The sequence below is a fragment of the Zingiber officinale genome, chromosome 5B (genome assembly GCF_018446385.1).
Source record: "Zingiber officinale cultivar Zhangliang chromosome 5B, Zo_v1.1, whole genome shotgun sequence".
Taxonomy (NCBI): Eukaryota; Viridiplantae; Streptophyta; class Magnoliopsida; order Zingiberales; family Zingiberaceae; genus Zingiber; species Zingiber officinale.
The window spans coordinates 113567267-113639355 of NC_055995.1; the positions used below are offsets into that span (position 1 = coordinate 113567267).

At 38.2% G+C, this 72089-nt stretch overlaps 3 protein-coding genes across 4 annotated transcripts; 1 reads left to right on the plus strand and 2 right to left on the minus strand.

Moving 5' to 3' along the window:
• Positions 1-7156: 7156 nt before the first annotated feature.
• On the plus strand, positions 7157-9803 carry LOC121985399 (thioredoxin-like protein slr0233). Its single transcript, XM_042538833.1, has 5 exons — positions 7157-7421; positions 8405-8493; positions 8930-9107; positions 9281-9358; positions 9485-9803. The coding sequence occupies exons 1-4, from the start codon at positions 7242-7244 to the stop codon at positions 9344-9346; spliced, it is 513 nt and encodes a 170-aa protein (XP_042394767.1). The 5' UTR covers positions 7157-7241; the 3' UTR covers positions 9347-9358; positions 9485-9803.
• Positions 9804-11941: 2138 nt separating this feature from the next.
• On the minus strand, positions 11942-13395 carry LOC121987743 (ethylene-responsive transcription factor ERF110-like). 2 transcript variants are annotated; one of them, XM_042541480.1, is made up of 3 exons: positions 12764-13395; positions 12404-12692; positions 11942-12188 (listed from the first exon to the last, which is right to left on the minus strand). In XM_042541480.1, the coding sequence occupies exons 1-3, from the start codon at positions 13080-13082 to the stop codon at positions 12170-12172; spliced, it is 627 nt and encodes a 208-aa protein (XP_042397414.1). In that variant the 5' UTR covers positions 13083-13395; the 3' UTR covers positions 11942-12169. The 2 variants fall into 2 exon arrangements, with proteins under 2 accessions (XP_042397414.1, XP_042397413.1); XM_042541479.1 differs by lacking the exon at positions 11942-12188 and having other exon boundaries at positions 12190-12692.
• A 10470-nt stretch (positions 13396-23865) lies between these two features.
• On the minus strand, positions 23866-24692 carry LOC121986929 (ethylene-responsive transcription factor ERF110-like). The gene is made up of 2 exons (XM_042540852.1): positions 24404-24692; positions 23866-24335 (listed from the first exon to the last, which is right to left on the minus strand). The coding sequence occupies exons 1-2, from the start codon at positions 24690-24692 to the stop codon at positions 24028-24030; spliced, it is 597 nt and encodes a 198-aa protein (XP_042396786.1). The 3' UTR covers positions 23866-24027.
• Positions 24693-72089: the final 47397 nt, after the last annotated feature.

Genomic DNA, 72089 nt, shown 5'->3' on the forward strand with positions numbered 1-72089 from the left:
TATAATATGTTTTATGTCAATTAACATACGTTTGATTCAGTTTTGATTTTAAATTTAAATTAATATTAGTGGTTAATTTAAGTTTAAGTTTAATTTTAAGTTTAAGTTAAAAAAATTTTAATTTTAATTGTAATTTAAGTTTTAATTTAAGATTTAATTTTCAGTTAAGTTAAATTAACAAATAATTTTAAGGTTAAAATGATGTTTAAGATTAAAAATGAGTTTAAAGTCAAAATAATAATTTTTATGTTAAAATAATTTTAATTTAAAATAATTTTTAAGTTAAAATGATTTTAAAAATATTTTTTAAGCTTAAATAAAATGATTTTTAAAAGAGTTTTTTTTAAAAGAAATTTTAAAGAATTTTAAAATAGTTTTTAAAGAATTTTTAAAATAGTTTTTAAAGAATTTTTAAAATAGTTTTTAAAGAATTTTTAAAATAGTTTTTAAAGAATTTTTAAAAAAAAAGTTTAAAGAATTTTTTTTTAAAAAAAAAAGTTTTTAAAAGAATTTTTTTTAAAAAGAAAGTTTTTAAAAGAATTTTTTTTTAAAAAAGTTTTTAAAAGAATTTTTAAAAAAAGTTTTTAAGAGAATTTTTAAAAAAGTTTTTAAAAGAATTTTTAAAAAAAGTTTTTAAAGAATTTTTAAAATAGTTTTTAAAGATTTTTTAAAATATTTTTTAAAGAATTTTTAAAATGTTTTTTTTTAAATGTTAAAAATATTTTTTTTTAAAATAAGTTTTAAAATAAGTTTTAAAAGTTTTTAAAATAATTTTTAAAAGAATTTTTTTTAAAAAAGGTTTTTTTTTAAATAATTAAATTAAAATAATTTTTAGGTTAAAATAAATTTTTAAGTTAAAATAATAAATTTTTAAGTTAAAAAAAAATTAAGTTTTTAAAATAAATTTTTAAGTTAAAAAAAAAGTAAGTTTAATTTTTTAAAATAGATTTAAAAAAAATTAATTTTAATTTAATTTAATTTAAATTAATTTTAATTTAATTTGAAATTTGAAATTTAATTTTAATTTGAAATTTGAAATTTAATTTTAATTAATTTAATTTGAATTTGAAATTCAAAATTTAATTTTAATTAATTTTAATTTAATTTTAAATTCAAATTTTAATTTTAATTTAATTTGAAATTCGAAATATAATTTTAATTTGAAATTCAAAATTTAATTTTAATTTGAAATTTGAAAATTAATTTTAATTTTAAATTCAAAATTTAATTTGAAATTCGAAATATAATTTTAATTTGAAATTCAAAATTTAATTTTAATTTAATTTGAATTTGAAATTTAAAATTTAATTTTAATTTAATTTGAAAATGCAAAATTTAATTTTAATTAATTTTAATTTCGTTTGAAAATTAATTAATTTAATCCTTATTCATCTCACCCGATCTAGATGATCAATCAGGGAATCTTATAATTTTGTGAGATGAATTAGATTTAATTACAGAGTTTGGTTTAACTTGTGTTAGATTCAGGTTTAGCTTTGGTCTCAACAAATAGGCATTTTTCGGATAAACTTCTAAGCTTGGTGAGTCACTTGGACGTCATTAGAAGTAACCAACCTTTCGAGGTTTTCCGAATAGTCCTATCCACGGAGCTTAGTATTAAACCTTGGTCTAACTAGTTAGGATCCATTTAAAGGTAGCTTCGGTCAGTTCCACTTGGCCAAATGCACCAGATTGAAGCCATATCTTTCTAGACATGCGATGCCCAAGCTTCCCCAACGTACTATCATCAAAAAACTTCACCAGTACCATTATTCAAGTTAAACTTGAACCCTCTTTAACTAGTCCTAATTACCCTGTCGGGTAGGTTGGTTAGGGTTAACCTGTCGGGTAGGTTAGTTTTGGAGGTGCCAGCTATTCTGGAGCCTCCCCCTGAATTATTGGCCATTAATTTAAGATTTTTGTATAATTAGAGTTGGTTTTAGTTAAGTTTTAATGTTTAGTTTGTAATTTAAATTTAAGTTTTTAATTTTGAATTAATTAAATTGGTCAAATTATCTTTCTTTAAGAGAGTGTATTTAATATTTGAATTTTCTTTCAATTTCAATTTTATTGGGTTAATTGAATTATCTTTCTTTAATAGCTTATTTTTAAAGTTTAAGTTTTTATTTATTTTTAAATTTGAATTAACTAAACTGTTTGAATTATATTTTCTTAACGGTTTATCTTTTAGCTTTTTATTAATTGTTAATTTTGAAATTTCTAGATTATTTTTGTTTAATTTGTTATCTTTAACATTTAATTTTAAGTTTGTTAAATTTCGTTTTGATTTTATCCTTATATTTTCTTTGCCTTTTAAATTGATATGGTTAATTGAATTTATTAGATTAGTTTTATCTTTAAAGTTTAATTTTTTATTAATTAAATTATATTGGTTTTGGATAGCATTTTCTAGACTGATTTTATCTTGATTATTAAATATTTTATCAATTTTCACATTCTTAGCATTTAAATTCAAATTTATTTTAATGTTTGACTTATTTATGTCTAAATGCTCACCTAATTTTAAATTTTCTGGATTAATTAAATTATTTGAATTGATTTGGTCATTGTTTTGTTTGACCAAGACAATGTTGATGCCAAATTGATCAGAGTCTTGATTGACTTGATCAGAGTCTAGATTATTTTGTGATTTTGAATTTAAATCATTTAAATCTTAGTTATCATGCACCATACTTGGACTAATTTCATACTTATCATCATGCTGATTATTTAAACTACTATTAGCAGGGGTATTTTGGTAAATATTACTAACCTTGAGCGCAACCCCTAATTCAGTAGGCTTCTCCGTTGGATTTGACTCGAGTCCATATTTGATTTTAACTTGATCTTCTAGCTCCATCGGCGTCTCGTGAAGCTTGATCAACTTGGTCCACAGCTTATATGCATTCTTGTACTTTTCTAATCTGCATAAAATATTGTTAGGTAAAACATTACAAATAATGTTACTTACCTTTTTGTTCAGTTCCGAGTTTTGAGAAGGTTTCCTCAAAATTAGCATATAATCGATGTCTACGTTTCCTAAGAAGCATTCCATTAATCGCTTCCAGTAGTTGAAGTCTTCATGATCGTAGGGTGGTGGTTCGCACGGGTTCCGTCCTTCTAGAAGAGTCATAATTTCTTGCACACAGAGAAACAAACAAAAGATCCCAAGACTTGGTCTTGGATTAGCAGTGCTGGAAAAGGAATATAATATTGCACTAATTTCGAAAAATAAAATATTAATAAAAAATATTATTCCAAAATTTTGAAAATGTAATATTTTATCAATACTAAGCAACGGTGAAAAAATGATGATGTGTTTTTCAAAAACGGTTTTGGAGGGAAAAAAAAATGAAAGGCGTAAGGTTTTATTTTAAAGACGAACGATATCTAATTTTTCTTTAAAAAACACCCCTCTTTGCCTGACTGGTGGTTGCACCAAATCAGAGCGGTACCTGTTCTGATACCACTAGTAGGACCGTTAGATTCGATAGAGGGGGGGTGAATATCGATTCGAAAAGACGAGTGTAAAAGTACGCAGCGGAAAAGTAAATGAACACAATTGATTTTACTTCGTTCGGAGCCTGTGACGACTCCTACTCGAAGGCCCGTGGTCCTTGACCACTTTCGTTGGGCAATCACTAACAATTCGAATATAATTACAAAATGAATACAGGGAATGCTAGTGAAACAAAGTAATACCGACAAGGAAATTAACTAAGAACCGAAGGAGCACTTAGTCAGAGCTTTGTTGGCGTCGCAGTAGAGCAGCAGGACCAGCAGTAGAAGAGTTCTCAGATTGATGATTGATTATCTGAAGCTCCTGCCTGGGGCTTCTTTTATATGCTGTTCCGGGCGCCTGGATTCCTTCCGGGCGCCTGGAATGTGACGTCGCTGCTCAAACCGAGATGCTCCACGTGGTGACGGCTTGGTTTGGATATAATTTGCCTTCCGGGCGCCCGGATCCCTTCCGGGCGCCCGGACCTCCGGGCGCACGGATCCCCTCCGGGCGCCCGGACCACCTTGTTCCAGAAAACTCCCTTTTCCTGCAAAACAAAGTCAGTCCGAGGCAATATATAACCTGCAACATAGATTGTTAGCACATTTTATAATAGTATGAATTAGCACAAGTTAGTATGACTTAGATTCCGTCTTTCCAAGACCGGAATCTAGTCACGATCTCGACTTAGATATCTGAAATGGATCTAAGTCGGATCGACGCCTAATGTTCCCTTCCCGGGAACGCGTCCTCGCAGTCACTCCCCTCCAGTGACTTACCTCACTTACCTGCCAGACGTCCGGTCAGCCCTTCGACCCGTCTGGACTTCTTTCCAGCTATCCGGTCAGCCTGTCGACCTAGCTGGACTTCTTGCCAAGCGTCCGGTCAGCCCGTCGACCCGCTTGGACTTCTCGCCAGCTATCCGGTCAGCCCGTCGACCTAGCTGGACTTCGTGCCAGACATCCGGTCAGCCCGTCGACCTGTCTGGACTTCTCCTGCACACTTGATCAAAGTGTCAGACAATGACAAACTAACTTAACCTGATTTGTCATTCATCAAAACCTGGGTTAAATCGTTAGTGCTAACCGCACCAACAGTGATCACCTTCTTCCTTCTCGACTTAGAACTAGCCTTGTTGTTATTACCGGATCCATGTCGAGATTTGCTCCTACCATGCTCTTGGTTGCTATTTATCACAAGTCCTTCTCCTTGAAAATTTTCTTGCTTGTTTTCTTCTTTTGGTGAAAACCTAGTAATGCACCTATGATCTCCTCCAATTTGAGAGTCTCCTTACCCCACGTCACAGTAGTAACCAAATTCTCATACGTAGGAGATGAATGAAGAGAATTCAACAATATCAACGCTTTGTCTTCATCTTTGATCTTCACATTAACCCGCTTCAGATCACTCACAATTTGGTTGAATATATTGATGTGTTGGCTTAGGTCAGTTCCTTCTATTATCTTCAGCCTGAATAATTTCTGTTTGAGATGCAGTTTGTTTGTCAATGACTTTGACATATACCGACTTTCCAACTTTTGCCAAACTTCCACTGGTGACTCCTCGTTCATGATATGATACATCACATCATCTGTCAAACAAAGTCTGATTGTTGCTACTGCCTTCGCTCGAATCTCTTCCCAATCTGATCTCTCCATGCTTTTTGGTTTCTTTTCTCCTAGTGCCTTCACCATGTCTTGTTGCACCAACAAGTCCTTAACTCTTCTCTGCGATAATCCAAAGTTTCCGGTTCTGTCAAACTTCACCATATCAAACTTCGCAAAAGTCATCCTCGACATCTTGAAGAAATCTGCCAAAACCTATAGCTCTGATACCAATTGTTGCACAAAGAGGGGGGCAACACCTCTCAACCTTTAATGCAGAAGAATAGGAAGAGAGAAAGAGATCACACGGAGCAACAAGACATAGAAGAACAAAATGAGCAAACATGAGGAAGGAGAAGGAGAAGAAGAAGAAGAAGAAGAAGAAGAAGAGGAAGAGGAAGAGGAAGAGGAAGAAGAAGAAGAGGAGGAAGAAGAAGAGTTACCATGGTTTGGTGACATGCCTACTCTACAAAAATGACCGAAGCCTTATTAGAATTTTCTTTATACAATTGAATCATATTTTATGATTCTTGTGATTATACAATAGGTTTACAATGATCCCTATAAATAATACATAAACTCTAGACCTGGTAAAATCGTAATAGAATTTTGTTATTAAAAATCACAACAGAATTCTGTTATGAAAAATCATAACGGAATTCTGTTATATAAAATCGTTATAGAATTTTATTACAAAAAATATTAACAGATTTTTCTTCCATGACATCCATTGTATTGACCTTCATCCAAATATGAGCTACCCGTCAATAATTAGGATTTTTGTTGCTGCTGTCCGATTATACTTAACCCACTTAGACTTCATACCTCATGCCAAGTATTTGGTCTTCTATGATCTACTTGAACTTCACCTTTGTTAACTTTCTATTAGAATTTTTAACCGTTAAGTGTTTAATCAATCATGACTCACTTAGACTTTTCCACTATTAAGTATCTAGTCAAATTCAACCTATTTGAATTTTTTGCTCTCACATCAAATATCAAAATCCAATTTGAGTCAAATCGATCTTGATCAACCTTGACTAGAGGTCGGTTGCACTAACATTTAGGAGTGCATTAGTTTTTGTTTGGGTTGATTCGGATGTTTAGTGAGTTTTGACCAAAACTCACTAATAGTTGTGCAATGTTCAAATTTTGATATTTTAGGAATGATTAGAGTTAGAGGAGTCCCAAGAATATATTGGTGTTATTGTTAAGTGAATATGATATATCTAAATCTAATAATGAGTTTATGCCAAATTTACTTAAAATTGTATAAATTTTAGAAACTCATAACAACCTAAAAACAAGGTCAAATAGCACTACGCATGGTGAGACTCAGAAAATTACCAGAAGTGTATTAGTCATGTTTTTGATTGATTCAGATATTATCAAAACTATCAATAAATTTTGGTCAAAATTCACTAATAGATGTATAATACCTTAATTTAAAATTTTTGAGCATGGTTAGAAAAGACAAGAAAGTCTCAAGCACATATTGATATTCTTATTAAATTAATATGATATGCCCAAGTCCAACAATGAAGTTGTATCAAATATATTTAAAATTTTATCAATTTTAGAAACTCAAAATGACTTATGTAGGGTATGGTGAATCTTAGGAGACTACTAGAACTATATTATTCCTGATTGAATCAATGCCACTAAGATGATCTTTTAGGTACAACTCGTTGTTAGTTTTAAACTTATTAAATCTGATTCAAATCATGATTATTATATTCTTGAGACTCTCATAAAGATAACTAAAGATAACTATGCCTTCGAATTTTGATTTCACCTATATTTAAGTCATTGTGAGATTTTTTATAAAAATATTTTTTTAAGAGAGAAAAATAGAGCTTTCGAAATTCTATAAAGTTGGTTTATTGTTTTAAGATTTTACATATACTTCAAATAGCGAGTCAAATAAGTGCCTCTAGAGACGGAGAGAAATTTTTGAAAAAAAAAGCGTGATTTATGAAAGTATCGGTGCGGTTCAGTAAAATGTCAAAAATAATTCGTTAAATTAAATCAATTTGTAATTCGTTTTGTGCTTATTGAACGAAATTGAAGCCTAAAAGTTTTGGGGCCGAGCCAAAACCTTACCCTGCCAGCTACGACGACCGAGCATCAGCGAAGAGATGGCGGTCTGTTCCACCGCTGCCGCAGCGCTGCCCACCGCCGGCATCCACCCTCTTCTAGCCTCCCCCGGCTTCTCCCAGCTTTCCTCCCTCCGCTCTCTGCACGTCGCGTCGTTTCGTCTCCCCGTGGCTGGCATCGGCCGACTCACCGCATTCCCGCGACGCCGCCTCCTTCCGAGGGTCATTCACCTATCCCATTTATCAACTCTTTCTTTCTATCTGATCTGTTTAGGTGTTGATGCTCTCCTTTTCGATTGTTCAAAAAAAAAAAAAAATCTTGGAGAACTTTGATGACCTCTCGCTATTTTGCTCCCTTTTTTTTCTATTGGAATCTTGCTTATCGGTTTGATGCATCTTCAATTACCGAATTGTGGATAAGTGTATCCTATTTCTTTTGGCTTGGAAGAATGTGGCACCCATATTTTATTGTGAAGTTCCAACTTAATGAATGCTTCATTTGAATGTGTATGAGCCTCGGAATTATCTTATCTTGATATGTGTACTTTTTCTCTTAGAAATAAGCTTGATGTGAATATTTAGATGCTAAGAAGACATGAAAAGCTATTCCATTGGCTCTAAATGAACTTGCTTCTAATTTTTAGTGGTACTGCCCTTTGTGTACAGAGTGGTAATTGAAATATATATTAGGAACCTTTATTCAGTTTCAGAATTCTGTTTTTTTTGTCAGATACTTTGCTGAATTCTTATCAAACAATTAGTTACGAGCATAGACTTCTTAAGAATAGTTTAAAGAAATGCTTCACTGTTGCCTTTTGCTACATAATGACTTATATTGTCAAGGCGCAATGATTCAGCCAATTGAAATGGAAGAACGTCTAGAAATTTGTTTCTGTTTGCACGTGGCAAGTCTATACGGATTCTTTATGAACTTTTGATGTATATGATATTTCCCTTATAGTGTATTACCTGGAGTGGTATCAAACACATTCAATTTCATTTTAATTTCTTTTTATGTGTTACTCCCTTGTTCCTTTGTTTGACAGATTGCTTGAGAAGTAACTTGTGTTCTCTTTTTTTTTTTTGGATTATTTATTTATTTATTTATTACAGAATACGGTGATATTGATTTCTTTATCGTCTAAATGTATAGCCAAGAAAATGGAGTTGCATTTGACACCAACATATTTTCCTCTGGTTTACAGATAGCAGCAAAAAAACAAGCCTTCTCTTCCTTTGATGAATTATTGGAGAAATCTGATAAACCTGTCTTGGTAGACTTTTATGCAACATGGTAATACCTTTCTGTGGTTTGTAGATATTATCTTCTTTCTCATTGATACAATTACTTTGCAACATGGTAATAAAATTCAGCAGAAAGTATCTTCTTTTCTTGATGTGTAAATTTCTAATCAGATATCTTTGTTAAATTCTAATCTACTACTGGCTTCATTTCTCATGTAGTCATCTTCCCATACCTTATTTTGTTTAATAGTCTTGGGGTGCTAGATTTACTTATTTATGAACTAAAGGTTATATCTATTCTATTTAATCGGAAAAAAACATGAGAACAAGTTTTGCATCATATGTATAATTACAGTAATAAAACAACTGGTATTGAAAATTGAAGATTTTATGAATCACCAATAGTATTTGATTGGAGTCTTTCAGTTTCTCCATGGTTCTTAAGGTTTACGAAAATGCTTTTTTTCTCCCTATGAACTTTCTAGGTGTGGTCCTTGCCAATTAATGGGCCCTATTCTTGAGCAAGTGAGTGAAAAGTTGAAAGACAAAATCCAAGTGGTCAAGATTGATACAGAAAAATACACCAACATTGCCGATCGCTACCAAGTTGAGGCATTGCCCACATTCATTATTTTCAGAGATGGGAAGCCATTTGACCGCTTTGTAAGATATATCTATAATATTTCTAGTCTTTTGTGTTTCTGCCTTTTCCCTAGATGGAGGTGCAAGAGCATTCTTATCCTGTTGTATATGTCATTTGTTGTCATTTGCCATAAATTATACTAGCACACAGCAATGTACTGTTAGACTAAGGTACATCCTTTTGTAATGTTAAGGAAGGAGCTATGACTGCTAACTTGCTTATCGAACGCATTGAAGCTGCACTGAAAGTCAACCAATAGCTAGCTTATCAAGTAAGATTTCTAAGACCAATTTGGTCTACTCGTTTAGCAGCGAGGTTGTCAGCTTTGCCTTTTTAAGTTTAATAGATTGTTTTTAATGGTTTACCTTTTGATAGTTTCTTGCTTTATTTTGAACAGCTCTAGATTGGTCTTCTTGCTAAGTTATCAGATCCACGAGGTTGATAGAGTGAGTTGCAGCAGAAGTAAAGTTTATATGTAACAAAGGCATGACCTTTTGTTGGTGCATCGATAGTCCAATTTGTCTAGCAATATTTAGCATTGTGCCAGAATTTCGAAGGTTGTGCCATCGTGTGTTCTGATGTCTTTCACCTTGTTTGTGCATTTTGTTCGTTCCATCAATAATACTTGCAAATGACATCGTCCCATAAAAAAAATTGTTATGTGGATATTACATATATTAATTTTAACTGCTGTTGATGACCTGTTTTAATCCTCAGTTATATTGCTACTACCTTGTGAAACTTGACTAAAGTGTCACCGTAACTTATGTTATTGCCTTGTTTTCAAGGATGTTTTTATTTGTTCCTCCCATGAAGTTTCTAGTTGTGGGTTGAGCCTCTCGTACTTGAGATCACATATTCTGAGGAAAATCACGTAGATTACCCATGTAGTTTTGGGTAACTTTTGGAGATGTAGTAGCCCTTTTGTGTATCCGATGACACAAAAATCTTCTTTAACTACATGTCTAGATTTAAGTTGGTTTATTAGTTGCCATATTTTTGAATAAGTTTCTTCTTGTAGATTTTCCAAGGGGAGGATAATCTAGCAATAATAACACTTGCACAAGCTTATAAACATAGCTATTGAAATCCTTAAGCAATGATCAAAGAACACAAGTTTTATCAATCCCAGCTATCACCGGTTCCATTTAAGGGCTTCCTCCTTGAACAACAATTTGTTGCAATGTATAAATTGTTTATATATATAGTGTCAATTAGATTTCTACATTACCATTTCAGTTGTTCTTCTTAATTGAATGATCTATATTACATTGGTATAGCACATAGTAAATAATGCACTGTTTGGCCTATAAAATTACAGTATCTTTATATAGGTCCTATCAAATATAGATTGCTTTAGACATTCAAGTAATTATTTTATTTTGGTAAACTGTATTGTCAATATTCTATCTACAACATCAGAGTGTCAATGCTGATAACATGATATTTGAATTTTTTTTATAAAAAAATATAGTTAATAATTATTTTTACCTTGCTCCATTGATTTAATAGAAAGATAGAATTTAATATATATAATTTGATCAAAAGCATTAGCATGCATCTAAAAAGTTAAGGGAGTTGTGTATGCACTCATGTTGTTGGAGATCTATAATTAGGAGGTACCAATAATGGCCTTTTGTTATTTAGAGGGTAAAATAATATATTTGATGTTAGTGCAATCGATTTTTAGGAGGCTTGACTTCAGGGAGAGACGGATGATGCTGTCATACTTGAGTTGGGTTGGATTTTGAGGTAGTTGACAAAAACATTGGTAGAATATTTAAGTTAGACAAAATTGATATTTTTACGTATGCGTAGTGTGCAGACGTGAGATCTTGATAGTAATTGTAAGTGCAGGTTGACAAACAAGAAGTCCTAAAAACGAGTGAACTCTTAGCAGGTGGAAGTACGGAGAGGTTTAGATAGGTAAGAAGTGCTGGAGGAATGAACTAATAGATTAAGGTGATGTTTGGTTAAATGATGGGAATGACTACATGTATGAATTTGATAGTAAGATGGAATGAGAATGAAAATGAAATCTACCTAGTTATATGAATTTGATTAATTCTCATAAATCTAAAAATCATTCATAAATTATCATTCTCAAACTTACAATCTAAACATTATCTTTTACTATCATTTCATTCTCTTATTTATAAATTCATCAACCAAACACTCCCTAAAATTCAAGACATCTGGACAAACGAAAAATCTAGAAAAGTGAACTAATAAATGGATGTCCTAAAGAAGTGAACTTCTATCTAGTGAAAGTCTAGGAGGTTTTGATAGATAAAAGTTTCAGAGGTGAACTAGTAAGTGAAAGTCCAAGAGGTCTTAGCCGAGGAGAAGTCCTAGAAGAATTAACTCCTGACTGGTGGAAGTGTAAGAGGGCTTAATAAATGAAAATCTCGAATGAGTGGACTATTAGAAGATTAGAAGTTCTAGGTGGAACTCCGGGTAGATTCAACAAATGTTGAAGATTATCTATGTGTCTAACGAGTTTTTGACTCAAGTGACCTGAATAGAGCAAGACTCAGAGGTAGACCTCTATGGATAGAGGTTTGTTGAGAAGGTCTTGAGGGGAGGAGCATGATCAACATGAAGATATATAGGATGAGTGAATCGTGTGAAGTGTATTTTAACTTTTTGTTGGAAGTTTTCTGCTTAGGAGCATACTCAAGCAGAAAACAAGTACTCTAGGTCTAACTCAATGAATTAATTTGAGTTGATTGAATGCAAGGATAGTTGTCTGATGTTGTGTAAGTCAACTAATTTGGAAGGTTGAATTTTTGTCATTACACAATTTATAAAATAAAGGGACATCTTCTCTTTCCATTGGAGAATTACCTTAGCTTTGTCTTTAAACTCTTTCCTTGAACAAAATCTATCTTTAAAACATAGTAGTTCTAATATGTGTATCACATGAGTTTTTGAAGTCGAAATTCAGCGCGTCCGAGTATACATTTTTCTATACTTTGGCTATTTGCTAGTCATATGTGATTTACCTTCTCTGTGTTGACATAGGGATGAGTTGACGCGGACACTAGGGGGTGAGCGAATTGTCTTTTGTCACATGACCGGATTATTTGCTCTGGGCAAACCTGAGGAAAAACAATGGATTGACCATTCAAATGAATTCGAATTCTCAGAAGAAAGAACTGTGCAAGTACGACGATGATTGAAAAAGAAAAACAGAGGCTGAAGGAGATCGAGCAACTAATTAACGGCTGCTATTCTGAGGAGGATCCCTGGAATGAGCTGATTTTGGCGCCGCCGGTGGCAATGATGTCATCGGCATCCATGTGGAGGAGCATACCTGGCTGCTGGAGGAGCGGTGCCCGTCGGAGGGAGGAGTCGGGCATCCTCTGGGAAGTTGAGCTTCGCCTTGCTACCCCTGAAGCGGAGAGCGGCCTCATCGTACGCCCGGGCGGCACCCTCAGCAGTCTCAAAGGTGCCCAGCCACACGCGCTGTGCCTTCTGAGGGTTTCTTATTTCCGCTGCCCATTTCCCCCATGGCCGCTGCCGGACTCCTCTGTACTTCCTTGGCCCTCCTCTTCCTTCTGCCTTCGCCGGAGATGGAATATTACTTGCTATGCTGGCTGCCACTGCAGTTACACGCTTAATTAGGAAACTACATGCCACTGCTTCGGGAGCAATCAATAGATTGATCGTTTACCTGAGGCCGGTGACTGACTAAGTCGATCACTGACGTCTTGTTGATATTTCCAAGCCGGCCCACTCTTCGGCAACGGCTCCCTTTCCCCACCGGTGGAGTCTCCGGGCAGGGAAGAGGAGCTGCCGGAGCACACGACCTGCAGCTGATCCCCTGCAATGACGTGCTTCAGTGCCGACACCATTGCCGACAGATCCCGCTTGGCTCCTCTCTGTCCCGAGAGCAGGGCCACCGGCGGCTGAGGCGCAGCAGCAACTGCTGGAACATTATAAAGGCCAAGTAGCCGACCGAGTTCTTCGTCACCGTCGCCGGCGTCGCCCATTGATGGAATGGAGAAGGATCAAAGCTAGGGGAGAGACGTATGGAGAGGATTTTTATAGGCGTTGGCGGCGTCGAACTCGAACGCAGAGATCGAGAATTGTCGTTTTCAAACCTTACAAGCGCGGTGCCCCGCCGCCTCCATCGAGAGAATCTAATGGCGAGGGATGAGAAGAAGACGTCATGCATGAAATATACCAAGTCACGTAGGGGATTATGCCTGCTGAGTTGACTTTGCTCCGGCCACACATGCAAGTGAGCTGTTTGACTTGGAATAGAGCCATATATAGGAACGAACATTTCAAATTTGTCACGGATACTACCCTCTCTCTGGAACCATCGAAATCGTTTGAAATGGTATGACCGATTATTAAAAAACAGATGGCAACTCCTAATGGAACACGTCTTTGAAGATCAAATGGGTGAACGTGGAGAGTGAGTGGTTTATCAGTAATGTAGGATATTTATCCACCGGCCTGCCCGCTTAGCGGTCCAATCGAATGGAATAGTACAAAAATATTAATATTAAAATTTGAGCTTAAAAATATATGATATTTGAATTAATATAAAGTTTAAAAATATAAATGGTTTTTGCTTTGAACCTCGATTGGACAGAATTGGATTTTAGCTTGAAGTGACTTAAATTCGAGTTTGATTCGAGTTATTGGAATTTTGAGTATATTTAAATTAAAATTGGGTAAAAATAAATGGAATTCAATTCAAGTTTGGTAATTTGAATTTGGTTCGCAAGTAGAGCATCGACAATCAAATAAAATATGAGTTCAAATTCAGAAAATTAGTGAACGTGCTCCATATATGTATTTCTTATATGTTTTTAAATATTGTTTTCTTTTTGCTTGGTTTGCTCTTTCACTATTTTAGTTTGGGAAATGGTTTTTTTTTCTTATTTTGCATTGATAGGACATGATTTCGGAGTCAAAAATGAAAGATTTAAGTCTTGGAACAAGAAATTGCGGCAAGGAACACACTTTGACTATGTCCCAAAACTCGGGTGTGTTCCTTCTACCAAAGTTAATTAAAGAAAGGAGCAAACTAACATTTCCAACAAAAGATACGGTCGTGCCTCTCGAACACGACCATGCCTTTCACCATAGAAGTAGCATCCACCAAAGCAGACAATGGACAGTCGTGCTTCCTAGGCATAGTCGTGCTTCCTAGGCATAGTCGTGCCTTTCTCCACCGCCAAGAAGCAATCAACAAAATATGGTCGTGCTTCTTAGGCATGACTGTGCCTTTCTTCATCGAGAAGATCAGCACCTCAGACACGACCATGCCTCTAAGGCACGACTGTGACTTTCACCACATATCCATATGCAGACACGACCGTGCCTTTTACCACCGTGAGCTGACTATATCCAAAGATACAACCGTGCCTCTCAGGCATGACCCAAGAAACCTCCTAATTCAGGAGTAGCCATCTAAGAGCCGCTGCAATGATTCGCCCACTGATTGGAGCATGGAGTCCTTTCTGAAGACCGATAGCCATCCCACTAAACTTTCTCCTTTCTCTACTTTCAGTTTTGAATTGTAAATTGTAATTATTTAGATTCAATGTCTTTTGATTGTAACTCCATTTTCATGGAGTAGTTCCTTGATTCTGAGATTAGAGAGTAGCCCGATGTAATTGTTGATATCTAATTTCAATTCAAGTATTTGTTTAACTTTCTATATTGAATAACATGCTTATTCTATGATCTAACTTTATTGTGCTTATATGATGGTGACACTTGTTGAGTTCCGTGTTTTTAATTCAAACTATTCTTTATTTTTTGTTGTTGTTCTAGTAATGCATATGTGTGTGCATTTAGTCCCACATTGCTAAGCTAAGAAGGTTGGAAGACCTTATATATGGAGCCCTTCCATCCTTGCTTAGCAAAGTTAAGGGGACCTACATGTATGTGCGGGCCGAGCCCAAATTAGGTGGTTTCAGGGGGTTCGAGCAGGAAATCCATAAACCGGGCATGACGCACGCACACAGGGGGGGTGCAAATCCCCAGCTCGTGGGCCTCACGCTTGTTTTTGTCTTTGGTTTGGTTTGGCTCTGTCCCGCGCGCGTGAGGAAGTGACGCATGCTTTGGTTCTGTCTAGAACCGACGCACGCTTTGGTTCCCTAGCGAAGCAGTGCTTTGCTTCAGAGTGAATAAATGTTGCGCCTCTATTCCTCGTTCGGTATCTCTCGAGCAGTCTGTTTTTCTCCTTTCTATGTGTGTGCGTGCGCTGTCCTGAGGCTTGGGATTCCGCGATCTGAGGTTGGGTCCAAGTGCGACGTTCGTCTTGGAGTGCACCTACGGACGACGCGATCGGTTGTCGGATCTTGGGAGAATTTTGTCGGAGAGCCTCTGCACCGTGGGCGGCAATATATTCTCTAAAGACAATCGGCACGCCGACGCTTCAACCGGAGGAGATAACAATTTCTGAACCTTACTCTTTTACCTGTTTATTGCATGTTTTCTATTTTTGTGCAAATATAGTGCTCTCAATCATTACAACAATTTTAGAGAATATATTATAAGCATCAATAGACATGATGCATGATAGGGTAACGGGGTCTGATAAGGCTAACGCTAGACCCGAGAGATTTTTCGGGCAAAACTTCAGACATTGGCAACAACGGATGAAATTTTGGCTTACTACACTAGGACTATTCTCCGTTATAGAAACATATCCTTCTTCACCTAATGAAGAGGAACCTACCTATAGTGCTGCCTTACAGAGGTTTGAGCAAAGGGATTATCTCTACCATGGGAGGATCCTGTCTAGCCTCTCAGACGTACTATTTGATGTGTACTGCTCAACGTCTTCGGCTAAAGAGTTGTGGAAATCTTTTGATAAAAAATACAACTCCGAATATTCTGGTTTAGAAAAGTAAACTGTGGTAAAATTCCTAAACTTCAAAATGGTTGAAGGGAAATCTGTGGTTAAGCAGACACATGAATTCCAAGTTCAAATTCATGGTCTTGCTGAAGGAGATATGCCATTACCCGAAAAATTTCAGGTCTTGTCTATCATCAAAAAATTGCCTCCGAGTTGGGAAGATTTTGGCATGACTCTTAAACATAGGAGAGGTAAAATCTCTCTAGAAGATTTGTTGATTGCCTTAAATATCGAAGAAGAACATTGGAAGCAACATAAAGATGATGATAAAAGAATGCCTATGGATTTTATTCCAAAGGCAAACGTAGTAGTCTCATCTGACAAGAATAAATTCAAAAATAAGAAAATGAAGAACAAGATGAAACCCAAACCAAAGGTTCAAAAGAAAAATGGAAGTAAGCCGTGCTGAGCGTGTGGACAAGTTGGACATTATGCCAAATTCTGCTCTAAGCAAAAGGACAAGAAGAAAAATCAAAGCAATACGTCCAACACCAAGGCACAAGCAAATGTTGTGACTGCTAGTGATGACACCAGCGATAGGTAATTGAAGGAACTTCCGTGACCATGGGGAACCATTCTGCAGTCAGGGTGTTTGGGATAGGACAAGTTGACCTGAGGTTCACCTCTGGAAAAGTCCTGTCACTACATGAGGTGCATCATGTTCCAGTGGTCCGTCGAAATTTGATTAGCGGGTCAAAGTTAGTCCGCGTTAGTTATGAGTTGAACTTTAAATGTAATAAAATTGTAATATTACATTTAGGAGCATTTATTGGAAAATGTTACCTTAATGAATGTTTATTTAAACTCAATGTAGAAAATGCTACTTTAAATAAATCCACTGATATTGGTTGTTCATATAACATTGAGTCTTATGATATATGACATGACAGATTAGGACATGTCAGTTTTAATACCATAAAAAGGATGATGAACCTAGACATGATTCCTAAGCATGCTATAAATGATAAGAAAAAATGTGAAGTTTGTGTGTAATATAAACAATCTCGTAAACCCTTCAAATCAGTTGATAGAAATTCTGATATTTTAGAATTGATTCATACTGACTGTTGTGAGTTTAACGGTATAATAACAAGAGACCATAAAAGGTATTTCATTACCTTCATTGATGATCACTCTCGTTATTGTTATGTTTATTTGCTGAAAACTAAGAATGAAGCTTTAGATAAATTTATGATTTTTAAATTTGAAACTGATAATCAAACAAATAAATCTATTAAGAGGTTAAGGTCTGATAGGGGTGGAGAGTTTACCTCGAACCTGTTTCAAAATTTTTGTCAAGATGCAGGTATAATTCACGAGGTAACTGCTCCATATAGTCCTCAATCCAACGGTATAGTAGAACGAAAAAATCAAACCTTTGAAGATATGATTAATTCCATGTTAGGCAGTTCTGGGTTACCCAACTTCATGTGGGGGGAGACTCTATATACTGCATGCCATGTGTTAAATAGAGTCACCATGAAGTTAAGGGATAAAAATCCATATGAGCTTTGGAAAGGCCGGAGGACAAGTTTGAAATACGTTAAAGTGTGGGGGTGCCTTGCAAAGGTACTAGTACCTGAACACAGAAGAAAAAAAACTTGGTCCAAAGACCGTAGATGGTATCTTCTTGGGTTATGCTCAAAATAGTATTGCATATAGGTTTCTGAATTTCTGGACATTTTTTGAGGATATATTTTCTATGAAAACGAGAACACCTCAGTCTATATTTGGTATTCCTATTAGAGATAAGCCTGCTTCCGTAGAGGTCCCATTATCCGTAGTAGGTACACCTTCCTCAAATCACTCTAGACTAGATGAATCTAGTGAGTATACAAAACTGAGAAGGAGTAAGAGGCAACCTGTGTCTATGGATTTAGGCCAGGACTTTATCACCTATAATATAGAAGGTGATCCTGTGACATATAGAGATGCTATGGCTTCTCCTGAAGCTAAGCACTGGAAAGAGGCCATTACAAGTGAAATGGACTCTATTATCTCTAATGCCACTTGGGAGTTGGTAGATTTACCTCCTAGGTGTACCACTATAGGATGTAAATGGGTGTTTAAGAGAAAACTAAAACCTGATAGGTCAGTAGATAAATTCAAAGCCCGCCTAGTTGCTAAGGGATTCAAACAGAAAGAAGGGATTGACTATTTTGACACTTATTCTCCTGTTACTAGAATTACTACAATCCGAGTGTTGATAGCATTGACATCCATATATCATCTTGAGGTCCATCAAATGGATGTCAAAACGACATTCCTTAATGGAGATCTTGAAGAAGAGATATATATGGATCAGTCTGAGGGACATGTAGTTTCTGGAAATGAGAATAAAGTCTGTAGGTTAGTCAAATCTCTTTATGGTTTGAAGCAAGCCCCAAAGCAGTGGCACAAAAAATTTGATAGAGCTATGCTATCGTTTGGCTTTGAAATGAAAGACTCTGATAAATGTGTATATGCTAAAATGAAAGGTGATAATTGTATTATCTTATGTTTATATGTAGATAATATCCTACTTTTTGGTTCTAACCTTTCTATTATTAATGAGACTAAGACCCTCTTAAGTGGTAAGTTTGATATGAAGGATATGAGTTGTGCTGACATGATTTTAGGGCTGAAGTTGACTCGTTCAACTGAAGGAATATCAATTTCTCAGTCACTCTATGTTGAGAGAGTATTAGAGAAATATGGCTATAGCTAAGTTAAATCTGTCGTCACACCCTATGATCCTTCAAAAATTCTCCACAAGAATAAGAGTGGTGTGGCAGTATCTTAATTAAGATACTCACAAATAATAGGTAGTCTAATGTATTTAGCAAATTGTTCTAGACCTGATATTTCTTTTGCTATAATGAAATTGAGCAGGTTTACCAGCTGTTCAGACAAAACGCATTGGGATGCATTAGACAGAGTACTCAGATACCTAAGAGGCACTATATCCTTGGGCTTGTGGTATGGGAGATTCCCTGCAGTTCTGGAGGGATATAGTGATGCTAGTTGGATAGCTGACACTGCTGAGTGTAAAAGCGTTATTAGTTATATCTTTACACTTGGAGGCGGTGCAGTTGCTTGGAGGTCTGTTAAACAGACGATTATATCCCGTTCTACATCTGAGGCAGAATTGTGTGATTTGGATACCACAGTAACTGAAGCTGATTGGCTTAAGGGTCTTCTTTCTGAAATTCCCTTGATGATGAAGCCAATACTTTCTATTTCAGTACACTGTGATAATTAAACAACAATAGCTCAGATTAGAAGCTCCAAGTATAACCAGAAACAGAAGAGATATGTACGAATAAGATTAAAGTCTATTCGTGAGTTAGTGTCTCTTGGAGTGACGTCATTGGACTTTGTAACTTCAAAGGACAATATTGCTGATCCACTCACTAAAGGACTTGATTCTGAGAAAATCAAGAGATCTAGTAAGGGAATGAGACTGAGGCATATCCTGGATTCATCTATAGCGGCAACCCAACCTATCTGATTGGAGATCCCAAGAAATAGGTTCAATGTGGTATAAATAAGTTATAAGGGTGAACCGTAAGCATCAAATTGATTGAGATGTAATCTCACAGTCTCTTCCCTGGATAGATGCTTGACTGCTAGTAAGGATGAGCTTAGGAGCTCTTAATGAGTTCAAGGTCTTAATGACAGGATGCTCGCAGTACATCCTTGGAGAACTCACCTATATAAGTGTAATTGTGGGGCCGCAGTGTGAGGGGTCTAGGCAACTCTCCTTAGCACTTATGAAACAAGATTCGGTGGCATAGCCGTAATGCACCAACCCAGAAGGATTCAACCGTCGCCCGTGATGAGTTGTTACCAATTGATTTTCACATATAAAAGGTTTAAATTCAAGACTGTGTTCTCTTCAAACCTATGTGAATAAGATTGGTGTACTTAGGTGAAAATTCAAATCGGAAGGTATTTTCACTAAAAGCTCATTGCAACCAAGGCTTAGGACAACTCTTTGTTTTCGACCAAAATAATTTGAATTAGTGGGGGATTGTTGAGTTCCGTGTTTTTAATTCAAATTATTCTTTGTTTTTTGTTGTTGTTCTAGTAATGCATATGTGTATGCATTTAGTCTCACATTGCTAAGCTAAGAAGGTTGGAAGACCTTATATATGGAGTTCTTCCATCCTTGCTTAGCAAAGTTAAGGGGACCTACACGCATGCGTGGGCCGAGCCCAAATCAGGTGGTTTCGGGGGGTTCGAGGCGGAAATCCATAAACCGGGCGCGACGCACGCGCGCAGGGGGGGTGCAAATCCCCAACTCGTGGGCCTCACGCTTGCAAGCGGCCTGGTTTATTTTTGCCAGTCTTTGGTTTGGTTTGGCTCTGTCCCGCGCGCGTGCGGAAGCGACACACGGTTTGGTTCTGTCTAGAACCGACGCACGCTTTGGTTCGCTGGTGAAGCAGTGCTTTGCTTCAGAGTGAATAAATGCTGCGCCTCTGTTCCTCGTTCGATATCTCTCGAGCAGTTTGCTTTTCTCCTTCTTCTCTCTCTGTGTGTGCGTGCGCTGTCCTGAGGCTTGGTATTCCGCGATCTGAGGTTGGGTCCGAGTGCGACATTCGTCTTGGAGTGCACCTACGAACGACGCGAGTGGTTGTCAGATCTTGGGAGAATTTTGCGGGAGAGCCTCTGCACCGTGGGCGGCAATATATTCTCTAAAAATAGTCGGCACGCCGACGCTTCAACCGGAGGAGATAACAATTTTTGAACCTTACTATTTTATTTACCTGTTTATTGCATGCTTGCTATTTTTGTGCAAATATAGTGCTCTCAATCATTACAACAACACTAACCCATATCTTCATAACCTCACAAGACATAGGGAATGACTGAAATGTGAACCAAATCTCCTATCTATAAATGCCCGAGATGTGTAGAGTCAGTGTTATGAGTAAAGGAGATAACCTAGGGGATTGTGGAGCTTTGTGATGACAGGAGTCTCCTTTTGGAAAGCAGTCGGACTAGTAGTGTCTCCTTGAAAATAGGACATCTACCACAAGGGGATGGTGTCCCAATGGGGAGCATCATTGACTATCATAGTGCATACTAGGTTTACCCTGATTCTACATCACAAAGTAAAAAAAGATAACTAGGCGATTGTGAGATTCACATAACATGGCCCTTCACGAGAAAACAGTCAAATTAGACATGTTGATATAATTATAAAAATTTATATGGATATTTTTGGATAGGTTCATCTACATGAAAATAACTTCGGCAATTTACCAAAGGGCGCATATAGAGATCTGAATTTACCAAAATGCGTACTCTACTTTAATATTTACCAAAGAACGCACCTTTTCAAAACCATTTCCAATTTTACCCTCCTAACAATTTGACTTTTTTACCTTTTTCTTTTCTCCACTATTTTTCTCTCTCTTCTCTCTCATCTGTTTTTTTTACAGAACATATGAATAATATTAGTTAATCTTTTAATAACATTTTAATATATTTGAAGAAACAAAAATAAATAATGAATAGCATATTTGAACTCCTTGTAATTTCAGAAATCCACCGGAACTAAAATGAGTGTAATCAGAGCTCTCTAGGTTGATCAGTGGGTTTCGGTCAAAACCCACTGATGGACCTAGAGAACTCCGATTACATCCATTTCAGTTTCTATGGATTTCTGAAATTGTAAGGAGTTCAAATATGGTGTCCATTATTTATTTTGGCTTTTCATAGATATTAACATGCAAAATCAAAGAATCGATAAAAAAATCCACGTTGGGCCTGATATGGAATCATATCAGGCCCAACATGAGCCTGATATCATTCCATATCAGGCCTAGGTTGGGCCTGATATGACTCCATATCAGGCCCAACATGGGCTGTTTTTATCGATTCTTTGATTTTATGTATAAACATCTATAAAAAGCCGAAATAAATAATAAACACCATATTTGAACTCCTTGTAACATCAGAAATCCATATGAACTGAAATGGGTTCAATCGGAGCTCTCTAGGTCCATCAGTGGGTTTTGATCAAAACCCACTGATGGACCTAGAGAGCTCCGATTGGACCCATTTCAGTTCCTATGGATTTCTGATGTTGCAAGGAGTTCAAATATGGTGTTTATTATTTATTTTGGCTTTTTATAGATGTTTATACATAAAATCAAAGAATCGGCAAAAAAAAAAAACTCATGTTGAACCTGATATGGAATTATTTTAATACATATGTTGTATTTCTTTGATTTGTATGTATCCTTGAATCAGTAATAGTTACATGCATAATACTAAATACATAAACTTATAGTAACTTCATTTGAGATAGTGATAATGAATGTTGTGCTGGACTGAAGCGAGATCAATTGGGATAGGGACACAACTCCAACCCTGACCAATTAAACAAGTTATTCACAACCTCAGAGTCCAACCGGGCTTGATTTAGTCATGCAAAATTCCATTCATCATGCAGTTTTCACTACGGAGGAGCATTCCCATTCATCACCTACTGATCCATTTGTTGCAACTCAGCATTCCGAATTAACACTTTTTTCAAGGAAACACACGAGAGCTCCGATTGCACCCATTTCAGTTCCTATGGATTTCTGATGTTGCAAGGAGTTCAAATATGGTGTCCATTATTTATTTTGGCTTTTCATAGACGTTAACATGCAAAATCAAAGAATTGGCAAAAATGTCCACGTTGTCAGGCCCACGTTGGGCCTGATATGATTACATATCAGGCCCAACGTGGGCTATTTTTGCCAATTCTTTGATTTTATGTATAAACATATATAAAAAGTCAAAATAAATAATAAACATCATATTTGAACTCCTTGCAACATCAAAAATCCATAGGAACTGAAATGGGTGCAATCGGAGCTCTCTAGGTCCATCAGTGGGTTTTGACCAAAACTCACTTATGGACCTAGAGAGCTCCGATTGTACCCATGTTGGACCTGATATGGAATGATATCAGGCCCATGTTGGGCCTGATATGATTCCATATCAGGCCCACCGTGAGCTTTTTGACGATTCTTTGATTTTGCATGTTAACGTCTATGAAAAGCCAAAATAAATAATGGACACCATATTTGAACTCCTTGTAATTTCAGAAATCCATAGAAACTGAAATAGATGTAATCGGAGCTCTCTAGGTCCATCAGTGAGTTTTGATCGAAACTCACTGATCGACCTAGAGAGCTTCGATTACACTCATTTTAGTTCCGGTGGATTTCTGAAATTGCAAGGAGTTCAAATATGTTATTCATTGTTTATTTTTGTTTCTTCAAATGTATTAAAATGTTATTAAAAGATTAACTAATATTATTCATATGTTTTGCAAAAAAAAAAGATGAGAGAGAAGAGAGAGAAAAATAGTGGAGAAAAGAAAAAGGTAAAAAAGTCAAATTGTCAGGAGGGTAAAATTGAAAATGGTTTTAAAAATGTGCGTTCTGTGGTAAATATCAAAGTAGAGTACGCCTTTTGATAAATTCAGATTTTTATATGCGCCCTTTGATAAATTGCCGAAATAACTTAGAGATAATAAAATAAATAATACTTAAGAAATCAATAATTATCATGGTAAAATTAAAATCTTAGAATCATTTCTCCAATTCAGATTTTTCCTCGACCATTTCACATCCTCTCTCAACTATCTATTAGGAATTTTGACCTTCTGCACTTCTCCATCTACAATACCTTTCAACTTTTTTAACCATCAACAACTTCCCCTTTATTGGAAATGTTTAATCTACATTTGCAGAAGCATAAAAGTGAGAAATCTTTCATACTAAAAATGGTTAAATAATCGTTCTCTGTTCATGCGGCAGGTCTTGATCACACCCAAACAAACAATGAATTGACTATTTTTATGAATTCGAATCCTCCGAAGAAATAATTGTACAAGTAAACGAGGACGACGACGACAATGATTGAAAACAAAAAAGGGTAAAAAAAACAGAGAGGCCGAAGGAGATCGAGCAACTAATTAACGGCTGCTATTCTGAGGAAGATCCTCGGGATGAGCTGATTTTGGCGCCAGTGGCAATGACATCATCGGCATTCTCTGTGGAGGAGCATACCTAGCTGCAGGCTGGTTTCGGAGGAGCGGTGCCAGTCGGAGGGAGGAGGTGGGCGTCCTCCGGGAAGTTGAGCTTTGCCCTGCTGCCCCTGAAGCCGAAGGCGGCCGCGTCGTAGGCCCGGGCGGCGCCCTCGGCCGTCTCGAAGGTTCCTAGCCACACGCGCGCCGCCTTTCGAGGGTCTCTTATTTCCGCCGCCCATTTCCCCCACGGCCGCTGCCGGACTCCTCTGTACTTCCTTGGCCCTCCTCCTCCTCCTCCTGCTTTCGCCGGAGATGGAATATTATTCGCTATGCTGGCCGACGCCACCGCTGCAGTTACACACTTAGGAAACTACATGCGAAATGCTCGGGGAATAATCAATAGATTGATCATTAACCTGCGGCTGGTGGTCGATCGCTGACTGCTCGATGGTATTTCCAAGCCGGTCCACTCTCCGGCAACGTCTCCCTTTCCCCGCCGGTGGTGGCATCTCCCGGCGTGGGCGACGACATCTGACCCCCCGCAATGACTTGCCTCAAAGCCGCCACCATCACCGACAGTTCCCGCTTGGCCCATCTCTGTCCCGCGAACAGGGCCACCGGCGGCTGAGCCAACGAAGCCGCAGCAGCGCCCGCCGGAACATCCAGGCCAAGTAGCCGACCGAGTTCTTCATCGACGTCTCCCATCGATCGAATTAAGAAGGATCATAGCTAAGGGAGAGGATTTTTATAGGCTTTGGCGGCGTCGAACTCGAAAGCATTGGCGGTTTCAAACTTGACAAGCGGCATGCATGAAATATACCAAGTCACGTAGGGGCTTAGGCACGCTGCGGTGACTTTGCCCACGCCGCACATGCAAGTGATAAAAATTAACGGTTCCTGAAGTGTTTGACTTGATTATTGGAACGAACATTTCAAATTCGTGATTTTATTATTATTATTATTATTATTTTTTGACATTACCTTTCATAAGACCGGATCTTTTGATGGATGGCAACTAAAAACAAGAGAAATACTTGCAATTGTTTGACCAATTAAAAAAACAAACAGGAATGAGGTCATTGGTGAAGGTGGCTAATCGGTAATGGCACACGTCTTTGAAACAATAAGCAATCTAGTAGGATATTCATCCAAAAGCCTGCCCTTCAGGTCATGCTAAGTTAGGCGCGATAGAGGTCCAAAAAAATCGAATAATATAAACATATCAATATTAAAATTTGAACTTAAAAATATATATGATATTTAGATTTGATTCCAAACTTGAAAATATAAATCATTTTAGTTTGAGCTCAATTCAAAATAAAATTCGAGTTCAACATTTATTCGAGTAGTTCAGATTTTGATTTGAACATAAGTGAACTATAATTTAAAGTGATTTAAATTCGAGCTCGAATTTAGTTATTTAGATCATAATTTAAACATATTTAAATTAAAATTATATAAAAATAAATAAAGTTCAATTCGAGTTTAATTTGAGTTTGGTTCACGAGTAGTTCATTAACAATCAAATAAAATATTATAGGTACAAATTTATTTTAAAAAATTATTAAACAGGTTTAAATTTGACTCAAATTTGATAATTTAATTAAAATAGGAATCAAGTATTTATTTGATCCGGCTCTAAAAGCTAGCCAAGAGACTTAATTTATTTACACACCCCTAGTCATCGATCCATGAGATGTGACCCATCCGTCTAGTTTGAGCCAATTTGGTACGCACCAACCCACCACAAGGTGAGTTGTATTTGGCGAATCTATTTCATATGAAACCTCTATTAATGTACATACTCATGAATTATAATTTTCATTTAATAATCATCCTTTTTTTGTTCTCTCTATTTTTTTTTTTTTTAAAAAATGAGACTTCAAGTTGGAGAATGAGCCATTTTGTGACGATGAAAACACAGAGGACAAGGACAAAAAGTATTTGTTCTTCCTTAATTTGAGTGTTTCAGTTTCATTCTGAACGCACAAGAGGAAGTATAACAACCTCCCTTTGCAAGCCAAATGACCTCCAATGGACTAAGGTTCAAAACTATTTGTCGGAAGAAACCTCTAAAAGATAGATCATTTGTTGTAAAAAGGTAAAATCATTCGCTCTCAATGTTTTCGTCGCACCCAATTCAAGACCATCAAGAGAAGGATAAATCATGATAACTGAGAGGACAAGTGATGGGTGGGATGAGGTACACAGGGTCCGAAGATTTATGCCCCGACATCTAAAAGATAGATAATGAATAATGATATTATCACCCCCACGAGCATAGCCGAGTTAATACTCAGATGATAAAATTATAATACATGAGCAAGATTTGAATCCCTTAAGTTCATTCCTTCAGGGAAAAAAGTTTCTTCTACTTAGAAGGTCATACAGTATTATGATTTATCATCCTTTCACAAACCCTGGGATGGACCGTGAAGAGGAGCATGAGGTGAGCGTTATTAGCTTTTGCAACACATGAACAATGATTTCATCGTTTTGCAAGTAATTGAAGAACACGGGAAGGTAGTTTTGGAAAGCAACTTTGTTTAGGGCATCTCCAATGCAAAGTTTATGAGAGGTTTGTAAAATCAAAAAAGCTAAATAAAAAATCTTAGAATCATTATAGAGGTGAGGTTTGAGATTTGTAGTTTAAGAGCAGTAATGAAAACACAAACTTGCTCTTTTGTGTTAAATTTGATGCAATATGCATGAAGCCATGCAACTCATGCTATGATATAGATCATAAGAAAGCTCATTTAAAGCTTTAACCATTGAAGATATTTCAATGAGCTTTCATATTATTGATGTGACATATTAGGATCTTGAAAAAAAACTCATTTAGAATTCTAATCATTGAAGATGTCCTTACTTGGCACCCACAAATACATTTTAAATAGTTAAATAATATCAGACTAAGGCCTCGCTATTATATGCGTCAAACCGAGCATGAATTGGCCAACTTAGCCTTATTTATATTAAGTTGTTTTGTTAACAAGGTGATTGCCGAGCTGTTTGGTGAAATAACTTGAGGAATAAACTAACTAAACTTTTAAAGAGTTAAAAGAGTAAAATACATTTAAGTTTGCCAATAAATAAGTTAGTTAGTAAATTCTTTATGAGTTTTATTAATGAATGAATGATATTGTATATATTTTATATTATTGAATAAATATAAATAAACATTAGTGGAGTTAATGCTAAACTTGTTAATGAATGACTGACTTGTTCATTTGTAGCACTAAGCGAATTGATCAATTATCTTAAAGAGTCAACTAGTTTAATGGACAGTGAATCGGTTGACTAGGTCATCATTTTAACGATGTGTAGGTGTTAAATTATGTTTGATTAATATATTTAACTAATTTGACTAATGACAAATTGATTTGACAAAATTGCTTGACCATGTCGACCTTAATAATTGAATTAGATTGTCTTGATTCTTTCATCTACCCGAGTGAGGTTGACTGTATCACAATAGCCCCTTCACAATCATAATTTTGGCCAATAATGATTGAACGGTTGATATTAGTGCTGGAGATTGCCATCATCAATAGCCAATAATTTATAATTAATGGCTAAAATGATTGAACCATCCTTAATTAACTTCCTGAAGACCAGGATAACAATCTCTATGTATATATATCTATCTGCTGCTCCTGGGATAAGATTGTGTTGGCTAGTGTGAAGTAGAGTTGTTATTATAGGATAAAAGTTCGAATCTCGACAAAGTCGAAGAAAAAAAGCCCTTCTCCGCACTGGTCAACTACAATTTTCCAATTTAGTTTCTCACAAATAGTCGTAAGATTGACCGTGTGAGATCGTTAGGATGACGAATTCCATCTTTTTTACTATCATGTATATATATCTATCAACCTAATATCTATAGATACTCAGGTAAGTGTGTCAATTAACGACTAATGAAAGTCTAGTAAATTTCTAGGTCTTAGGTCAGATTAATTCCGGAGGTGGGCGGCCTTCCCCTCTTATTCGCCCACAAGTAAATCTGGAAGCGTGAGCAACTCTTGACGCGGTGGCCCAACATCACCAGGAGTTCCAACACCGTGGGTGTCATAGATTAACTGCCGTGCCTCTTACAGCTGAGCTGTGCTGGGGGACACTCTTAGTAACTTAAGCAACAAGGAATATCGTCGGAAATAATTCCTGGATGTGCAAATCGCACTAAACCTCCACTTCGATAGCTACCAAGTCGGCAGACATCCACATCATTACCTCTACCTCAACGTAACATCCATCTTATTGGCAGAGTTTATAAGCATTAAAGGTTATCTAAAGCTCGCAAATCACAAGTCCATCAAACTAATCACCAGAAATGCACGAACTAATTAAGTTTTAAACAACGACGCTGTATGATTCAAATCCAACACTTACGAATAAAATGGTGAAAACATCTGTATCGACTACACGTTAGCAACACTGAATAAATAGAAAAAAAAATACTAAAATTTAATTTCAATGCAGTTAGCGACACTAGAGGATATTTCGACTCGGAACTCATTGGATGTATTGCTAGTGCCACTTTTCAGCTTTTGCAATCCCACCTGCTTTAATTTCTCCTTCATCTCCTCCTGATTTAAGAGAAACACTCGAAACGTCTTCTCGGGAAAGGTCATCCGTAATTTAATTAGCTCTGCTACGTCCATAGAGTCAGGAGGCAAGTGATCGTCCCTTGCTGTTTCATTGGTGTTTTGTATACGCGTGGGATCTACACGTATATCAAAATGGGTATTGCAGTCATTGCACTTGTTGAGCACCTGGGTCAATATCATAGTTGACCGTCGATCTTTCAGATTGAAATCAAGGTTGAAGATCATGACGTTCTCTCTGTATCTCGGACAATGAATAAATCTATCAATCCCGTTTTTTGCTGCTAATATCTGTCAATCAAAGCAAATTAATTACGTTAAGAGTATGCATAAAAATTAAGAAGGTCAGCTTTATCGATCGATCGATCTTCTCTCACATTTGGGGTTGTGATAGAATTCAGCATGAGCCAAGCGGTACGAGATGGAAAAGCAGCTCCCAGAAACCTCATCATTGCATCTGGAGGATCTGCCGACGGATTGAGGAGGAAAAATAATGATGTGTTTCGGACCTTGGGCGCTTCGATGCGCAGCTCAGTACGTCGACGGCGAGCGACTCGAGCTTTGGGCAGCCGAGGTAGATGACGCAGATGCTAGTATTCCTGTGTAACAGGACTAGATGCTTAATGGAGGCAGAGTGGATGCATAGGTTGTTGTTGTAGAGTTCGGAGCAACATATGAGATGCAGAGTCTAGAGGAAAGGGCAGGAGGCGAGGACGGAGTGCAGGAAAACTTCCTGGCAAAGGATGCAATGTTCCATTTTGAGGGAGGTGAGAAGGGTGGATGCGATGGGCGGAAGGGGGGCGGCCATCAAAGAGTCTCACACCCATTCTGTGCAAAGAGAGACTCCTCAGCGTCTTGATGCCGAAGAAGCCCAAAGTTTCACTGCACGCCCGCCTCGACGAGATCGTGGACGAGCAGCTGCGCGAGGGGTTTGGGTAAATAGGTGACTCTGACGACGCGACATTGGCGGATCAGGGAATGGGGAAAGGTGAACCCTTGTGATGGAAATTAAATTTGATTTTTAGATAAAAGTTGTTGATAAAATTTTATGGAGATAGAATGGTGAGGTGGTAAGTCTTGACTAGAGATAGGATAGAGATAAAACTTGATGAATTGATAATTTTGATAAGAGTTCGTGGAGATAGAATTTTTTTAAAAAAATATCATGATTATCTCATATTAGTGCTTATCCAATAATCCTATAAATATGTACTCTTTTTCATGAATGAACAAGTTGAGTTTTTTATTTTCTTCTACTCCTCTTCCACATAGAATTATTTCTCCTCTTCCACATTTTTCCTTCTATAATTCTTTTTTTTCTTCTCCCATAATTTCTGTTTCCAACAAAGTGGTATCAGAGCCATGGCTAATGGAGGTATGGTTCCCTTCCAAATTCCAGTACTCAAAGCGAGTAATTATGACAATTGGATTATCAAGATGAAGACGCTTCTTGGAGCTCATGATGTTTGGGAAGTTATAGAAAAAGGCTACGTTGAGCCTCGTGATGACTCGACGTTATCTTCAACTGAAAAAGACAGTCTGAGAGATTTAAGAAAGAGAGACAAGAAGGCTCTCTTCCTCATTTATCAAGCTTTAGATGAGGATGGTTTTGAGAAGATTTCAAGTGCTACTTCAGCCAAGCAAGCATGGGAAAAACTCCAAGTCTCATATCAAGGAGAAGAAAAGGTAAAAAAGGTACGACTTTCAGACATTAAGAAGTCAATTTGATGCTCTTCGTATGAAAGAATGTGAGTTAGTATCAGAGTATTTTTCTAGAGTCTCTACCATTTCCAATCAACTAAAGAGAAATGGTGAGAAACTTAGAAAATTCTTCAATCATTGGATTCAAATTTTCATAGCATTACAACCATCATCGAAGAGACCAAGGATCTACAAGTCATGACGATTGAGCAACTCCTGGGTTCATTACAAGCCCATGAAGAAAAGAAGAAGATTAATGAAGAAATTACTCAACAACTCCTAAAGACGACTCTTCAACCGACAAAGAAAGATGAAAGCTTCAGTAACAATAGAAGTCAACGTGGAAGAGGTCGTGGATATGGACGAGGTCGTCCTAATGAGCAAGGATGGGTCTCCAATAACAACAATGAAAGAGGAGAACATTCAACACGAGGACGTGGAAGAGGGTATACAAACTCGAGGTATGATAAATCTCAAGTTAAGTGCTACAATTGTGACAAATTTGGACACTATGCAAAAGAATGTAGATCGCCCAAGAATAAAGTATATGAAAGAGTAAATTATATGGAAGAAAGGAAAGAAGAAGATGACACCCTATTGCTAGCGTATAAAGATAATGAAAGAGAAGAAGATACAATTTGGTATCTCGACACTGGTGCAAGCAATTATATGTGTGGGAAAAGAAACATGTTCGTAGAGCTTGATGAATCAGTTGGTGGAAATGTATCCTTCGGAGATGAATCAAAAATTGAGATAAAGGCAAAGGTAACATTCTCATCCGTTTGAAGAATGGAAAACATGAATTTATCTCAAATTTTTTCTTTGTACCAAATATGAAGAGCAACATCCTAAGCTTAGGACAACTTTTGGCAAAAGGGTATGATATTCATCTAATAGATGGTATGCTCATCTTGAAAGATCATATTGGTTGCTTAATTGCTAAGGTGCTGATCCAGTCCGAATGCTGAATCAACGGACGCTGGGCACGTGGCGCTCCCGGCTGCTGACGTGGATCTTCGACTGGTTGCACGAACCTCCGGCGAACCTGCACAGAAGTCGGGCCGGGAAGGGGTTCCCGGCGGCGACCCTCCGACGCTCAAGTCAGGCAAGCAAACAGTGAAGAAAGTGGCTCCAGAGGTGTTGAACGCGCGTACCTCCGGCGAAGTACTTTACCACATGTACTTGGGCACAAAAAGCTCAAGACCAAGGCGAAAAACAAAAATCGGACGTGGGAAGAATGGACAAATAACAAGAGACAGTTCATCCACGCCGATCGGCGGATTGACAAAATTTATAAAGTTTGCCCCGAACGGCGCGCATACAGAAAATTACAAAATAGCCTCACAGACAGATTCTTAGTCATCAAAATTAAAAAGATGGTCAGGGATGGAGCCCATCATGGTCGCCAGGTCTTCGGCAGGGACGGACAGATCGGCAGGAGCATGACCTTTGTTCTTCATGTATTCCACCGCCACTTTGATTGCCTCCTCAAAAGTCAAGGAGAGCTTGTTGGTAAACTTCTCGCCAAACTCGTCCGAGCGGACGAAGGCTTTGTGCACCTCCGTCGATCGACCGGGCTCTGCATCTTGGTAATCCTTGAGAGTAGTCTGGGAAGCATCATGAGCAGCTTGAAGATCTTGCAAGGCTCCTTCTTCTTTGGTCCGATCGGCGGAGCGACCCTCCCGTTCGGCAGTTAGCGAGGCGTCTAGCTCCTTCACCCGTTGTTCCAGCCCCCGGTTCTCCACCTTCATCAAGTCCATATCATCAATGGCCTTGAGCTTCCGAGCGGTCGCGGTCTTTATTTCTTTATCCCGCTGCTTGACTAAGGCTTCGAGGTGGGCAACCTCGCTTGTCAAGCCGGAAGTCTTACCCCGCTCAGCTTCCAGCAACCTTTTGGCCTTCTCCAGAGCGGCCGTCGATTGTCTGCTGTCCCCCGCAGCCTTGAGCTTCTTCAGTTCGTCCTCCAGCTCGGCCAACCGATTGCTAATGGCAATCTGCTCCACCCAGTTCTGCGAGCAAACGTGAACAAGTTAAAAACTTAATTCAAATACACGAACAAAGAAAAAGAGCATACCCCGGTGGCCTGTTGTAGGTTGCTGTCGCCGAGCTACCCGGGAGTCATCACGGCTATTCGGCGCCGAGCATCCTCCCAAGCTTTTGCAAGAGGGTCCGTCAAGGTGATCTGCTGCTCGGGGACCACTGGCCGATCAGCAGCAGCCATGTATTCCTCCGAGGGGAGGCGCAGGACGATTTTAATTAAGTTTGGGCCGCTCGGCTCGCTCTAAGAAGCAGCTGCCTCACCGGACGGCCTACCGGTGGACGAAGAAGGAAGTTCGCCCAACCGCCTGATACGGCGCAGAGTTTTCGGTGGACTGGACGGCGGCACCTCAGAGCTTGCCCTCGGTGAGCCATGCGGTGTCGGGGTGCTCTCTAGGGAAATCGTCCCGGATAACATCGGAGCGTCAACGCCCCGCTCGGATGGTGGCTCATCAGATGGAACCGATGCAGGTGCCGACTCTGGCCGTCTGCGCTTCCGAGTGAGCAGTGGAATATCGTCGGCCGAACGGCCCTCTACCTCGGCTTGAGCAGAGGGTTCTACGTCGCCCGTGGCCTCGTCGTGAGAAGCAGGGGTGTCTAAGGCTTCGGGGATAGTTTGAGTCCCCTCACCTTCTTCGCTGGCCGGACCAGCTGAAGCCGAGCCCCGCTCGGCGACCTCCCTATCCTTTACCGCCTCAATATTGGCGGCTTTCAGCTTGAGCTTTTCGGTTGCCTTGGCGCACCACATGACTTCAGCTGCAGAAGCAAAAATTAAATCAGTTAGAACAAAACAAACGGGAAGATAAGGGAACTTACTCATGCTGCAGGGCAGATCGGCCGGGGTAGAAGACAAGCCGAATATATACATTAGTCCCGGGAGGAGCAGCTTGTCGATATGATAGCGCTGGCCGACCAGCCGATCGGCTGCATGAAGGTAGGCCGCATCGCCTCTAAACTTGCCGAGCTCTGGTTGCGCGGGCATTACCGTCTGCCATTTGACACGGAAGGTCGGCGGCTCGGGGAAACGCACATAGAAAAAGTGCTCCTTCCAATGTTTGTTGGAGTTCGGCATGTTATCAAAAAGAACGAAACCTGTCCTAGATTGAAAAACAAAAGTTCCTCACTCGGCTTGTTTGGGGTAGTAGAAGTAATGGAAAACTTTGGGGTCTAGGGGGATGCCGTTCAGCTTGAATAAAATTATCACCCCGCTCAGCAGCCTTACGGAGTTCGGAACTAGCTGGCCGAGCGGGATGCGGAAGTAGTTGCAGACTTGCAAGAAAAATTTATGGGGTGGGAAGCGTAGCCCGGCCAAAAATTGGTCTCGCAAAAAAAGAACTATGCCGGGCGGCGGTTCATGAGGCCGATCGGCCGGTGTGGCTAATACTATTTGGTGGTCGGAAGGAATGTCGTAAGTCCGAGCGAGACGCAACGCGTCCTCCTCGTCAAAACGGCTCTCCATGGTCGTGTACCATAGACCAGGAGCGCCGCCGGTCGACTGCGAGGTGCTAGTCATGGTCGAAAGACAAGAATGTGGGACCAAAAGGGAAGGTTCAAGCAAGGAATGGAGGGAAACCGACTGAAGGAAACGATTAACAGAAAGAAGAAAACGTTGGGAGCGAGAAAAAGGGTCTTACAAACAAAAGAGATGATCGACGGGGGCCTGGGGGTTGCCGAAGAGTGGAGGGGCAAGGTCGTCGGAGAAGAAAACGAGCAGAGGGGTGCTGGAGGAGGATGAAGCAGCAATGCGGCGGAAACGGAGTCGCGGGCTTTATATCGCCGCCCGGGAGCAACCTCCGCCGTCCGATCCAGGTCGTGAAAAACGAGGCCATCATCCAGCCATTCATTTCAAACGACGGCTGTCCCATCGGGTGTGACGCCACCGCCATACCCTGACAAGAGAAAGGCAGCCACGTGTCAGCAAGTTACGGGTCAATGCACGTGGTTAACAGAAGCTTCGGCATAAACTCCAAGGCACGGGCAAGATATCGCCGAACGGCTGAGCATCCATTAGCCCGTCCGAGCGGACTAAGGTATCGATCGTCACTCGATCAGATCGGCAGTCCAGTCAGTCGGACTTCGCCTCCTTCGACTAGACTTGAGGGGAAGGCAAGTGATCCGGCGGTTAGAACCGGGGACCCCTATTTTGAGGGGTCAACGCCCCGCGGAAGTCAAAGGGCCAAGTGGCCGACCGGAGACGTTTTGTGAGCCAGTCGGAACCTCCCGGCCGGCCGACCGAGGGATATCTGACGGTAAGAGGCGCCCCGGCGGGAGTCGGGGTTCCGACGCTCAGTGGAACAGTAGCAAGGAGCCGAGCGGAAGGCCTAGGAGAAGGTGATATACTGTTAACAGTCCTTACATAGCACCCTACCGAAATTCTCCCCAGCATATCGAAGTAAATGGCAGTCCGGACGGGAGGGGAGTTCCGTCCGGCCAAGGCGTGAGATGAGGTTCGTCCGGTTGGCGCGTGAACTCCCCGTCTATCCGGACGGATGGATGTCCTGACCTGTGGGGGGTAAAGATAGACAAGAACACCTCCTGACGGCCGTCAAGACCTATGGCTAGGCCATACTCCAAGTCTGACAACGAGGGGTTCTGTTGTCCCATCAAGGACATACTCGGACTGTAGCAGTATGGCGTCAGGTAAGCTTTCTGACAGACACATACCGAGGTATGGGTTGCGGACACGTATGCACCTCGGTGGACGTGCAGGAGCTCTTTCGCCGCTCTATATAAAGGGCCGCATACTTCACCGGAGGTACGCGCGTTCAACACCTCTGGAGCCACTTTCTTCACTGTTTGCTTGCCTGACTTGAGCGTCGGAGGGTCGCCGCCGGGAACCCCTTCCCGGCCCGACTTCTGTGCAGGTTCGCCGGAGGTTCGTGTAACCAGTCGAAGATCCACGTCAGCAGCCGGGAGCGCTACGTGCCCAGCGTCCGTTGATTCAACATTCGGACAGGATCAGGTGCCTATGTCAAAAAATAGAATGTTCTTACTTAATATTCAAAATGATGTCATCAACTGTCTCAAAGCTTGTTACAAAGACATCACTTGGCTATGGCATCTTTGATTTGAACATCTGAATTTCGGAGGACTATAACTGCTTTCAAAGAAGGAGATGGTGAGAGGACTACCTTACATCAAACATCCTGATCAAGTATGTGAAGCATGTCTATGTGGGAAGCAATTTAGAAGATATTTTCCAAAGGAGTCAAGTTCAAGAGCTCAAAAGCCTCTTGAACTTATACATACAGATGTTTGCGATCCGATAAAGCCAATTTCACTTGGTAAGAGTAATTATTTCATTCTTTTCATAGATGATTTTTCTCGAAAAACTTGGGTATACTTCTTGAAGCAAAAATTGGAGGCCTTCGACATATTCAAGAAATTTAAAGCTACCATAGAAAAGGAGAGCGGTCTCGAGGTCAAAGCTATGCGTTCTGATCGAGGAGGAGAATTTACTGTTGGTTGCTACTCGGAAAGCCTAGAGGTTCCACTATACAAAAATTTTGTACAAAGGTCTGAACCTTTTCCTAGCTACCATGTGTTCTTTTAAATTAAATTTTGGATCGCCTGCGGAACTTAACGCGTTTGATCCAAAACTTAATCTATTTGTTCTTTTAGGTTTTGACTTGGATCTCCTGCGGAACTTAACACGTTCGACCCAAATCACCTTAAGTTATTAATTCCATTAAATATTAATTTCCATAATCGGTTCCCAGTACTGACGTGGCGAGGCACATGGCCTTCTTGGATATGGGAGCAACCACCACCGACTAGACAAAACCTTTTATAGAAAGCTAATATTTAATTTCCTAAAATAACTTTAGGTTAACCGAAAAGAACAATCAAATCACAAGGAAAAGAAAAAACAAAAGAACACAACATCGAAAAACATATTCGAAATTCTAGAATCGTAAGCCTCTTGTATTTGGTATTATTTCCAAAAATAACTAGTATGATGCGGAAAGAAAAATTACTAGTTATACCTTTTAGAAAGACCTCTTGATCTTCTACCGTATTCCTCTTCTAACCTCGGACGTTGTGTGGGCAACGATCTTCCGAGATGAGAAACCACCAACCACCTTCTTCTCCTCCTAGCTAGGTTCGGCCACAAAAAGCTTAACCAAGGATGAAGAACAAAACACCAACCAAGCTCCAAGAGATGCTAGCTTTGTCTCCTTCTTCTTCTTCTTCTTCTTCTCCAAGTAGTATCCGGCCGCCACAAGAGCTCCAAGCCTTTGAGAGTTTCGGCCACCACAAAGAGGGAGAGAGGAAGAGGATGGCCGGACACTCCAAGGAATAAAAGAGGGAGAGAAATAATAGAGGTTGTATCTTGTGAAGGCACCCTCACCCCTTCTTTTATATTCCTTGGCCTAGGCAAATTAGGAAATTTAATTACAATAAAATTTCCTTAATTCCCTTGACATGATTTAATTGAGAAAAATAAAATAAAATTTCCCCAATTAATCTCTAATGGCCGGCCACATTAAAAGAGATAAATTAGACAAGTTTTAATCAACAATTAAAACTTCCTAATTTGTTTCCGGAAATTTTAAAATTAAAATTTCTCTTTAAAAATTTCTTCACGGTTGATAAAAAGAAATTTCCATAATTTTAATTTTATCAACATGTGGATAATTTTAAAGAGAAAATAAAACATCTCACCAATCTACAAATAAGGAAAGAGATCTAATCTCTTTTTTTAATCTTTTATAGATCTTTTACAAGAGAGATATTTTAATTTTAATTCTCTTTAATAAATTATTTCTTCCACATAATAAAAATTAAAATTAAAATTCTTTTTTAATTTAATTTGGCCGGCCCCTCTAGCTTGGATTCAAGCTAGGGCCGGCCACCCCAATTTATACCTAGGCCGGCCCTAGCTTGGTTCCCAAGCTAGCTTGGCCGACCCCCTTTGGGTGGGTATAGAAGGTGGGTATAGTACTCTATAAATAAGAGGCTACGATAGGGACCGAGAGGAGGAATTAATTTTGGTCTCCCGATAAAATTAAGCATCCCGTGTTCGCCCCGAACACACAACTTAATTTTATCAATAATAATTCATTCCACTAGAGAACTATTATTGAACTACCGCACCAATCCCAAATTACATTTTTGGGCTCCTTCTTATTATGAGTGTGTTAGTCTCCCTATGTTTAAGATGTCGAATGCCCACTAATTAAGTGAGTTACTGACAACTCATTTAATTAATATCTTAATCCAAGAGTAGTACCACTCAACCTTATCATCATGTCGGACTAAGTCCACCTGCAGGGTTTAACATGACAATCCTTATGAGCTCCTCTTGGGGACATTATCAACCTAGTATCTCTAGGACACAGTTTCCTTCTACAATCAACAACACACAGTATAAGTGATATTATTTCCCAACTTATCGGGCTTATTGATTCATCGAACTAAATCTCACCCATTGATAAATTAAAGAAATAAATATCAAATATATGTGCTTGTTATTATATTAGGATTAAGAGCACACACTTCCATAATAACTGAGGTCTTTGTTTCTTTATAAAGTCAGTATAAAAGAAACGACCTCTAATGGTCCTACTCAATACACTCTAAGTGTACTAGTGTAATTATATAGTTAAGATAAACTAATTCCTAATTACATTACGACCTTACAATGGTTTGTTCCTTTCCATTTTGGTCGTGAGCTACTGTTTATAATTTATAAGGTACTGATAACATGATCCTCTGTGTGTGACACCACACACCATGTTATCTACAATATAAATTAATTGAACAACTACATTTATCATAAATGTAGACATTTGACCAATGTGATTCTTATTTCTAGATAAATGTTTATACCAAAAGCTAGGCTTTTAGTATACATCCTAACAAATTTACCTCAAAGGAGTTTTAAGAATTTTGTGAAGCCAACGGAATACGACGACCCTTGACAATTCCAAGATCCTCTCAACAAAATGGAGTGGCAGAAAGAAAGAATCGAACCATCCTTGACATGACAAGGAGCATTCTCAAAAGCAAGAGGCTACCAAAGGAACTTTGGGCAGAAGCGGTTGCATGTGCAGTATACTTATCCAACCGATCACCAACTAGGAGTGTGTGGGGCAAGACACCACAAGAAGCGTGGAGCGGAAGGAAACCTGGAATTTCTCATCTAAGAGTTTTTGGGAGTATAACACACGTTCATGTGCCTGATGAAGCAAGAAGCAAACTGGATGATAAAAGTAAGAAATTTATTTTTATTGGCTATGATACTAACTCGAAAGGGTATAAGTTATACAATCCAGATACTGGGAAGACAATCATCAGCCGAGATGTCATATTTAATGAAGAAGAAGAATGGAATTGGGAATCTCAAAATAAAGATTACAACTTCTTCCCATACTTTGAAGAAGAAAATGTGGAGCAACCAAGGGTGAGCAAACAAGAGAGGAGCCTACTACTCCACTAGTAACACCAACATCAAGTACTCAAGAGAATTTATCTGCATCAACTTCAAGTGAAAGAGTACCACGCTTTAGAAGCTTACAGGAAATTTATGAGGTAACTGAAAATCAAGATAATCTTACTCTATTTTTTCTCTTTGCGGATTGCGAGCCTATAGATTTCCAAGAAGCTATAAAAAGCAAAAGGTGGAAAGATGCAATGGATGAAGAAATCAAGGCGATAGAGAAGAATGACACATGGGAGTTAACGACACTTCCTAAAGGATATAAGGCGATTGGTGTGAAGTGGGTGTACAAAATAAAGAAGAATGCCAAAGGAGAAGTTGAAAGATATAAAGCAAGATTGGTGGCAAAAGGCTACAGTCAAAGATCTGGCATTGATTATGATGAGGTATTCGCTCCCGTTGCTCGATTAGAAACTGTCAGACTAATCATTGCTTTAGCAGCTCAAAATAAGTGGAAAATACATCAAATGGATGTAAAATTTGAGTTCTTGAAGAAGAAGTCTATATTCAGCAACCATCAGGTTATAAAGTTAAAGGACAAGTAGACAAAGTTCTAAAATTGAAGAAGGCTCTCTACGGGCTAAAGCAAGCACCAAGGGCATAGAATAGCCGAACAGACAAGCATCTGCAAGAGAAAGGCTTCATCAAATGTCCTTATGAACATGCATTATACATTCAGAGTAAGGATAAAGATGTTTTAATTGTATGCCTATATGTTGATGACTTGATCTTCACAGGAAGTAATCCAAGTATGTTTGGAGAATTTAAAGAAGCGATGACTAAAGAGTTTGAAATGACTGATATTGGGCTCATGGCATACTATCTGGGCATTGAAGTGAACCAAAGGGAAGATGGAAGCTTCATCTCACAAGCAGGTTATGCAAGAGAGATATTAAAGAAGTTCAGGATGGATAACAGTAAGTCTATAAATACCCCAGTAGAATGTGGAGTCAAGCTATCAAAGCATGATGAAGAAGAAAAAGTTGATCCAACATTTTTTAAGAGTTTGGTTGGAAGTTTACGATACTTGACGTGCACAAGGCCTGATATTCTTTATGTCGTTGGACTTGTTAGTCGCTACATGGAAGATCCAACTACTACCCACCTTAAGATCGCTAAGAGAATTTTGCGCTATATCAAAGGTACGATAGATTTTGGATTACTTTATTCAACATCTAACCACTTCAAACTTGAAGGATATAGTGACAGTGATTGGGGTGGAGATATAGATGATAGAAAGAGCACTACAGGATTTGTGTTCCTTATGGGAGATACAACTTTCACTTGGATGTCGAAAAAACAGCCTATTGTCACACTTTCTACTTGTGAAGCAGAGTATGTAGCTGCGACTTCATGTGTTTGTCATGCTGTTTGGCTCAGAAATTTATTGAATGAGTTAAGTTTACCACAAGAAGTGGCAACCAAGATACGAGTTGATAACAAGTCTACAATAGCATTAGCAAAAAATCCAGTCTTCCATGATAAAAGCAAGCACATCGATATGCGCTTTCACTATATCAGAGAATGTATTACAAGAAAAGAGGTGCAAGTGGAATACATAAAGTCTCAAGATCAAGTTGCTGATATTTTTACCAAGCTACTCAAATTTGAAGACTTCATCAAGATGCAATATTTGCTTGGAGTTACAAAATCAAGTTTAAGAGGGGGTGTTGGAAATTAAACTTGATTTTTAGATAAAAGTTGTTGATAAAATTTTATGGAGATAGAATGGTGAGGTGGCAAGTCTTGACTAGAGATAGGATAGAGATAGAACTTGATGAATTGATAATTTTGATAAGAGTTCGTGGAGATAGAATTTTTTTTAAAAAAATATCATGATTATCTCATATTTGTTCTTATCCAATAAGCCTATAAATATGTACTTCTTTTTCATGAATGAACAAATTGAGTTTTCTATTTTCTTCTACTCCTCTTCCACATAGAGTTATTTCTCCTCTTCCACATTTTTCCTTCTACAATTCTTTTTTTTCTTCTCCCATAATTTCTGTTTCCAACACCTTGGTGGACGTCGAAGTCACCGTAGGGCTTCCGGACGTCAATGCAGAAGGTGTCGAGTCGAGGGATGGAAGGGAGGAGGCCGCAGAAGCGAGAGCAAACTACGGAGAGGGCGACGCGCTGCTTGATGGAGAGGAAGGAGAGGATGGAGATGAGAAGGTCGTCGTGGAGGGCAGTGAGGCGGTCCTCTGGCGCGCTTGCCTGCTCACAGCGGCCCTCATAGTCAGGGGCGGATCTAGGCGAGGGCTGGAGGGGGCTGAAGCCCTCGCCAAGATTTGCTGGAGAAGGAGCCAAGGAGGAGGAGTCTGTCTGTCTGTGGCGTGAGAAGTTCGACATTCGGCAGAAACGCAAGCAGAAAATGGTTTTCATCTATTTTTTAAAATTTTTTAATAAATAAAATACATAGGCAAGTACAAGGTGGAGTACAGGTTCCAGGCTTTCGTGGAGAGGTACACAGGGTTCAAGATTGAGGGCTTCTCTGCCTTCGCGCCGGTCTGGTGCCGATCGGTGGCGCGTGTCGGCATCGCCAGCCGGAGGTGGGCTTAGCGCATAACAGCACGCGACAATGGAGTGGGTGAGGCCGAGGCGGAACTACCTGGTATACGACTTTTGCGAGGACAGTAGTCAGCAGCAAGGATCATCAGTGGATCATTCGCCAAGATTTGGCGGAGAAGGAGTCAAGAGTCCTAGGCGTGAGAAGTTCCACATCGACAGAAACACAAGCCAAAGAAGCTTTTCATCTATTTTTTTTTATTTTTTTATAAATAAAATACATTTGCCTCACTTTGCAGGCTAAAAGATGCCACCGCCCGTCGATCTGCCGCTCGTCGACTGTAGCAGTCGTTCACTAGGTCCGCCTCCTCTCTCTTTGATTTTTTCTCTACTTTTGTTTTTTTTTCCTTGTGTTGATTCATTGATTGAATTGTCCAAAATTGTGTATTTTTATATGTGACTTTGTTCTCTATTGTTCTATTGCCTATCGAGTACCAAGTATGAAATAATGAAAATCAATATTATTCAGTATTATTCGAGGTAAACCGTCATTGTGTTATTTTCTTTGCTTAAAGCTTGTTTTGTAGAGCATCGCTCGAGTCATTCACATAATTCAAGATTAATTTTTTTTTTTTGTCATTCTTATTTTTTTTTACTTTTTTATTTCAATTTAAATTAATTATGAATATTAATTTAATTACATAATGTATATGACCACCTAATATGCCACCATGGGTTAACAAATACTTCAATAAACAATAGTCTAATTATAATTTATTAATTTAGTATTTTATTTTTTATGATGTCAACTTGAACTTTTTATTATTAAATATATGTATTATGTTACAAAAAATATTCTATTAGCCCTCGTTAAAATTTATCTCTAGATCCGCCCTTGCTCATAGTAGTCCGTCATCAGTCGATCGAGCAAAGGCTTCCCGTCGAGATTAGTCTGTCTGTCTCTCGATCGCCTGCCTTCTCACTATTTTATCGCCGGAGGGATCCTGAAGCTGTCGGAATATATATAAATATATATACAATGCTCAATTAACAAACAATTTCTCCCACCTCCATCATTTGGAGGCTTTAAACTGACCTAATAAATATATTATAAAAAAATACGGTATTAAATATTTTGAAATAGTAATTAAGAATAAACCTCATTAGAACATCTTGTTATTAGATTTAGTTCATTATTTTTTATTTATTCTTTTACATCTATTACAACGTCAATTAACTTTAAATTATATATAGTAAAAAAAATCTAACACATATTAATTGTTCAGCCATAAATAATCATGACCAAAGCCCTATCAATATTAATGTGAAAGGAGTTTAAAAATCATTAATTTGCAGATGCAATATGATGCGATGTAGCATAAGGGTGGAGGAGAAATAAGGAGAAGGGCGGGGGCATTTTAGTCTTTTCATGGTGTAGGGCTTTCAGGAGAAGGAGATGACACTGTAGTTAGGGGGAAGTTTTGGGCTTCGTGTTTTTGGTCTTCGCCGCCGCCCATCACAGAAAGTGTGGGGATCATGCTTCCCCGCCGCCATCCTCGTGCAAGAGCCAACGCCACCACCTTTCCCTCATGCCGACGACACCGACGCCGCCCAGTAGCATCTCGGTCGCCTCCTTCCCTCGCGAGCGAAGACGCCATCTCCTCCTTCGGGTTCTCTCGGTCGCAGCCACCATGGACCGAAGTAGAGGCTTCTGCTCTCGCCACCGCTGCCGGAGAGATCCGCCGGTGACACTCATCTCTGGGCCCTTTCCTCTGCCTCCTCTCGCCGACAGGATCACCTCCTCCTCTCTCCGACACGGATGCCGTCGAGGGGAGGCTGCCTCCTCTCTCCCTCTCCTCTCCTCTCGCCGGTAGAAACCTTCGGCCACTGTCGCTGCCCTACGAGCCACAATCGGCCACTGCCGCCGCTCCTCCCCTTTTCTCGTATGCCCCTGGCGCCTTAAGCACAGGGACACACCGTAATCCGCTGCTGGTGCCTCCAGCGGCCATCGCCTCTAGCGAATATCGTTGTCTCCATCGGGCGCCGCCGCAGACTCCAGCGGGCATCGCCGTAGACTCCAGTAGGCGCTGTCGCGGCCTCCAATGGCCGCCACCGCAGCCTCCATGTCGTCGTACGATTTCGACGCTGATTCGGTGTTCAAGTCATCGCTGATCTGGCCTTCGGGCCGCTGCTATTGCATTCTACCCCCATTATCTATGTTATGTTTCGGCTATCGAGCCGTTGTGTTTCGCTAATCGCACCGTTATTATGCTTGCGAGTTATTGGTATTATCTGGCCTGCGTGTCGTGTTCCGGCCTGCGAGCCGTTATCATACCCGGCCTACACGCCGTCATTTTTGGATCTCTACTGCATCAAATTCCACGTCGTCGCCCTCCTCAGCTGACTCACATCCATCCACTCGTCAGGACCACGACGACTCGATCGGTACCGCGATCAGCTCACTGATTCATCCGAGGGCGCCCCCGGGGCTAGGGTACGTCACTGTACTTGTCTTGTATTTATTTAGTTGTTCTACCATGATTCGACTGCTTATATATTCGTGGGACCTGTCTCGAGCATTGGGGTACCAAGGACCGGGGCACCCCGGTCGCTGGCTGTAGGTAGCGTTGACCGGAAGTCTTCCGATGACTTGGTCAACACGGAAGACAGCTTACCATCCGGGCCGTGGAGATGCGGTCAGCATTCCAGACACGTCGTTCCGGCAGTTCCGTCTTCTCAGCTTCCCGATAGGAACATAATTGACGCTTCTGTGGGAGCACACCTGATCTGGAACGTGAAGATGGACAATACCGGAAAATTCTGCCATACTCATAACCTTGATGGATTTCGACGATTATATCATATTCTCCTGACTCCACGGGTATTCGGGAGTTGAGTAATTGAGTCAGATCCTTTGCTGGACGGCAAGTTAGTTTTCCGTTGTATTTTCTCTTTCGATCATAGGATCTGCCATAGTTCTCCGATCGAATACTCCCGAGCCGATCAGCCGGGATTATAATTGCGAAGACTCTCGAGCCGATCGGCCGAGATTATAATTGCGAAGACTCCCGCGCCGATCAGCCGGGATTATATTTGTGAAGATTCCCAAGCCGGTCGGTCGGGATTATATTTGCGAAGACTCCCGAGCCGATCGGCCGGGATCATATTATATCAGAGCCACAAGCTCACTGTCGAAGACCCCGTGCCGATCGACCAGATTTATATTATATCAGAGTCATAGGCTCACTGTCGAAGACTCCGTGTCGATCGGCCGGGTTTATATTATATCAGAGCCACAGGCTCACTGTTGAAGACCCTATGTCGATCAGACAGATTTATATTATATCAGAGCCATAAGCTCATTGTCGAAGACCCCGTGCCGATCGACCGAGTTTATATCATATTAGAGTCACAGGTTCATTGTCGAAGACCCCGTGCCGATCGGTCGGGCTTATATTTTATTAGAGCCACGAGCTCGTTGTCAAACACTCCCGTGCCGATCGATCGGGTTTGAGTTATATTGGAAGATCGTCGAGCGGCGACGTTAAACCCCAGAGTCGAAGCGGCAACTATAAAAACTCCGCTTTGAAGACCGTCGAGCGGCGACGTTAAACCCCAGAGTCGAAGGGGCGACTATAAAAACCCCGCCTTGAAGACCGTCGAGCGGCGACGTTAAACCCTAGAGTCGAATCGGTGACTATAAAAACCCCGCATTGAAAATCGTCGAGCGACGACGTTAAACCCCAGAGTCGAAGCGACGACTATGAAAACCCCGCCTTGAAGATCGTAGAGCGGCGACGTTAAACCCTAGAGTCGAAGCGACGACTATAAAAATCCCACCTTGAAGACCGTCGAACGACGACGTTAAACCCAAGTCTCTACCGATGATCGAGCGACGACCTTAAATCCATGCCTTCACCGACCAACTTATTAGAGCATGTATATCTCCCGTTCGGGGTCGAGCAGTTTTCACTGGTCACGGACCAACCTTATCGGATCTTCTATCTCCCTCGGTCGGGGTCGAGCTATTGTCACCATCGGATCTCCTATCTCCCTGTATTCGGGGTCGAGCGGTCTTCACTGGTCGCGAACCAACATATCAGATATTCTATCTCCCATGTTCGGGGTCGAGTGATCTTCACTGGTCTTGGACCAGTTCGTCGGATCTCATATCTCCCCCGTTCGGGGTCGAGTGATCTTCACTGGTCTCGGACCAGCTCGTCGGATCTCATATCTCCCTCGTTCGGGGTCGAACGGTCTTCACTGGTCACAGACCAGTCTTATCAGATCTTCTATCTCCCCCGTTCGAGGTCGAGCGATTACCACCATCGGATCTCCAATCTCCCCCATTCGGGGTCGAGCGGTCTTCACTGGTCGCGGACCAGTATATCAGATATTCTATCTCCCCTATTCGGGGTCGAGTGATCTTCACTGGTCTTGGACCAGCTCATCGGATCTCATATCTCCCCCGTCCGGGGTCGAGAGGTCTTCATTGGCCACGGAGCATCATAGCAGCTTATCTCCCCTGTTCAGGGTCGAGTTATCTCCAATGATCGCGGACAAGAGTATTTCCACTGGTTTCGAACCAGAATATCTCATAGGCTATGCGCTCGTTCGGCTTACGACTTTCGCTTCCATGCGCCTTCAACTCACGGGCTACGCTCCAGTTCAGTTCACGTGCGATGCGCCTGTTCGACATCGCCCACTCAGCGCTACTCGATTGCCAGGCCAGCATTCTACGATCGCCCTTTGACCATTCTCGGGGATGCCCGGTCAGCACTCTCATAGCTGTCCGACTAGTATCGCTCGGCCAATCGCTCGGCCACACGTTTGAACAACTCTGTTAAATGATCGACATTCTCCAGATGGTCCAGTCGGCATTTTACGATCGTCCGATCGGTACTCTCCAGGTCGCTCATTTAGCACCCTTGTGGTCGCCCGGTCGGCATTTTACGATCACCATGTATGCATTTCGAGATCACCCGATGAACATTCCGATCGCCCGGTCGGCATCTTCACGGTCGCGCGCTCGGCATCATCCTCCCGGCGCCTATCCACCTAATCGACATCCTTCCGATCGCTCGGTCGGCATCTTCCCGGTCACGCGCTCAGCATCATCCGCCCGACGTCTATCCACCCGATCGACATCCTTCCGATCGCCCAGTCGGCATCTTCACGATCACGCGCTCAGCATCATCCGCCCGGTGTCTATCCACCCGATCGACATCCTTCCGATCGTCCGGTCGGCATCTTCGTAGTCGCACGCTCGACATCGCCCGTTCGCTCGGCCTGCTCGTCATCCCGTGTGTCGCTTGATCGACTATCATTTTACTCATCGCACTTGACATTGTGTCGCCCGCTCTGCACATGGCCGGTTATCAAACTCGGTACTATTTTTTCTTACTTTGCTCAGCATCACTACCATCTCCCAGGCGACACCATTACGACAACAACCGCTCGTGTGCCATGATACGAGGGGTTTAGCGATTTGGCTTTGACATTGAGAGTGGTTCAACCCTTTGCGATGGACTATCTAGTCAGTCGGACTTGCGCCTCCTTCGACTAGACTTGAAAGGGAGACTTGTGATGCAGATGTAACATAAGGGTAGAGGAGAAATAAGGAGAAGGGCAGGGGGCATTTTAGTCTTTTCATGGTGTAGGGCTTTAAGGAGAGGGAGATGACACTGTAGTGAGGGGGAAGTTTTGGGCTTCGTGTTTTTGGTCTTCGCCGCCGACCATCACAGAAAGGGGGGGGGTTCATGCATCCCCGTCGCCATCCTCGTGCAAGAGCCAACGCCACTACCTTTCCCTCACACCGGCGCCGCCCAGTAGCATCTCGGCCTCCTCCCTCCCTCGCGAGCGAAGACGCCATCTCCTCCTTTGGGTTCTCTTGGTTGCCGCCACCATGGACCGAAGCAGAGGCTTCTGCTCTCGTCGCCGCCATCGGAGAGATCCGCCGGCGACGCTCGTCTCTGGGCCCTTTCCTCTGCCTCCTCCTCTCCCCGATAGGATCGCCTCCTCCTCTCCCCGACAGGATTGCCTCCTCCTCTCTCCGACACGGATGCCGTCGAGGGGAGGCTGCCTCCTCTCTTCCTCTCCTCTCCTCTCGCCGGTAGAAACCTTCGGCCACTGTCGCTGTCCTACGAGCCACGAGCCACGACCGGCCACTGCCGCCGCTCCTCCCCCTTTTCTCGTATGCGCCTGGCGCCTTAAGCACGGGGACGCACAGTACGCCGCTGCTTGTGCCTCCAGCGACCATCGTCTCTAGCGAGCGTCGTCGCCTCCTCCATCGGGCGTCGCCGCATACTCCAGCGGGCGCCGCCGCAGACTCCAGCGGGCGCCGCCGCAGACTCCAGTAGGCGCTGCAGCGGCCTCCAGTGGCCGCTGCCGCAGCCTCCATGTCTGCATACGATTTCGACGTTGATTCGGTGTTCAAGTCATCGCTGATCCGGCCTTCGGGCCGCTGCTATTGCATTCTGCCCCCATGATCTGTGTTATGTTCCGTCCATCGAGCCATTGTGTTTCGTTAGTCGCACCGTTATTATGCTTGCGAGTTATTGGTATTATCCGGTCTGCGTGCCGTATTCTAGCCTACGAGCCGCTATCATACCCGGCCTACACGCCGTCTTTTTTGGATCTATGCTGCATCAAATTCCACGTCGTTGCCCTCCTCAGCTGACTCACATCCATCCACTCGTTAGGACCACGACGACCCGATTGGTACCGCGATCAGCTCACCGATTCATCCGAGGGCGCCCCCCGGGGCCAGGGTACGTCACTGTACTTGTCTTGTATTTATTTAGTTGTTCTACCATGATTCGACTGCTTATATATTCGTGGGACCTGCCTCGAGCATCGGGGTACCAGGGATCGGGGCACCCCGGTCGCTGGCTGTAGGTAGCGTTGACCGGAAGTCTTCCGATGACTTGGTCAATATAGAAGACAGCTTACCATCCGGGTCGTAGAAATGCGGTCAGCATTCCAGACACGTCGTTCCAGCAGTTCTATCTTCTCAGCTTCCCGACATGAACACAATATTTATCTAATTTAACTTTAACTTTTTATTTTTATATAAAATTATTTTTTTAATGTAGATTATTTGTGAAGGATATTGATATTCCTATTTTTATTTATCTGTTTATATTATTGTTAACTAATCCAATAAATATAATATAGAAAAAAAATACGGGTTTAAATCTTTTGAAATAACAATTAAGAATAAATCTTATGAGAAAAATTGGTTATTAGATTTTGTTTATTATTTTTTTATTAGATTAGGTTATTAACTTGCAATTATAGTAAAAGCTCTAACAATTATTGGCATATGATATTCGGTACATTTCCCCAGCGCCTTGACTTTGTGCTGGATTATCAGGTCATCTCCAATGTAAAATCTCCAATGCAAAATTTATGAGAGGTTTATAAAATCAAAAAAGTTAAATAAAAAGTCTTGAATCATTATAGAGATGAGGTTTGAGATTTATAGTTTAAGGGCAGTAGTGAAAATACAAACTTGTTCTTTTGTGTCAAATTTGATGCAATATGCATGAAGCCATGCAACTCATGCTATGACATGGATCATAAGAAAGCTCATTTAGAGCTTTAACCATTGAAGATATTTCAATGAGCTTTCATATTGTTGATGTGACATATTGAGATCTTGAAAAAAACTCATTTAGAGTTCTAACCATTGAGGATGCCCTCAGTTCTACCGATCATCGAGACTTGGTGCACAAATTTCAAGTTACACCAAGCATCCCACCCCATGCTCAAATTCCAAGTTACATCGATCACTTAGATCCGATGCTCAGATTCTGGGTTACACCGAGCACCCAACCCCTGTGCTCGAATTCCAAGTTACACCAAGCACCTAGCCCCGGTGCTCATATACTAGGTTACACTATGCTCGGATGTCAGCTTTCATAGGTTACTAGGCTTTGAAATACTTGTCTAGAAGTACGTCGTGCCTTTTGAATGGAGGAGGTCGTAGTGGATGTCGGATCTGATCCCCATAATGGTACTCCTCCAAATGCGTGGCGTTCAGCGAATGGTTAGATAGCTAAAATTTGTCAAATCTAGTTCCCTGGTTACCTTCATCCATATACATGACGCTCAATGAATGAAGAGATAGTTAACAGTTATCAGATCTAATCTTTTCACTAACTTATACAAGAAAGGAGGAGCATGAGGCATCTGACATGAAAATACTCTTCTGACAACTATAAAAATACTAAAGAGGGCAAGTCAGATGGACAATGATTTTCTTCTTCTTACAAGTGAAGACAACTCTTTTCGACTAAGCTTTCTCTTTCTTCTTTTGTTTTTTTTTTCTCTAGTTTTAGACCTCTACAAAACCTTAGTTTTCTTCTATCGGTGATTGACTTCAGCTTTAGAGTGGCCGTGCTGGTAGAGTCGGCTAACTCACGATACTTTTCAGGCTACAGGCTCTCATAAATTTAGAGGGTGATCTAGATTTCTGAAGACGAGGAGCCCGATCGAATAGAGAAAGATGCCTTTTAAGTGCCCTCGTAGAGCATTCAAGACAATATACATAGATATTTATGATTATCTATCTATTACATGGATAATATTATGTGACAATGACTTTGCTCGAGATTAACAGGTCGTGCCTAGCTACATGATCATACATCAGCTCAATATATGATACATGTTCCAAGGCCTCGAGCCAAAGGATCAATCACTTGAGTTAGGTCTAAAAGAGATATAACAGAATTATCCAAATTGACCGGATCAAATTACCAAATCAAATTATATTAGTATTTGGATTATTCTAATAATTCTGTTATAATTATTCTCAGAATTATTCTTAGAATAATTCTGTTATTTGTTAATTAGTTATTTAACCAAGTACTTTTGAACATTATATATTGTATTGTCCTTAGGACAAATATCAATGAACAATAGATTTTATTATTCTCATCTTATTTCTTCCTCTCTCCCTATTCTTCTTCTTACATGGTATCAGAGCAACCTACGGTATCTCGTTCAAGTACTGAGGCAGAATATAAAGCTATAGCAAATTCAACGTCAGAAATTATTTGGCTTCAATCACTTCTCTCTAAACTTCATCTTGCATCAAATATTGCACCAAAAATTTGGTGCGACAATATTGGAGCAACATATCTTACAGCAAATCCAATCTTTCATGCTCGTACAAAACATGTGGAAATTGATTTTCATTTTGTTCGTGAACGTGTGACAACTCAGCAGTTATCCGTCTCTTATATTTCTGCTGAAGATCAAATCGCTGACATCTTTACTAAGCTACTATCCAGACAACGTTTCAACAAGTTAGCAAGCAAACTCAACGTCAGAGATCTCCCGCTGAGTTTGTCGGGGGGTAAAAGAGATATAACAGAATTATCCAAATTGACCGGATCAAATTACCAAATCAAATCATATTAGTATTTGGATTATTCTAATAATTCTATTATAATTATTCTCAGAATTATTCTTAAAATAATTATGTTATTTGTTAATTAATTATTTGACCAAGTACTTTTGAACATTATATATTGTATTGTCCTTAGGGCAAATATCAATGAACAATAGATTTTATTATTCTCATCTTATTTCTTCCTCTCTCCCTATTCTTCTTCTTACAAGGTCTCCATTCTGGAGATCAGCATGGTACATAGTATCAGCTGTATTGAGGAGCTCAGTTATCCAAGTTTAGTTCTTCGAGCTCTCTCCTCTGAGCTTAGTTTCTCAAACTCTCCACTCCGAGCTTAGTTCCTCAAACTCTCCCTTATTGAGTTCCTGCGATTATTGACCATCAGCAGTCGTAACATACGATCGTTACAACGGTCCCTTTATTATCATCATTTTTGGCCAGTAATAATGGAACATTTGATATTAATAGAGACTGTCATAATTAATAATCAATAATGTATGATTAATAGCTAAAATGATGGAACGGTCCTTAGTACTTCTAGAAGATTGTGATAAGAATCTTTACATATATCTAACACTCTATTAATACAAATTATTGGTGCGGGGAGCATCAAATAATTAAATCTGATTTTAATATTAGTAAAGGATTCAAAGTTTAATTACGTTGTGATTTAATCAGGTTGACTAAGTGTACAGATGACTTAACTAAAATTTTTTAATAGGTCAAGTTAACTGGATACTAGATAAAATAAATAAAAGTCTAGTGGAAATTAGGAAAAGAAAAAACATAAGGCGGGTCAGACACCTAGAATGGACTATAAAAACACCTTTGACTAGGAGCTAACCCAGAATATCAATTGCTACTCTTTTTCTATGCTCAAACAATATATGCTCGTGCTATTCTGAAATTCTACTACGATATCGAAATGCTACATCGATAATAACTTCCAAGTCTATACTCTTTTAGAGTTGTCGATACAATTATTCGTTTACTATTTATTTTATTTCTTTATTTGTAATCAGATTTTGTTGTACTTATTAAATCTTTAGTGCGTGGATTACTCAACGAAAGTAATCAACAAATAAAAAGAAAGATGTTAATATTATTTGTTTTAATTTCATTTCCATAATGAAACTCTAGTTTTCAGACCTTCTATTGTCCAGCACACCCTTGATAACTTAAGAATCATAGGGATCTTATCATATATAATTTCTGACGTTTATTTTTAGGTGTCAAAATCGAACTAAACCTCCACTTTGATACCTACCAAGTCGGTTACCTCTACCTTAGTATTCACATCGTTACCTCTACCTTAGTATTCATTTTATTAGCAGATTTTGTAAGCATTAAAGGTTTTCTAAAGCTCCCAAATCATAATTAAGTCCAACAAATTAGTCATTAGAAATACAAAAACTTTGAGCTCTTACGATCGACTAATTTCTGAAAATGACCAATTCATTTCAATACAAATTTTTCATCGATGAGTAAATCAAGAAGTGCAGAGGAGTTCTAATGTATGAGTATACTCATGAGTTTTTTAAATTTCCTATGTATAATATGTCATAGTGAGATTTAAACTCTCATTGACAAAGAAACCGTCTTACTATTTACCATCGAACTTGATTAAATCAGATGGGGGCGCTGCTACAGTGGGGAAAAAAATGGGATATGATAAACACAACTAAAAATGTGAAAAAAAAATATAGCTCCCATGATTAAATAAAATTTTTAGATCACATTGAGAATGTTAAAATGCAGATTCATTGGCGACCAACATGATCACAATTCAAAACATTAATAACAAGTTCAGGAAAACACATTGTGAGAAAGGAAAGAGTTTTTGCGGTCAGCGTAAGGAAGCTACTATATTTGATTAGGCAACAACGGCAAAAAGCATTACGAACAACAATGCTCCTCTTTAAGAAATCGACAAGAGCCTCAATTCTGCTGTGGCGAATTAGCTTACACGAGAAAGAGAAGCTTGCAATGCCTTATACATCGGGATGACTTCCTTTCATGGTCAAGATGAGAGTTTCCTCCAGACCACCAGGGGCATACTCAGTACTGCTGGGGTTGAGTTTCACCAACTCCGCGGCGGGTTTGCTGGACTCTGTGATCTCCTTCGAGATATGGGGCCTCACATTAACATGGTAGGACTCCGCGGAGAAAGTATTGCAGATGGAAGACTCTGGCCATCACAAACAGGAACAAAGATCTTAATGATGAGGACAAATAGGAAGAGATGAGATGATCATGACTGCAATGTCCAATCAATCACCATGACTGCATGAAGTATTATATTTCTCTTTACATTATTTAACAAAAAAAAAAACACTCAAATTTCATTTCAATGCAGTCCGTGAATACTTGAAACATATTAGACTCCTCATATACTAATATATGATAATTATAATTATAAATATTTAATATCATCAATTAAATAAATCATAAATTAATATAGTCAAATTTAAAATTGACTAAGAGTTTAATTATCATGAATATAATAATATGAATACCGCATGTATAATTTTTAATTTATTGAGGGGTTAAATTAAAAATAAGTAATCTTAGACATTTTGTATTTTGTATTCCATCGGCAAAATTTTCCTGCTATTAAAAAAATTTATAAATTGAAGATTATTGTTCAAAATTAACTGTAAATTATGGATTCTGGTAGCTTCCGCAGCAATACTCGTTGTATTTGTAATATCTTAAAAATTGAATATAGTTTAAGATTTTGTGTTAAGATTTGATAACCTATTTTTCCATTAAGTGGCGCTCTATTTCCAATCCGTAAGAAATTATTCTATTTTAGTTATAATACACCTACTATTCTACCTTTCTATCTGCTCGTTCATCGCCAAAATTGGAGAAATTCAATTTTTAGGAATAAGGAACTCGGTCAAATCCACAGTCAATTTCCGGCGGCCTACAGTGACCCTTGTAGAGGCGACCATGAGAGGATGAGTGGTTACCAGAGGCAGCCGTAGAAGGGCCAAAACGAGTGTGCCAGAAACAACAGAAAAAGGACCGAAAAAATTATAATTTTAGAACCAGTCCTTTTTCTGACAGATTGGTGGCTGGGGACGGTGCGGCGGTGGTCGTTTCCTTGTGGACTGCCGTCGATTGGTAGTGATTCGGTCGGAAGGAGCGGCGGCGATGGTGCATCGGAAGGCTGCCGTCGGTTTCTTCCCCTTTTACGTTGCGTCATTTTACAAAGGAGATGAACAGTTGCTTTGAAATGGGTTCAAAAGTTAGCTGGTTTTGGGAATTTTGATATCAAACAAATGTAACAATTATATGGGAAAAATAAGTGTCCATTTGACATAATTGTCCTTATTTTTGTCTCCTTTAATAATAATTCGTTAGATTTAATTATTTAGATAAAATAATTTAATTAAATTACTTTATAATATTGATTTAAATTTTTAAATGGAGTATATGAGTTCTATTATTTTAAATTAAGTTATATTTAAATTATATGACGCTAAAGTGATCTTTAATTTTATTTAAAATATTATTAAGATATTAAATAAAATATAAATATGTATATTTTTGTGAGTATTAGTCAAAAGAAGATCTATACTTAATAAAATTATACATATAATTATGATATTAAACACTTAATAATTATAAAATTTTATTTGTTACTTGTCATGAATATAATAAATCGAGCTAAAGATAGATTTATTATTTGTCATACATTATTATCAGTGTTTAATTATTACAATAAGAGTGCAATTTGTAGAGGTGTAAATGAACTAAACCACTTATGAATTATTCGAAACTCGATTCGATAAAAGCTCGTTTGAGCTCATTTAATGAGGTTTGTTAAGATAAACAAATCATACTCAAGCTTCATAATATTCGGCTCGTTAGCTCGTGAATATGTTCGTTAAGTTCATGAATCAACTTTTAAATAAAAAATAATAATTTTGATATTAAATTTATAGATTTTACACTCTACTTATGAAACATATAGACAAATATATTAAATTTCTTTATTAGAATAAAATTATAAATTTTAATGAGAATCTTATAGTTTTCTCTAAATATATAATTTAGTTTTTAATGAATATTTAAATTTATAATTTATATTTATTAAGCTCGATAAAAGTTCGAATAAACTCGTGAACCATGAATATATTCGTTAAATAAAGCTCGATCTCGGTTCGATTATAAACAAGCCAAACTCAAAAATTCAAGAGTTCGGCTCGGCTCGTCTCGATTACACCCCTAACCATTTGTAAATAATATTTTAGTCCAAAGACTTGATATTATTGTTGTACTAGGTATCATTAGATGAGATTTACCATTTATTTTAATTTATTTAAAATGAGCATGTTATTTATATTATTATTCTTGTGTTCTCTTTTCAACAAATGTTGCTATTGTTTCTGCTAACTTAAGTTTAGTATTGATCCTTAATGGTACTAATTTAAAGGATTAAAAGGAGAACATTCTTATTGTTCTTGACTGCATTGATCTAGTCCCCAGGGCATAGCCGGGTTGGTTATCACATGGCACATTTGTAGATTAAACAAGGGTCGAATCCCAATAAAGTCAAAAAATTATCCTCTCATGTGATTGCTAGTTTCGATTTCCTGATTTACTCTCTCCTAATGGTGTGGGGTAGTCGGGTGGGGGACTGATAGAGCTAAATATGAGAAGTGAGATTGCACTAACCGCATAAGTCTTATGATCATCAAGAGCGACATCCTAAGGCTTTTATGAGTGCGGTGTCTAATAGTGTCACCAAAGCTAAAGAATATCTCGATGAGATTGAGAAGAACTTTGCCAAAAGTGATAAGGTGGAAATAAACACAATTCCGAAGAGCTTGATTTTCATAAAGTATAAAGGCAAGGGAAATATTTAGGAATATATCATGAAAATACCCCACCTTGAATCACAGTTGAAGGCACTTAACCTTAAATTGTCGGATGGCATGCTTATGTATTTAATGCTTATTTCTCTTTTAAACCAGTTCAGTCAGTTCCAAATCAATTATAACTGCCAAAAGTAGAAATGGACTCTTAATGAACTTATTTCATACTATGTTCAAGAGGAAGAGAGGTTGAAGCAACACAAGGTTATAAGTGCCTATTTGGCAAGCAACCCTAAATATAAGGGTAAGAAAAGAAAGAATGAGGCTACTAAAGGCCCTTATGTGAAAAAACAAAAACAGGATAATGACAAGAAATGTTGTTTCTTCTATAATAAGCTTGATCATGTCAAGAAAGAATATCTTAAGTACTATGTATGACATGTGAAAAAGGGTATATTTTTCAATTTAGTCTGTTCTGAAGTAAATTTAGTTTGAGTACCTAGAAACACTTAGTGGTTAGACTCCGGTGCTACTACTAACATAAGTATTTTAGTGCATGGTTGCCTGAGCTCCCAAAAGGCAAGTGATGCTGAAAGATGCATTTATGCAGGTGATGACAAGTCGATCGAAGTGGAAGCCATAGGACATGTTAGATTGTTGTTAAGCACTAATTATTTAGACCTAATAGGTACTTTTGTTGTACCATCCTTTAGATGAAATTTGGTTTCTATTTCTAATTTGGACAAATTAGGTTATTGTTGTTTATTTAGAAATGGTCAGTTCAGTTTATCTATTAATTCTACTATTGTTGGAATCAAGCCATGCAAGATTAAAATTATCAAAAGTGGATCAAGGTAATGAATGAGGAGTATAAGTCAATGTAAGACAATAAAGTTTGAAAACTTGTCATATTACCATAATGTGTGAAAACTATTGGTTGTAAGTGGATTTTTAAAACCAAACGAGATTCAAATGGTAAAGTGGAAAGGTATAAAGCATGTCTTATAGTTAAAGGCTATACTAAAAAAATATGAGATTGGCTTTAAGGAGACATTTTCTCAAGTTTCAATGAAAGATTCTTTTAGGACAATCATGAAACTTGTTGCACAGTGTGATATGGAACTTCATTAGATAGATGTCAAGACATCTTTTGTCAATAGAGATATTGAGGAAACAATCTATATGATGCAACCACAATACTTTGTATCGGGAGATCCAAAAAGTATGGTTTGCAAACTTAAGAAGTCCATTTATGGATTAAAATAAGTTTCTCGTCAATGGTACCATAAATTTCATCAAATAATCATCTCATTTGGTTTTGAGGTAAATGTGGTAGATGATTGTGTATATCATAAGTTCAGTGAGAGTAATTGCATATCTTCCTACTTCTATATATTGATGACACTTTGTTTGCCATAGACGATATAAGTATGTTAAACTATACCAAGAGATTTCTATCTAGATATTTTAAAATAAAATATCTTGATAATGCATCTTTTGTACTAGGAATCCAAATACACCGAGATCATTCTCGAGGTATTCTTGGATTATCGCAAAGAACTATATCGATAAGGTGCTAAAAGATTTGAAATGCAAGATTACAAACTAAGTAACACTTCGGTAGCTAAAGGAGACAAGTTTAGTCTTAAACAGTGCCCTAAAAGAAGCCTTGAGACTCATGAAATGTAAAAGATTCCCTATGCTTTGGCTGTAAAAAGTCTTATGTATGCTCAAGTTTGTATACGTCCAAATATTGTGTACATTGTTGGAGTGTTGGGTAGATGTTTAAGCAACCCAGGAATGGATCATTGGAAAGTAATAAAGAGGGTAATGAGATATTTAAAGAGAATTAGTGATTACATGCACATATATAAGAGGTCAAATACTTTTGAGATCATGGGATATTCTGACTCTAATTTTGCGGGGTGCTAAGATAACATGAGATCCACTTTAAATTATGTTTTTCTATTGGCCGACAGAGCTATCTCTTGGAGAAGTTCCAAAAAGGCACTAACAACTTCTTCTACCATGACAGCAGAGTTTATAGTATGTTATGAGGCATATCTAATCATGTAATATGATTGAAAAATTTTATCTCTGGGTTGCATATTTTGGGAAGAGTTGAGAGACCACTAAAGTTATTTTGTGATAATAGATCGTATTGTATTCTAACAATAATAGGAGTTTGACAAAATTAGATCATATCGATATCAAGTTCCTTGTTGTGAAAGAAAGAGTACAAAGTGGACAGATTTTCATAGAACATATAGACACAAACTCCATGATAGCAAATCCTTTTACGAAGGGCTTACCACCCAATATTTTTTATGAGCATACTACTCATATGAGTGTTTTTAAATTTGGTGAAGTCTAGATCTAATGAGAGTTTGTATTATATATGTTTGGTTGTGTTGTTGAAACTTATGTATTTAGATATTTTCTGATTAGATATAAAGTTCAATGTTTACTTCATTACATTTTGTATAACTTAAGTTAAAAGTTTTTTCTCACTTTAGTTAAGGTGGATTAGTTAAAAATTGACATAAATAGATCACTATATATGCATGTAATTTTTATGCCGCACATTCATGATGGATCTATGTCATTTGATTATATTGATGTATGTGACCATTGAAGGTTAAGTTGTGATAGATACAACAAAAACTACATTGATCCTAGTCTATATAATTAATGGATAAGATTGTTAAGGAAGCTCTATGACTATGGTGATAAAAGTTATGAGCTCATTAAGGTTAACATATTTATAAATTTACACACAGGGGCGGATCTAGAAATTTTATCAAGGGGACTGGGGGGGGGGGTGTGCAAAGAGCCAGATATCACAAAAATATATATATAAAAATCCATCACATTCATCTCTCACTCGATTGCAAAGACGATTTCTAATAATTTTCATAATAGAAAATGCTCTCTCTCACCGTAGCAGTTACGACCGGTAAATGTATTCATCTCTTAGGCCATTATAAACATGGATTATGGTCCTGATTTGTAGTACACCGTTTTATGTTTTGTATTCCATCAACAAAACTCTTTGGCTATTAAGAAAATATGTAAATTGAAGATCATTGTCTAAAATCGACGGTAAACTATGGATTTTAGCACGCTTCAACAATAATGATTATTATATTTGTGATTTCTTAATAATTGAATATAGTTTAGGGTTTTGGGTTGAGATTTTACAACCCATTTTTCCATCACCTTGAACTGTTCCTGATTAGTGCGACTTCTCAACATTTGCAATCCCATTTCCTTTAATTCCTCGGTCATCTCCTTCTGATTTAAGAGAAATCTTTTAAATATCTTGCTGGGCACTCTCATTTGTAAATTGATTAGTCCTATTTCGGTAGAGTCATGGAGCAAGTGATCATCTTTATTGGCGCTCTCTATATGTGTAGAATCCGCACGTATATCAAAATTGGTATTGCAGTCATTGCACTTCTTAATGGTTAATTCGATCCTATCACATGTACAGGCAGGATGAAATTAATCTTAAGGAACCGAGTACCATTGAAGTTGAGATTGAAGATCACAGAGTACTTGTTGTACACAAGAGAAATAAACTTATCAATTTCGTTTTCTATTGCTAATATCGGTCGATCAAAGTAAATTATGCTAAGAGTATGTATAAAAATTCAAAAGGTCGATCGATCTTCACTCACTTTTGAGGTTTTGCTAGAATTCAGCATGAGCCAAGAAGTTTGCCATCGGAAAGCAACTCCGAGAAGTTTCTCCATGAATGCAGCTGGAGGATCTGCGGGCGGATTAAGTCCGATAAAGAATGATGTGTTAAGGACCTTGGGCGTTTTGATTCACAGCTCGTTGACGATGTCGACGACGAGCAACTTGAGCTTTGGGCGGCCCTGGATGTCGATGGCGTCGATGCGGAGATCATGCAGAGCAGGTACTAGATGCTTGTTGGAGGCGGGTGGATGCTGAGTTTGCCCATGCCGTACTCGAGCCCATAGCAAAAGATGAATTGCAGAGTCTCCAGGAAGGGGCATGAGGTGAGGAGGTTGCACAAGAAATCATGGCGAAGGATGCAAACTTCCATTTTGAGGGTGGTGAGGAGGGCGCAACCAAAGAGCGGGTAATTGATACCAAACAAATCGTAATTTTTCATGCGGCTGAGGTTCAACCATTCCTTGTCAGAGGTTTCGAGGATGAGATCTTGCGCGCCAGGCATTGGCGGATTTGGGCACGGGGAAGGTGAACTCTTGGTGGACTACTACATATGACATTCGGTTTATTATCATGACTTTGATACCACTTATTATTATAGAAATTAAGAAAAAAAACTAGCCATATTATTGAATCCAAATTTGATTAATTAGAAATACAGAGTATAAGGTCTTATATATTTAAATTAAAAAAAATCCTAACCTCTAAATATAAAAAGGAAAAAGACAAAATTGCTCTAAAAGCTATAAATAAATAAATAAATAAATATAATTTAACATTCCCCTCAAACTCACGATGCTATAGCTAGAAGCATTGAGAGTTTGTCAGATAAGAAACGAAAACATGAAGCAGAATGTGACTTGATAAACATATCAGCAATCTGTAGCTTTGAAAGAACAAAAGACAATGTGATAACGCCAATATGAAGATGGTGACAAATAATATGACAATCAATTTCAATATATTTCGTTTGCTCATGAAAAATTGAATTGTGTGTAATTTGAATAGAACTATGATTATCACAATACAACCAAACAATCATATCCGCAAGTAACCAATACAATCAAACTACCTCACAAGTAGTTGAGGTCATGACACGATACTCATCTTTTGTGGAAGATCTAGAAATAATATCTTATTTCTTACTCTTCCAAGAAATGAGGGAATAACCAAAAAAAGTATAGAAGGCCGTGGTAGATTTACGATCTGAAGGATCACCAGCTCAATCCGTATTAGAGTATGCACGTAGTTCAAGAGATGAAGTAGAAGGAAATAAAAGGCTTTGAAATTGAGTGCCTCAAAGATACCTGAGAATACGAAGAACAACAGCCTAATGAACTATAGTTGATGCAGCGACAAATTGACTAACAACATGAACATTATATGCAATATCTGGATGAGTCACAGTGAGATTAAACCAAGCTTCCAACAATAGTTCTGTACAAACTAGGATCCGACAAAGGTGATCCATCAGATGGAGAATATCGAGCATTAGTCTCAATAGGAGTATCAACGACTCTATTATCAGTAATACGAGCATACTCAAACAGATCAGATATATACTTTGACTGAGATAAAAGATAATCTTTCGGGGAATAAGCAACCTCAATGCCCAGAAAGTAGCATAGTATACCCAAGTCTTTCATAGCAAAACGTCGAACCAACTCAGACTTCAAGGAAGCAATTCCATTAGAATCATCACCAGTAATAATTATGTCATCAACATATAATGATAAAAGAATATGACCTGCACTTGTATATTTAACAAACAATACTAAATCGTGATTACTACGATGAAGACCAAGCGAAGTAATCACTGTAGAGAACTTCTCAAACTAAGCACGAGGTGCTTGTTTGAGACTATAAAGCGCTTTACGAAGCCTGCAAACTTCACCAGGTTGGTGTGAAATACCAGGAGGAGGTGTCATATAAACTTCTTCATGAAGATCACCATTTAGAAATGCATTCTTGACATCCATCAGAGATATTCTCCATCGACGAACAGAAGCAACAACAATCATAGTACGAACAGTCATCATTTTTTCAACAAGAGCAAATGTTTCCTCATAATCCATGTCATACTCTTGAGAATAACCTTTAACAATGAAATGAGTTTTGTATCACTCGATAGATCCATCAGATTTAGTTTTGATCTTATATATCCAATGAGAACCAATAGTGTGTTTTTCTGATGGCAACAGAACCAAACCCCATGTATGAGTCTGATGCAAAGTAGTTAGTAGCTCAGCCATAGCACGCTGCCAAAGTGAGTTACAAACAACTTCTCTATAGGATGCAGGCTCAGAAAGACAAAGAATAGATGCGACAAATGAAGCAAAAGAATGACAATAACAAGAGTCAGTAAAATCTGACAATTTAGTAAACTTACAAACATGAGTGGATTGACGATGATAGAGAGAAAGATTATCCGCAACCTTAAGAGATGATTGGGCAATGTTAGTAGGAGGAGCATGTGGAGAGAATATCTTGGGAACCAAAGTATCAGATTTAGTTGAGCTACGAGTAGAAGCTGTGGGTGAAACTTCCTCAATGTCGGTATTGAAAGGATCAATACAAAGTAGATTTGACTTTGTCTTATTATGCGAACTAGCTGGAATAGAAATAAATGGAATATGCTCAAGAAACACAACATGACGAGAGACATACAATTTTTTACTAACGGGATCAAAACAACGATATTCTTTTTCAGTAAAATCATAACCTAAAAAGACACAAAGAACAGGCTGAGAGACTAATTTATTACGCTCGACATGTGGACGAAAGATAAAACAAGCACAACCAAAAACACGCAAAGAGGAATAGAGAGGAGCATGCCCATATAATTTTTCAAAAGGTGACAAGCCTAAATTGTGTGAGGTTGGAATTCTATTAATTACGTGAGAAGAGGTAAGGATTGCTTCCCCTAAAAGGTACTAGGAACACTGGTAGATAATAAAAATGAATGGACTATTTCAATAAGATGCCTATGTTTTCATTCAGCTACACCATTTTGTTTAAGAGTATATATACAAGAGGTTTGATGAATAGTACCATCAGAAGCAAGTAATTGTGAAAAATAATTCGAAGTGTATTCACCCCCCAAATCATAACGAAAATACTTTATGACACTAGAATATTTAATTTTTACAAGAGCTCTGAAGTTATTGAAAATGATAAGATAATCAGGCCTGTGTTTCATAAGATAGACCCAAGTGTAATGAGTGCAATCATCAATAAACGAAACATAATATCTTGACCTCTTCTTTTGTAGGAATAAGAGAGGGTCCCCACACAATAGAATGGATAAGATCAAATTGAATAGAAGAAAAATAAAGACTTTTAGAAAATGGTAAGGCATAAAATTTGGCCAGTTTACAACCACTACAATTAGAAATATCAAAAAATTTTAAAGGTCCTAATACTCCTGTAGAAGTTAAAATCTATAAACGAGATATTGAAACATGACCTAAATGAGAGTGTCATAAATAAAAATTAGAAGATGAATGATTCAGATGAAAAGATGATAAATTCACACTCGAAGTTACAACTTCTGGTACTTTGAATTGATCTAAAACATAGAGTCCTTCTTGCCTACGACTTGTCCCAATCAGCCTATGAGATTACGGGTCCTGAACATAACAATTGGATGAAAAAAAAGAGACTAGGTATCCAAACTTACATAATTGACTAACAAAAATAAGATTTAAAGTAAGACTCGGAATATAATAAACATCAGTAAGAGATAAACAAGATGTAATAATTGAACCGACACCTACTAATGATATAGGAGTACCATCAGCAGTCACAATAGATATAGATGAACGGGGAGAAAAAGAAAAAAAAGATGATAAATTAGATGACATATGGAAACACCAGAGTCCAAAATCCATAAGGATGAAGATATACCTGAAATACCTGACGATGACAAATCTATATGAGAGGAAGCTGACATGACAGAGGGTTGTGAAGCAAGGAACTGTTGAAACTGATTCAACATATACGGATCAGATTTCCATGAAACATCTGCACGACCAGACATGATGACATAACGAATAATGCTTAGAATAACCAAACTGTAAGGACACACATTTGTACGATCTGTAAAAACTGGTGTCAGGACGACCCGTGGTCACATAGAGAATTCGAGGCAGAAAAGATGTCAAACGTAGAAATCGGCAGCATAGGGCATCAATGTCGAAATCAGTAGAAAATGACGTCAATGCCAAAATCAGTAACACAGGGCGTCAATACCGAAATCGACAGAAAAGAGTGTCAGCGCCGAAATCAGCAGCATAGGATGTCGGCACCGAAATCGATAGAAAAGAGCGTCGGTGTTGAAATCGACAGAAAAAAGCGTTAGTGTCGAAATCAGCAGGACAGGTCGTTGACACCGAAATCAGCAGGACAAGGCTTTAGCGCCAAAATCGGTAGCAGCAGTAGGAGACAACAGCGGCAACAGGAAACAATAATAGGGGACAGTAGAAAAAAATTAGGTCAGAGAAAGAGAACCTAGCTGTATAAAGTCTTATATATTTCAGTTAAGAAACCCTAAACTTTAAATATAAAAAGGGAAAAGACCAAATCACCCTAAAAGCTATAAACAAATAAATATATATAATCTAACAATTATGATAAAAAAGAATTCACATATTTTCATAATGGTACGATATGTATAAACCCTTGATGGATTTATTTTGGGCACTACTTAAAATATCTCAATATCAATGGAGATATCTTCCATCTTTTAAACCTATTATCTTTTCTATGTATTTTTAATATGGAATTTTGATTGTATTTCCAATATAAAAAATAAAAATATTAAAAAGAAAATCTAGATTATATCTATTGAGAAAAAAATTCGAAAGATACGTTTAAGATACATGGTACGGACATGTACTTAGACGATCAATAAATACTCTAATTAGATGATGTGAAAGAATAATAAATGTGCACATTAAACGAGAAAAAGAAAGACAAAAAATATTTGATTAATAATGATAATTTAAAATAAAATTTATTTAAAGATAAATAATAATATAATAGGAGATAAAAATATAATAATATTGGAGAATTCATAACTGCTCTCACTAGGTGGAATAAAACTTAGAGAGAATATTAAATCCAGCAAAGTACACAATCATTTTACATTTAATAATCATCCGTTTTTGTTCTCTCTATAATTTTTTTTTTATATAAAAGACAGAGAGTTCAAGTTGGAGAATGAGCCATTTTTTGATGATAACACAGAAGACAAGGACAAAAAGTAAATCTGTTCTTCCTTAATTTGAGTGTTTCAGTTTCACTTTGAACACACAATTAAGGAAGAATGATGGTTCAAAACTATTTGTCAGAAGAAACCTCTAAAAGATAGATCATGAGCAATGATATCATCATTTCCCAAGTAACTGAAGAACACCGAAAGATAATCCTTTAAATGATAATGAAGCGAATATCCGACTAAGACCTCGTTATTATAAGCGTCAAACCGAGCGTGAATTGACCGACTTAGCCTTATTTTTGTCGAGTTGTTTTTTTAACAAGGTCAGAATAAACTAACTAAACTTTTAAAGAATTAAAAAGAGTGAAAAATATTTAATTATTCCTTATTTAACTTTTTAAAAGATTCATTTTTGTCAATGAATAAGTTTGTTAATAAAGTATTTATGACTTTTATTAATTAATGAATTTTATTTTTATATATTTTATATTATTGAATAAAAATAAATAAATGTTTATTTAGTTAAATACTAAATTTTTTATTTTATTTTGTATCTAACTCTTCGAATTAATTAATTTTGGAGATGATCGATATGATCTACAATTTTTTTTTTTTATCAATTTTTTTAGGCTTATTTCTCACTAGCGATAAAAATGTCATGTAATATACTATAGCTTAAACCTCTAATTTATGCTAAACTTGTTCCATGAATGGGTTGTATACTAGGAGTCTAAGAGGATTACATTGATCCATTATCTTAAAGGGTCAACTAGTTTAATGGTGGTAAAAAGTGAATACGTTCTTTCTCAGCGCCCCCGTCAACCCGTCCTAGGATTAATACGGAGGAGGTAAATCACAGGCTACTAGTCTTTGGAATAGTGACTAACACATAAGAGAGATATTTATCTTGATTTTATCGAAATTCGAATCCTAGATTTCATGAAGGCCAACTAGTTTAATGAACATTGAATTGGTTGACTTATTGATGATTAGGTGATAAATTATGTGTGACTAACATGATACAATTGATTAATGTATTTAACTAATTTGACTAATGACAACCTTGCTTCTCTAAATTAACTAATTTAATTAATAAATTGATTTGTCAAAATTCCTTGACCATGCCAACCTTAACACTCCAATTAGGTTGTCTTGGCTCTCTCATCTAGCCGACTGAGGTTGACCGTATCACAAGCTAAACAACTTAGATAGATTTGATAAATAAGGTTGACGTTGAGTGGACGATAAATTAGATTTGATATGCATCTCCAAATATCAATTATTAAAATCTATTATTGAGAAGAAAAAAAACAAATCAAAGACTTACAGATATTGGAGACAACCTCAATAAAGTTGTATAAATACTTATCAAATTTAAAAAAAGTTAAATATTATAATAAAATTTAATTAATAAATTATTTATATTTTTATATTAAAAATTCATGCGAGTCTAGCTAATGAAAAGAGGCACTGTTAAAATTTTCTCTCCCTCTGTCTCTACACTGAAGATAATAAGATAACATAAAGATAAATGGGAAAAAATTGATGAATCTTTTGTTTCCTCTTTTCATTCTCTTTCATTATTGGGTTGAGTTGTGGATATCTACTATCAAGAAAAGTCAATTCTCTAGCCTTCTTCCACGGTTCCACCGCACGAGCTAGTTGATGAACATCAGTACAGACATCACCGCCACATATAAGACAACGTAGTTGGTTACTTGGTTAGCATTCGTTGCTTGTGAAGATGTAAAGAAGCTTGCATTCCTTTGTATGCAAGAAGGATGAAGAAATGTGACCCTGTATATAAGAGAGAGGATGAAGAAGGAATTAACAAAAGAAAAGACAGGACAAGATAATGTTATTTGACAATTGAGCCACAAATAACCCATATTTACTAGTCCAACCTAAATCGAATCTTTTATGGACTCATGGTGGCTCCCAGGGTGAATCTTTTGGATTTTTAGGAACTGACGTGTATTTATATTTACCTTTCTTTATATTCATAAGGTCGACATTAGAGGGTCGTTAAGATAGTTGATCCTGTCTAAAAATTACAAAGATGATACGCTGGATACGGTGGATCGGTAGTTGACTACCAGAAGAACTTTCTCTCCCTAGAGTAGCTTTTTTCTTTGATCCTGCGCACAAGGAGATGAGCCAACAAAACGTCAGCGTCTAGAAACCAGGGGGAGTCCCTGGCAAAGGCCCTCCGACACTCAAGTCAGTCACTGTCCGAACGAATGGATGAATAGTAATAACGTATGCGCGAGAGTAGAGTTGCAGATGTCAGTGAGTGTACCTTCATCACGGAGATGACTCCCCTTTTATATATCACCTCACATAATTTCTGCAATCATGAGGTGATTGAATGTGTCAAAGGTTGTTAGGTAAAGAAGAGGGTACGACCCATGCGATACGCTGTAGTCATCCAAGGAATCTTCTATTTACCCAAATGTATACCTCTTTTGTCGTTTATAGTTTCGGTTATCACTGAGGTGGCCAAAGGAATATATCGTTATAATTGGTCAGCTAATGGGAGACATGATGATCCCTAAAGAAGTTTCCAGAAGAATATTCTCTGACACATAGTTGTTATTATGACAAGCTATTGGGATATTGTCTACTAAGTATATTTCGACCGATCCTTAAGCCGACCGCCCTGTTAGGATGATGTTGCCGACTAGGCATATATAATTCAGCCGGTCCTTAAACTGGCCACCCTATTAGGATGATGTTGCCGACTAAGTATAATCCGGCAGCTCTTTGAGTCGACCGCTCTGTTAGGATAATGTTGCCGACTAAGCATAATACGGTCGATTTTTGAGCCGGCCACCCTGTTAGAATGATGCTGCTGACTGAGCATAATCCGAACGGTCTTTGAGTCGGCCGCTCTGTTAAGATGATGTTATTGGCTGAGAATAATTCGACTGATCCTTGAGTCGACCGCCCTATTAGGATGATGTTATTGGCTGAGCATAATTCGACCGGTCCTTGAGCTAGCCGCTGTAACACCCCTAGTTTTTTTTACATATATATAATACATATCCTGCGGACGTCACTTACTCATATTTCCATAATGGTTCCTTACTTCAATAAAATTACATAGATGATTCGAAAGAAAACATAACTAAATGCGGAATTTAAAATGGATGGTCTTCGGGTTGTACTGCCCCTATTCCGAGTTGGCTCACTGGTCAATGCCTCCTGTCTCATTCGCCTCATTGTCTGGAAAAAAGTTATAAACTGTGAGCGAGAGACTCAGCATGTTCAAAACAGTGTTATGCATTAGTTAACGTCTATAATCTAGTGTACCAAGGGAAACCACATCAAAGGTAACTTAGGTCTTACTTATTGGCATATCATGGACATGAGCGTAAACGTCTACTTAGGCATACAAGCATAAACATAAGCCTAAGCATGTACGTAAGCTAAGTATACAATAGACACAACCAGGAGCATATAAATAAACATATGCATAAGCATACTAGCTAGCATAAACGTACATACTATGGATGAACAGAAGCATAAACATAAGCATGTAATTAAACTAAGCATGAAATAGATATAATCATGAGCATATATATAAACATAGGCATAAGCATACTAGCTGGCATAAACGTACATACTATGGATGAACAGAAGCATAAGCATGGAAAAGATCATAATCACATAGAGTTAGTTAGCTCCCGGGCTAAGGGCACCGGTCACACTCAACTACATAATTTGGTGAGCTCCCGGGCTAAGGACACTGGTCACATTCTACTATATAAGATTGGCGAGCTCCCGGGCTAAGGACACCGGTCGCCCTCTACCACATAAGGTTGGCGAGTTCCCGGTCCTTGGCTAAGGACACCGGTCACCCTCTACCACATAAGGTTGGAGAGCTCCCGGGCTAAGGACACCGGTCACACTCTACCACATAAGGTTGGTGAGCTCCCAGGCTAAGGACACCGGTCACACTCGGCCACGTAGATTTGGTGAGCTCCCCAGGCTTAGGTCCCCAGTTCATAGCTTAGCCCATAATAAGATTTGACAAGCTCCCCGGGCTTAGGTCCCCGGATCATAACTTGGTAAGTTCCCCTGGCTTAGGTCACCGGATCATAACACGGTAAGCTCCCAGGGCTTATGTCCCCGGATCATAACTTAATACATTTGAACATGCGCATAAGCATAACCATGATTACTACTAAAGCATGGAACATAAATATATTTTTGTACATAAATGTAAACAGGTTCATTTCATGAACACTTAAATTATCATGATGGAAAGAGGAAACATTAGCCTAACTATACAAAATTCAACCCTTTTTCTAAACTAGAATCCGAAAGTCACATGTAGCATATAAAATTGATGACAAGCAAGAAGAAACATAAGCTTTCCTATATTAGAAATCCAAAAATACATGTAGCATGTAAAATTACCATGATATCAAATAAGAAGAAAACATAAGCTTTCCTAATTTAAAATTTCTAAAAATACATGTAGCATGTAAAAATACCATGATATCAAGCAGGACGGAAACATAAGCTTTCCTAAATTGGAAACCCAAAAATACATATAGCACATATAGTTATCACGATGACAAGCATGAGGAAAACATAAGCTTACCTAAACTAGAAACCCGAGAATACATGTAGCATGTAAGGTTATCATGAATAAAAATACATATATGTTAGAGGTTATAATTAAAGGAACCAAGACCCAAGAGTTTAGGTGAACATAGTAGGGAGTGAGAAAATCATATGTACGCTACACAAACTCCGAAGTTATCATCTAACCTACCATGGTATCCAGCAAATACATGAATTTAGGATATCTAATTAAAGCATATCATAGCATAGAACATGCTAAATTAGATTTCCGAATGCTAACATGTCACCTAGGGGGAAAATATATATATCATGCTAGGACATAAGAAAAAACACGAGCACAATTAAACTCAAATCCAAAAGCTCAATCACATCTAGAATCCGAAACTTTCATAGGACATAAGGTTATCTTGATTAGAAAATGAGTAGAAAACATAAACACTAGCAAATTACATTCCTTAAAAGGAAAATCATTTTCCTAATCTCGTATGTACATATCAACAACATTTTCATAAATCTAATAGAATAATTATTCATTAGCCATAATAATCAATGAAAGAGAGAGATGACATTGACATGCAAAATTGAGTATTAGATCATGCTTTGAAAATTAAATTAAATTTTAAGTGGTTTAATCATGAATAATGCATGAGCTTCCTTTCCCATATGCATGATGCATATAGGTCGTGATATGTAGTGACTTGACAACATATCAATGTTGCAGAATCATAATAGAGAAAATATACATTATGATTTCATCTTCTTAAAAAAAATAATCGAAAACTTATAAGTCTTAAAATCCATTAAAAGCATAAACAATTGTCTAATTTCAAAAAAAAAAGAAGAAGAAGGAATAAACCATGGCATCAACTTCCTAAAACCGAAAAGAACATAGAAAATATGTAGAATCCCAAAATCCTCCATTCATACAACCCAAAATCCCCAGGGCGTAGCGCAGACGGTGGGCGCATGATATCTCTGGCGTATTGGTCAGGGGTCGATTCTCAGGAACTGATGACCTGGGGTTTACCCCACCATGCGCTTATGGCCTGTGTACATGCATGAACCTCCCTCCATATCCGTGGGGCCGGCACTAGGGGGGCCGCTAAGGTAGCGGATCTACTTTTTTTTTTTTTTTTTTTTTTAAAAAAGCTTTGAGGAAATAAAAAACTTAAACTAAAGCATCATGCCTAAATTTATGGTACCCAAAATTCACAAGACTATAAAAACTAAACTAAAACACTAACACGGTTGAGAACATGCCTTATGTACTTAGCCACCCACTCCTTGTCTTCCTTGAAAATCCTAGCACCGGTGGGGAACAAGAGGGTGAGAAGATCTTATTAGGGTTAGTGGAAATAAGAAGGTAGAGAAAAGTTCTAGGTGAGGGTTTAAATAAAAGAGAAGCTTAGAACTTGGTCTAGGTTTAATTTTATAAATGCTGAGTCATATATATTATTTTTATATAATATTTTACTAAGTCTAGATAGAAATCTATATCCATGATTATTTAATTCCATATATATTTTATATAAAGTATAATACTATAATTTCTTAATTGGCTACTAATTGTGCGTTCAACATCTATTAATCCTATATTTCCTTATTTAATTCTATTTATTCTTTGTAATTTATATTATACCTTATATATTATGTAACATATTATTTTATATTTTTACATCATATTTCTTTGTTTCACGTTCTTACAAAATATATATATATATATATATATATATATATATATATATATATATATATATATATATATATATATATAATTTAGATTATATATTCTATATTATACATAATATTTCTTAAATTACATATTTTATATTATACATAATATTTACACGTTCTTACCATTTTTTAAACTTAATATCAAGTTTAAATAGAAACATATTTACATGATTATAAAATTTTCATATCTATCTACATATAAAAATTGGTGACACATAAAATTTTCTAAGTAATTTATTTTATTTCTATAAAACTTAATATCAAGTTTAAATAGCAACATATTTCCATGGTTATAAAATTTTCATATATAGTTTACTTATTTAATTCTATATACTATATATATACATGGTAATATGCATATAATTTTGTCATTGCATTAAATTTCATAATTATATATCCATATATATATATTCGTATGTTATATATAATTCATATATTATATTAGTTTAGTGATTGATTATCAATCTTTTATTTTATTTAATTTTGTGTGCTCTATATAGATTTATATTTTACTTTTATATTGTTTAGAAGGATAATTTATATACATAAATTATATAAATGCTAAATCTTTATATATTGGTATCTTTCTATTTTATTAATATAATTCATTAATCTAAATTTCTAGGCTAACTCGATTAATTAAATCTATTTATATATGAATAAATTCTTAGTCAAATGAATAATTACAGTTACCCCATGAATATCCCTCATTAAATAAATTTGAATTCTAATTAAATTGTAATCAATCTAATAAATCCCCTTAATTAAATAAATCTGGATTCTAATTAAATTACAATTTAATCTAATAACTCACCTTAATTAAATAAGTGGTTTTGAACACTACAGCCGCCTTGTTAGGATGATGTAATATCTTGATCATATTGAAAATCCCCTCAATAAATAGTATAGTGCATCATACCCCATGGAAATCCCTTTGATAATCTATGCTTTGGTGAAATTATGTCCGAGCGGCAATATGAGGATAAGTACTATAGGTTCGGTCATCCTTTTACCCAACCAACCATATAATGCCCTCCCAGAGAAACCCCGCTTCAGTCTTAGAGGTTTGGTCAATATATTAGTCTGGGTTGTATTTGTCCTGGCCGAATTTTTATATGGCCTGGGCATATAAACTTGTCCGACTTTGTGATCGGACGTGTATACATGTCCCATATGGTTGGTCTATTGGGGAGTGAGTCAGCTACTCCAGTCGGCCCATAAGACCGACTGCCCTCAATCTTGGTCACCTTAAGATTTGGCTGGCCTTGAGACATCAAACTCCCTGGTTCACGAGCTTGAGGACTGGGCATCTCCCCTTGACCGGA

What these genes read in the sequence shown, in the direction of transcription:
- LOC121985399 (XM_042538833.1), top strand. Translation starts at nt 7,242, where the DNA reads ATGGCGGTCTGTTCCACCGCTGCCGCAGCGCTGCCCACCGCCGGCATC. An exon ending in GTAGACTTTTATGCAACATG is followed by an intron (nt 8,494 to 8,929) that starts GTAATACCTTTC and finishes TGAACTTTCTAG; the next exon opens with GTGTGGTCCTTGCCAATTAA. An exon ending in GGAAGCCATTTGACCGCTTT is followed by an intron (nt 9,108 to 9,280) that starts GTAAGATATATC and finishes TGTAATGTTAAG; the next exon opens with GAAGGAGCTATGACTGCTAA.
- LOC121987743 (XM_042541479.1), bottom strand. Translation starts at nt 13,082, where the DNA reads ATGGGCGACGCCGGCGACGGTGACGAAGAACTCGGTCGGCTACTTGGC. An exon ending in TAGTCAGTCACCGGCCTCAG is followed by an intron (nt 12,693 to 12,763) that starts GTAAACGATCAA and finishes GTGTAACTGCAG; the next exon opens with TGGCAGCCAGCATAGCAAGT.
- LOC121986929 (XM_042540852.1), bottom strand. Translation starts at nt 24,692, where the DNA reads ATGGGAGACGTCGATGAAGAACTCGGTCGGCTACTTGGCCTGGATGTT. An exon ending in CGATCGACCACCAGCCGCAG is followed by an intron (nt 24,336 to 24,403) that starts GTTAATGATCAA and finishes GTGTAACTGCAG; the next exon opens with CGGTGGCGTCGGCCAGCATA.